Source organism: Triticum urartu, chromosome 4A (assembly GCF_056163025.1).
Source record: "Triticum urartu cultivar PI428250 chromosome 4A, HENAU_Tu73, whole genome shotgun sequence".
In the NCBI taxonomy this organism is placed as follows: Eukaryota; Viridiplantae; Streptophyta; class Magnoliopsida; order Poales; family Poaceae; genus Triticum; species Triticum urartu.
Genome location: NC_141876.1, coordinates 155583145 through 155655233, shown reverse-complemented (window position 1 = coordinate 155655233; position 72089 = coordinate 155583145).

Sequence of the window (72089 nt, the reverse complement as noted above, 5' to 3'; positions counted from 1 at the left end):
CCGCTCCCCTACTCCACCATCCAAGGTGCTTGCTCTAACTTGGCAGTGTGATATCTGGTTGCATGTTGCATATGGTGTCTAGCTCGTATTGCTCCTAATTAGTGTAAACTGCATCTGCTTAGCTTACACATGATACATGTGAATATGATACGCTTTCCTGTTTTTGGTACATACTATATCTTATGGCAAGGCACCTTTAAGTCGCCACTGTGATATTGGTTGTGTCTTGCATATGATTTCTAGCATGCACTGCTTCTAATTTGTTGAAACGCCACACAATTTGAACTTGGCAGCGTGATATTGGTTGCATCTTTCATATGGTGTCTAGCTTGCAGTGCTTCTAATTTGTTGAAATGCCTTCTGCTTAGTTACCACATCATAGGTGTGAATATGTCACACCATCCTGTTTTTCATACATATTCCATACTCGCATCATGTGTTTGCCTTTCATCCGAGTAGTGTCTGTCAGTATCATGCATGAATGAGTTCTGAAGAGCGAATTTTATTCCTTTTTCTTATCGGTTTGACTTCACAATGCAAAATCATTACAGCTAAAGGAAATTAGTCCGGCAGTGGATGATGGTGGTCCTTCGGAGCAACTCAAACATGGGGTCTCTACAGATTCTACTCTGCCATCCTCCCAACAAGATTCACAAGACAACACAAGGCTAGACAGTCAACGTAGCTGTGTAGATGATGAGCACATCTCCCCTACTCCACCATCACAGGTGCTTGCTCTAACTTGACACTATTATATGTGGTTGCATGTTGCGTATGATGTCTAGCTTGTATTGCTTCTAACTTGAATTGCATCTGCTTACTTTACACATAATGCCTGTGAATATGACACGTGTTCCTGTTTCTAGAACATACGTGTACATGATGAGCACTTCTCCCCTACTCCACCATCACAGGTGCTTGCTCTTACTTGGAACTGTTATACGTGGTTGCATTTTCCGTATGATGTCTAGTTTGTATTGCTTCTAATTATGTTGAATTGCATCTGCGTAGCTTACAACTTATACCTGCAATGATCACTTACCCATAAGACACATTTAACTTGGGACTGTGATGTAGGTTGCATCTTGCATTGTCTTCTAGCTTGTACTGCTTCTAATTTCTTGAAATGGCACTTACGACGAGACACTTTTTACCCGATAGAGTGATATTGGTTGCATGTTCATATGGTGCCTAGCTTCATTTCTTCTAATTTTGTTGAAATGCCTTCCGCTTACTGTTTTTTCATACATATTCCATCCTCCTATCGTACGTGTGAATATGAAACACTGTCTTTTTTGTATATATTCCATCCTCCTATCCTGCGCTTGCCTTATATCAAAGTAGTGTTTGTCTATATCATGCATCAACCAGTTATGCAGAGCTAATTTTATTCATCTTCTTGTGGTTTTGACTTCATAAGGCAATATCAGAAAATAGGAAGGAAAAGAGTAAGTTAGGGGATGTTGGTGGTCCTCCGCACTGATGCAAACAGAGACTCTAGATTTGCCACTGCTACTGCTAATGAAGTTGAAGTCCCAAGTCTACATGATGAGTTCATCTCCCGTACTCCACCATTGCAGGTGCTTGCTCTAAGTTGACAGTGTGATAATTGGTTTCATGTTGCATATGTTGTCTAGCCTGTATTTCTTCTGTTTTGATTAAATTGCACCTGCTGAGTTTATACGTTATACATGTGCATATGACATGGCTTTCTATGTCTAGAATACACTGCATCTATCTATCATACCATGTTCTTACATCAAAGTACTGCTGTTGTGTATCCCGCATCAGTCACTCATTATTGCACGCTTTTAACATGGCAGTTTGATAGTGGTTGCATCTTGCATTGATTTCTACGTTGTACTGCTTCTAATTTTTCGAATTGCCACTTATGACAAGACACTTTTAACTTGGCAGAGTAATATTGGTTGCATCTTTCATATGGTGTCTAGCTTGCATTACTTCTATTTTCTTGAAAATCCTTCTGCTTAGTTTGCACATCATAGCTGTGAATATGTCATGCCGTCCTGTTTTTCTTACATATTCCATCCTCATACAGTTGTCTTACATCAAAGTATTTCTTGTCTGTATCATGCATCAATGAGTTCTAAAGAGTGATTTTATTCTTTTGTGTTGTGGGTACAGCTTGACATGGCAAAGTCAAAAAAGAGCAAGGAAAATAATATAGTAGGGAGAGCTGTTACTCGTCGGGTGAAACGGAAATGGTTCTGTCATCGAGATTCTGCTGGTACTTATAGTGCAGTAGAAGGTCCAAGTCCACCAGCTAAATCTACAAACACAGTATCACCTGCTCCACCAGCTGCAGCATCCGCTTCAATTGTACCAGCATCTCAACCAGTTACTCGTTCGTTTTCTTTGGAACTGGCTAGTTCCCAAGCTACCTTCACACCTAACACTACTTCCGAAGCACTGCTGACACAACAGGACTTGGCAAGATCAGATGAACCTCATGAGCATCAACACCAAGATGGTACCTGACCAAGTCAAGTTGCAGTTGCATGCTCCTTTATATGTACTCTCATAGTTTGATGTACACTAACACTTTCCATATTCGTTGTTGAACTAGCACCACGGCGCCAGCGGAAACAGACATCAGGGATAATGCTTGACAGATTAACAAAATCTAAAGGAGGAAGAATGGAGATCCATTTGGAGGCAGGTTTAAAAAGGCCACGTGATGCTACAGAGTCAGCCAAGTTAGTATCAGAGGCAACCATTGCCGTTAGGTGTCATGCACGTATCCTCCCAATGTGGATCCAGTACAGGAATGAGAAAGACAATACCCAGTTTAACACCTTCCTTGACCATTTATCCGTAAGTAATGTTATTCATCGCAATTAGTAATATTGTCTTGCTCTGTCCCATACTTTCTAGCTTCCTCCTAATAAGAATCACATTCTTTTTTCAACAGATGAGGTTCAAGTTGGATCCGAAAGATGATGCAACTAGACAAGCATGCACTCATGTTTTTCAGTTTGCTCTACGATAGTATCGGTACCACCTTAGAAAATCTCACTTTGAAGGCAAGGCTAACAATGAAATCGCCCAAACATCTCCAGTGGAATATATTACAGATCAAGACTGGAAAACCCTCGTTAAACACTGGTCTGATCCAAAGTATCAGGTAGGCTATATGTATTTGATCAGACCACATATTGAACTTGTATTTATGTATGTGCCTTACAAGTGTATCTTCTTCCAGGCTAACTGTTTGAAGAACAAAACCAACCATTCTAAAGTGAAATTCCAACAGACCACAGGATCTCGTAGCTATATTGCACACAGCAAGGCTCTTGTAAATAGCTGCTACTTCCTTCTTTTTTGTGCCATATTATCATATCTATATTGACTTGTTCCAAATACAGAGGAAATCCCGTGCGGATCAAAAAGAACCTGAACCGAATGCAGTGCAAATCTTCAAGGATTGCCACACCAGCAAGATGAAGGGCATGAGCACACCAGTTCAAGCCGCTGTTGTAAGTCCTTACTCCTCCTGCCTTGAACTGATTGGTACTGTGATGTGTTCATTTAACTACTTGGTTTGCATCCAATGTCAGTTACTCTGTTCACTTTTATTCACAGTTGTCTTAACGTATCATTTCACCTTACATGGTTTAAAAGAGATGAAGGATATTCTTTTGGTCTTGATCTGTAATCTAGTCGTTATGTTCACGTGCGCACACAATGATAAAATAGCCTGTTTATTTTATATCTGTTTGCCCATGATATGAATGATGTCATGCTATGTTCATCCTACTTTAAACCATGTCTCTTTATCCTTAGATGTCAACGAATGTGATGAAATAGACAATACAGTAGGCATGCTACATGGACATATGTTCCGAAAGTGATTTTATTATGTAGTTGGCACTACAATACATGCTAATGTATTACAGTAGTTCACCAAAATAAGTTATGTATAAAGATTTAACCTACTTTGTTTGTTTTTGTCTCATTAGTAACTTATCTGGTACACTAATCTACAAGTTCAAACTTTTAGGAAGCTATGGAACAAATGATTGAACAGCCACAACCACCTGAAGATGACGAGGCTACTACAGGCACAATGTCACCTCTTGCTGCAGTGCGCCAATATCTCTCCACTAACAATGAAAAAAGCACCTTCCTGCGTAATTCTGGGTTGGTTGTCAAGGTAACCTCGTCCAAATCGCCTACTGAACAAAATCTTCCTGCTAGACAGAGTGATATATCTGTGCTCCAGACACAAGTCCAATCCCTAATGGACGTTGTTTCGGAAACAAGAATAGTGGTTGAGAAATGTCGTCAAGATATGAATGGTTTTGAAACCAGACTATCAGACATTCACTTCGTTGTTCAAGAGCAATGGCGGAAAAAAGGTGGAGATCGTGCTACTCCATCAGATTCTACAACCTGAAACATTAGCACTCAGGTCAAATGATCTGTGCTTCTATACATCTGATGGTGCTTTTATCTGGAAGGACTGTAAACTTTATGCCAACAGGCCTTTTGTTGTATGGTTGGAATTTATTTTTTTGTGATACAACATTTATGATGCTGCCTCAGGCTGCAGTAATTACGACGCTATTTTTGTATAGTGTAGGTTTATCTTAGTAATGTATTCGGCCGGAAGCTTCATAGGAGCCCAACATGCCAACATTCGTTGGGCCCATTCCAATTGGGCTAAAAACGATTACGGGCCGAAATTGGCATGTAGCCCACTAAAAATATCTGGGCCTAAATCAGCATAAGCTTTCATATTTTTCTGGTAGGCCTGTGCCCACAGTGGGCCTTTAACATGCCTAAACATAATTTGGGCCCTCAGTAAAAATAGGCCTTTTACAGGTGTAAATATCTCGAGCCCATAAAATACATGGGCCTTTAATAGACCGAAAGTGAGATTGGGCCACTTTTGGGCCGGTCCACGTGTCAACATATCATAGGCCCATCTTGCCCATTGGATGAGTGACACCTGTGCCAACGGGGTGCTGACGCGTGGATCTGTTAGCCAATGAGAATTTCACATGTGCAAAATCGGCATTGGTCGTGGCTGTTAACGGGTTATCAGATCCAAAATCTGACCCGATAGCTTAACGGCGTTCCGTTACGGTGGATGCCACGTGTCGGTCACCCTTGACGAAAGCACTTCTGTGACGCGCGATTTATCGTCATGGAAGTGGACACTTCCGTGATGATAATTTTGGCAATGTCATGGAACACTTCTACGACAACACATGTATGAATATCTTGATTCTGTCATAAATTTGTCATGGATGTACATGCATGACAGAAAACACGACCTATTGTGACAAACACGTATCATCACGGAAGTGTATTTTTTGTAGTGGTGATTATAAAGGTGCTCTACAGGTGTCTCCGAAGGTACTTGTTGAGTTGGCGTATTTCGAGATTAGGATTTGTCACTCCGATCATCGGAGAGGTATCTCTGGGCCCACTCAGTAATACACATCACTATAAGCCTTGCAAGCATTGTAACTAATGAGTTAGTTGCGGGATGATGTATTACGGAACGAGTAAAGAGACTTGCCAGTAACGGGATTGAACTAGGTATTGAGATACCGACGATCGAATCTTGGGCAAGTAACATACCGATGACAAAGGGAACAACGTATGTTGTTGTGCGGTTTGACCGATAAAGATCTTCGTAGAATATATAGGAGCCAATATGAGCATCCAGGTTCCGCTATTGGTTATTGACTGGAGACGTGTCTCGGTCATGTCTACATAGTTCTCGAACCCATAGGGTCCGCACGCTTAAGCGTTCGGTGATGATTTGTATTATGAGTTTATGTTTTTTGATGTACCGAAGGTAGTTCAGAGTCCCGGATGAGATCGGGGACATGACGAGGAGTCTTGAAATGGTCGAGATGTAAGGATCGATATATTGGACGACTATATTCGGACATCGGAATGGTCCGAGTGATTCAGGTATTTTTCAGAGTACCGGAGAGTTATGGGAATTCGCCGGGGAGTATATGGGCCTTATTGGGCTTTAGGGGAAAGAGAGAGGAGAGGCTGCGCCCCCCAATGCTTAGTCTTAATTGGACTAGGGGGAGGGGCGGCACCCCCTCCTTTCTTCTCTTCTTTTTTTCCCTTTCCTTCTCTCCTACTCCTACTACTTGGAAGGGCTCCTAGTTCTACTAGGAAAGGGGGAATCCTACTCCCGGTGGGAGTAGGACTCCCCTAGGGCGCGCCATAGAGAGGGACGGCCCTCCCCCTCCTCCACTCCTTTATATACGGGGAGGGGGGCACCCCTTGGAGACAACAACAATTGATCATTGATCTCTTAGCCATGTGCGGTGCCCCCCTCCACCATAATACACCTCGATCATATCATAGCGGTGCTTAGGCGAAGCCCTGCGTCGGTAGCATAATCATCACCGTCACCACGCCGTCGTGCTGACAAAACTCTCCTGTGAAGCTTTGCTGGATCGGAGCTCGCGGGACGTCATCGAGTTGAACGTGTGCAGAACTCAGAGGTGTCGTGCGTTCGGTACTTGGATCGGTCGGATCGTGAAGACGTATGACTACATCAACCGCGTTGTGCTAATGCTTCTACATTCAGTCTACGAGGGTACGTAGACACACTCTCCCCTCTCGTTGCTATGCATCAACATGATCCTGTGTGTGCGTAGGAATTTTTTTGAAATTACTACGTTCCCCAACAGTGGCATCCGAGCCAGGTTTTATGCGTAGATGTTATATGCATGCGTATAACACAAGTGAGTTGTGGGCGATACAAGTCATACTGCTTACCAGCATGTCATACTTTGGTTCGGCGGTATTGTTGGATGAAGCGGCCCGGACCGATATTACGCGTACGCTTACGCGAGACTGGTTCTACCGACGTGCTTTGCACACAGGTGGCTAGCGGGTGTTAGTTTCTCCAACTTTAGTTGAACCGAGTGTGGCTACGCCTGGTCCTTGAGAAGGTTAAAACAACACTAACTTGACGAACTATCGTTGTGGTTTTGATGCGTAGGTAAGAACGGTTCTTGCTCAGCCCGTAGCAGCCACGTAAAACTTGCAACAACAAAGTAGGTCATCTAACTTGTTTTTGCAGGGCATGTTGTGATGTGATATGGTCAAGGCATGATGCTAAATTTTATTGTATGAGATGATCATGTTTTGAAACCGAGTTATCGGCAACTGGCAGGAGCCATATGGTTGTCGCTTTATTGTATGCAATGCAATCACCCTGTAATTGCTTTACTTTATCACTAAGCGGTATCAATAGTCATAGAAGCAATAGTTGGTGAGACGAAAACGTTTCTATGATGGAGATCAAGGTGTCACGCCGGTGACGATGGTGATCATGACGGTGCTTCAGAGATGGAGATCACAAGCACAAGATTATGATGGCCATATCATATCACTTATATTGATTGCATGTGATGTTTATATTTTATGCATCTTATTTTGCTTAGATCAACGGTAGCATTATAAGATGATCTCTCACTAAATTTCAAGGTATAAGTGTTCTCCCTGAGTATGCACCGTTGCGGAAGTTCTTCGTGCTGAGACACCACGTGATGATCGGGTGTGATAAGCTCTACGTTCAAGTACAACGGGTGCAAAACAGTTGCACATGCGGAATACTCAGGTTAAACTTGACGAGCCTAGCATATGCAGATATGGCCTCAGAACACTGAGACCGAAAGGTCGAGCGTGAATCATATAGTAGATATGATCAACATAGTGATGTTCACCGTTGTAACTACTCCATCTCACGTGATGATGGGACATGGTTTAGTTGATTTGGATCACGTGATCACTTAGATGATTAGAGGGATGTCTATCTAAGTGGGAGTTCTTAAGTAATATGATTAATTGAACTTTAATTTATCATGAACTAAGTCCTGGTAGTATTAGCATATCTATGTTGTAGATCAATAGCCCGTGTTTAGCTGCTACCTCTTGAGCACTTGCGTTGGTTTTCCCTTGAAGAGGAAAGGGTGGTGCAACAAAGTAGCGTAAGTATTTCCCTTAGTTTTTGAGAACCAAGGTATCAATCCAGTAGGAGGCCACACACGAGTCCCTCGCACCTACACAAACAAATAAATCCTCGCAACCAACGCGATAAGGGGTTGTCAATCCCTACACGGTCACTTATGAGAGTGAGATCTGATAGATATGATAATATAATATTTTTTGTATTTTTATGATAAAGATGCAAAGTAAAATAAAAGGCAATGAAAATAACTAAGTATTGGAAGATTAATATGATGGAAGATAGACCCGGGGGCCATAGGTTTCACTAGTGGCTTCTCTCAAGAGCATAAGTATTTACGATGGGTGAACAAATTACTGTTGAGCAATTGACAGAATTGAGCATATTTATGAGAATATCTAGGTATTATCATGTATATAGGCATCACGTCCGAGACAAGTAGACCGACTCCTGCCTGCATCTACTACTATTACTCCACACATCGAGTGCTATCCAGCATGCATCTAGAGTATTAAGTTCAAGAGAACAGAGTAACGCTTTAATCTAGATGACATGATGTAATATGATGAAAACCCCATCTTGTTATCCTCGATGGCAACAATACAATACGTGCCTTGCTGCCCCTACTGTCACTGGGAAAGGACACCGCAAGATTGAACCCAAAGCTAAGCACTTCTCCCATTGCAAGAAAGATCAATCTAGTAGGCCAAACCAAACTGATAATTTGAAGAGACTTGCCAAGATAACCAATCATACATAAAAGAATTCAGAGAAGATTCAATATTGTTCATAGATAAACTTGATCATAAACCCACAATTCGTCGGTCTCAACAAACACACCGTAAAAGAAGATTACATCGAATAGATCTCCACAAGAGAGGGGGAGAACTTTGTATTGAGAACCAAAAAGAGAGAAGAAGCCATCTAGCTAATAACTATGGACCCGTAGGTCTAAAGTAAACTACTCACACTTCATCGGAAGGGCTATGGTGCTGATGTAGAAGCCCTCTGTGATCGATGCCCCCTCCGGCGGAGCTGCAGAACATGCCCGAAGATGGGATCTCGTGGATACAGAAAGTTACGATGGTGGATTCAGGGTTTTGGCTCCGTATCTGGTAGTTTGGGGGTACGTAGGTATATATAAGAGGAAGGAGTACATCGGTGGAGCAACAGGGGGCCCACGAGGGTGGAGGGCGTGCCTGGGGGGTAGGCGCTCCCCCTACCTCGTGGCCTCCTGGTTGATGTCATGACGTAGGGCCCAAGTCCTCTGGATCATGTTCGTTCCAAAAATCACGTTCCCGAAGGTTTCATTCCGTTTGGACTCCGTTTTATATTCTTTTTCTGCGAAACCCTAAAATAGGCAAAAAACAACAATTCTGGGCTGGGCCTCTGGTTAATAGGTTAGTCCCAAAAATAATATAAAAGTGTATAATAAAGCCCGGTAATGTCCAAAACAGAATATAATATAGCATGGAACAATCAAAAATTATAGATACGTTGGAGACGTATCAAGCATCCCCAAGCTTAATTCCTGCTCGTCCTCGAGTAGGTAAATGATAAAAACAGAATTTTTGATGTGGAATGCTACTTGGCATAATTTCAATGTAATTCTTCTTAATTGTGGTATGAATATTCAGATCCAAAAGATTCAAGACAAAAGTTCAATATTGACATAGAAATAATAATACTTCAAGCATACTAACTAAGCAATTATGTTTCTTCAAAATAACATGGCCAAAGAAAGTTATCCCTGCAAAATCATATAGTCTGGCTATGCTCTATGTTCACCACACAAAATATTTAAATCATGCACAACCCCGATGACAAGCCAAGCAATTGTTTCATACTTTTAGTGTTCTCAAACTTTTTCAATCTTCACGCAATACATGAGCATGAGCCATGGACATAGCACTTTAGGTGGAATACAATGGTGGTTGTGGAGGAGACAAAAAGGGGGAAGATAGTCTCACATCAACTAGGCGTATCAACGGGCTATGGAGATGCCCATCAATAGATATTAATGTGAGTGAGTAGGGATTTCCATGCAATGGATGCACTAGAGCTATAAGTATATGAAAGCTCAACAAAAGGAACTAAGTGGGTGTGCATCCAACTCGCTTGCTCACGAAGACCTAGGGCATTTTGAGGAAGCCCATCATTGGAATATACAAGCCAAGTTCTATAACGAAAAATTCCCACTAGTATATGAAAGTGATAACATAGGAGACTCTTTATCATGAAGATCATGGTGCTACTTTGAAGCACAAGTGTGGTAAAAGGATAGTAGCATTGTCCCTTCTCTCTTTTCCTCTCATTTTTTTATTTGGGCCTTCTCTTTTTTATGGCCTCTTTTTTTCATCCGGAGTCTCATCCCGACTTGTGGGGGAATCATAGTCTCCGTCGTCCTTTCCTCACTAGGACAATGCTCTAAAAATGATGACCATCACACTTTTATTTACTTACAACTCAACAATTACAACTCAATACTTAGAACCAAATATGACTCTATGTGAATGCCTCTGGCGGTGTACCGGGATATGCAATGAATCAAGAGTGACATGTATGAAAGAATTATGAACGGTGGCTTTGCCACAAATACAATGTCAACTACATGATCATGCAAAGCAATATGACAATGATGGAGCGTGTCATAGTAAACGAAACGGTGGAAAGTTGCATGGCAATATATCTCGGAATGGCTATGGAAATTCCATGATAGGTAGGTATGGTGGCTGTTTTGAGGAAGGTATATGGTGGGTGTATGATACCGGCGAAAGGTAAGCAGTATTAGAGAGGCTAGCAATGGTGGAAGGAAGAAAAGTGCGTATGATCCATGGACTCAACCTTAGTCATAAAGAACTCATATACTTATTGCAAAAATCTACAAGTTATCAAAGCAAAGTAGTACGCGCATACTCCTAGGGGGATAGATTGGTAGGAAAAGACCATCGCTCGTCCCCGACCGCCACTCATAAGGAAGACAATCAATAAATAAATCATGCTCCGACTTCATCACATAACGGCTCACCATACGTGCATGCTACGGGAATCACAAACTTTAAGACAAGTATTTCTCAAATTCACAACTACTCAACTAGCATGACTCTAATATCACCATCTCCATATCTCAAAACAATTATCAAGTATCAAACTTCTCATAGTATTCAACACACTCATAAGAGAATTTTTTTTATTAATCTTGAATGCCTAACATAATTAAAGCAAACTACCATGCTGTTTTGTAGGACTCTCAAAATAATATAAGTGAAGCATGAGAGAACAATAGTTTCTATAAAACAAATCCACCAACGTGCTCTAAAAGATATAAGTGAAGCACTGGAGCAAAAACTATATAACTCAAAAGATATAAGTGAATCACATAGAGTATTCTAACAATTTCCGAATCATGTGTGTCTCTCTCAAAAGGTGTGTACAGCAAGGATGATTGTGGAAAACTAACAGATAGAGACTCAAATAATACAAGACGCTCCAAGCAAAACACACATCATGTGGTGAATAATAATATAGCTCCAAGTAAAGTTACCGATGGAAGTAGACGAAAGAGGGGATGCCTTTCGGGGCATCCCCAAGCTTTGGCTTTTAGGTGTCCTTAGATTATCTTGGGGTGCCATGGGAATCCCCAATCTTAGGCTCTTGCCACTCTTTGTTCCATAATCCATCAAATCTTTCACCCAAAACTTGAAAACTTCACAACACAAAACTTAAAGTAGAAAATCTCGTGAGCTCCGTTAGCGAAAGAAAAGAAAACACCACTTCAAGGTACTGTAATGAACTCATTCTTTACTTATATTGGTGTTAAACCTACTTTATTCCAACTTATGTATGGTTTATAAACTGTTTTACTAGCCATAGATTCATCAAAATAAGCAAACAACACACACAAAACAGAATCTGTCAAAAACAGAACAGTCTGTAGTAATCTGTAGCTAACGCAAGATCTGAAACCCCAAAAATTATAAAATAAATTTCTGGACGTGAGTAATTTATCTATTAATAATCTTCAAAAATAATTAGATAAATATCACTTTCCAAATAAAAATGGCAGCAATTCTCGTGACCGCTAAAGTTTCTGTTTTTTACAGCAAGATTAAAAAGACTTTCCCCAAGTCTTCCCAACGGTTCTACTTGGCACAAACACTAATTAAACACAAAAAACACAACCGAAATAGAGGCTAGATAAATTATTTATTACTAAACAGGAGCAAAAGGCAAGGAATAAAAATAAAATTTGGTTGCCTCCCAACAAGCGCTATCGTTTAACGCCCCTAGCTAGGCATAAAAAGCAAGGATAGATCTAGGTGTTGCCATCTTTGGTAGGCAATCCATAAGTGGCTCTCATAATAGATTCATAAGGTAATTTAATTTTCTTTCTAGGGAAGTGTTCCATGCCTTTCCTTAACAGAAATTGGAATATAATATTTCCTTCCTTCATATCAATAATTGCACCGATCGTTCTAAGAAAAGGTCTACCAAGAATAATAGGACATGAAGGATTGCAATCGATATCAACAACAATAAAATCTACGGGCACATAGTTCCTATTTGAAACAATAAGAACATCATTAATTCTTCTCATAGGTTTCTTAATGGTGGAATCTGCAAGGTGCAAGTTTAAAGAGCAATCATCAAAATCACGGAAACCTAACAAATCACACAAAGTATTTGGAATTGTGGAAACACTAGCACCCAAATCACACAAAGCATAGCATTCATGATTTTTAATTTTAATTTTAATAGTATGTTCTCACTCATCATAAAGTTTTCTAGGGATAGAAACTTCCAACTCAAGTTTTTCTTCATAAGATTGCATCAAAGCATCAACGATATGTTTAGTGAAAGCTTTATTTTGGCTATAAGCACGGGGAGAATTTAGCACGGATTGCAACAAGGAAATACAATCTATCAAAGATCAATTATCATAATTAAATTCCTTGAAATCCAAAATAGTGGGTTCATTAATATTTAAAGTTTTGACTTCTTCAATCCCACTTTTAAGAATTTTAGCATCAAGATCTAAAGACTCCGAATTTTTGGAACGCCTTCTAGGTAAAGGTGGATCATATTCAGTCCCATCATTATCAAGATTCATATTGCAAAACAAAGATCTAATAGGGGACACATCAATAACTTTTAGATCTTCATCTTTATTATCATGGAAACTAGAAGAACACGCTTTTATAAAGCAATCTTTCTTAGCACGCATCCTAGTGGTTCTTTCTTTGCACTCATCAATGGAAATTCTCATGGATTTGAGAGACTCATTGATATCGTGCTTAGGTGGAATAGATCTAAGTTCCAAAGAATCAACATCAAGGGAAATTCTATCAACGTTCCTAGCCAACTCATCAATCTAGAGGAATTTTTGTTCAATCAAAGCACTGAAATTCTTTTGCGAAGTAATAAATTCTTTAATATTAGATTCAAAATCAGAGGGAATCTTATTATAATTTCCATAAGAATTGTTGTAGGAATTACCATAATTATTAGAGGAATTACTAGGATACGGCCTAGCGTTAAAGTTTCCTCTATACGCGTTGTTACCAAAATTATTCCTACCAACAAAATTCACATCCATATATTCATTATTATTCTCAATCAAAGTAGACAAAGGCATATCATTAGGATTAGAAGAAACACTTTTATTAGCAAATAATTTCATAAGTTCATCCAACTTTCCACTCAAAACATTAATTTCTTCTATCGCATGCACTTTCTTATTAGTAGATCTTTCAGTGTGCCATTGAGAATAATTAACCATAATATTATCTAGGAGTTTAGTAGCTTCTCCTAAAGTGATTTCCATGAAAGTGCCTCCCGTGGCCGAATCTAAAAGATTTCTAGAAGTAAAATTCAATCCGACATAAAATTTTTGTATAATCATCCACAAATTCAAACCATGTGTAGGGCAATTACGTATCATTAATTTCATCCTCTCCCAAGCTTGTGCAACATGTTCATGATCAAGTTGCTAAAAATTCATAATATCGTTTCTAAGAGAGATAACCTTAGCGGGAGGAAAATACTTAGAGATAAAAGCATCTTTGCACTTATTCCATGAATCAATACTATTTTTAGGCAAAGACGAAAACCAAGCTTTAGCACGATCACTAAGCGAAAAAGGAAATAGCTTAAATTTAACAATATCATTATCCACATCTTTCTTATTTTGCATATCACACAAATCAACGAAGCTATTTAGATGGGTAGCAGCATCTTCACTAGGAAGGCCGGAAAACGGATCTTTCATGGCAAGATTCAGCAAGGCAACATTGATTTCACAAGATTCAGCATCGGTAAGAGGAGCAATTGGAGTGCTAATAAAATCATTGTTGTTGGTATTGGTAAAGTCACACAATTTAGTGTTATATTGAGCCATCGTGACAAGCAAGCTATCCAACACACAAGCAAATGAGAGACGTGCAAAAAGAGGCAAATAGAGAAGGAGAGGGAGGACGGAGAGAGAGGGCCAATTAAACGGCAAGGGTGAAGTGGGGTAGAGGAAAATGAGAGGCAAATGGCAAATAATGTAATGCGAGAGATAAGGGTTTGTGATGGGTACTTGGTGTGTTGACTTTTGCGTGAACCTCCCCGGCAACGGCGACAGAAATTCTTCTTGCTACCTCTTGAGCACTTGCGTTGGTTTTCCCTTGAAGAGGAAAGGGTGGCGCAACAAAGTAGCGTAAGTATTTCCCTCATTTTTTGAGAACCAAGGTATCAATCCAGTAGGAGGCCACGCATGAGTCCCTCGCACCTACACAAACAAATAAATCCTTGCAACCAACGCGATAAGGGGTTGTCAATCCCTACACGGTCACTTACGAGAGTGAGATCTGATAGATATGATAAGATAATATTTTTGGTATTTTTATGATAAAGATGCAAAGTAAAATAAAAGGCAACGAAAATAACTAAGTATTGGAAGATTAATATGATGGAAGATAGACACGGGGGCCATAGGTTTTACTAGTGGCTTCTCTCAAGAGCATAAGTATTTACGGTGGGTGAACAAATTACTGTTGAGCAATTTACAGAATTGAGCATAGTTATGAGAATATCTAGGTATGATCATGTATATAGGCATCATGTCCAAGACAAGTAGACCGACTCCTGCCTGCATCTACTACTATTACTCCACACATCGACCGCTATCCAGCATGCATCTAGAGTATTAAGTTCAAGAGAACAGAGTAACACTTTAAGCAAGATGACATGATGTAGAGGGATAAACTCATGCAATATGATGAAAACCCCATCTTGTTATCCTTGATGGCAACAATACAATACGTGCGTTGCTGCCCCTACTGTCACTGGGAAAGGACACCGCAAGATTGAACCCTAAGCTAAGCACCTCTCCCATTGCAAGAAAGATCAATCTAGTAGGCCAAACCAAACTGATAATTCGAAGAGACTTGCAAAGATAACCAATCATACATAAAACAATTCAGAGAAGATTCAAATATTGTTCATAGATAAACTTGATCATAAACCCACAATTCATCGGTCTCAACAAACACACCGCAAAAGAAGATTACATCGAATAGATCTCCACAAGAGAGGGGGATAACTTTGTATTGAGATCCAAAAAGAGAGAAGAAGCCATCTAGCTAATAACTATGGACCCGTAGGTCTGAAGTAAACTACTCACACTTCATCGGTAGGGCTATGGTGTTGATGTAGAAGCCCTCCATGATCGATGCCCCCTCCGACAGAGCTCCGGAACATGCCCCAAGATGGGATCTCGTGGATACAGAAAGTTAAGGCGGTGGAATTAGGGTTTTGGCTCTGTATCTGGTAGTTTGGGGATACGTAGGTATATATAGGAGGAAGGAGTACGTCGGTGGAGCAACAGGGGGCCCACGAGGGTGGAGGGCACGCCTGGGGTTAGGCACGCCCCTACCTCGTGGCCTCCTGGTTGATGTCTTAACGTAGGGTCCAAGTCCTCTGGATCATGTTCGTTCCGAAAATCACGTTCCCAAAGGTTTCATTCCGTTTGGACTCCATTTGATATTCTTTTTCTGCGAAACCCTAAAATAGGAAAAAAATAGCAATTCTGGGCTGGGCCTCCAGTTAATAGGTTAGTCCCAAAAATAATATAAAAGTGTATAATAAAGCCCAATAATGTCCAAAATAGAATATAATATAGCATGGAACAATAAAAAATTATAGATACGTTGGAGACGTATCATTAGCTCCCCTGTTTTATTTTTGATATGTTCCTAGAGAAAAATAAGTTGAAAGATGTTAGTACCAAAGATGCGGACTAGCTCCATGATCTGAGGATTATCCTCATTACTGCACAGAAGTATTATGTCCTTCATGCACCGCTAGGTGACAGAACTATTGCAGGAGCAAATGCAGATGTTTTGACAAAGCTCGATATGATAACTACTTGATAGTTTAGTGCACCATGCTTTACGGCTTAGAACCGGGACTTCAAAAATGTTTTGAACGCCACGGAGCATATAAGATGTTCCAAGAGTTGAAATTGGTATTTCATACTCATGCCCATGTCGAGAGGTATGAGACCTCTGACCAGATGGAGGAGAATAGCTCAATCAGTAAGCATGTGCTCAGATTGTCTGAGTACTACAATCACTTGAATCAAGTGGGAGTTAATCTTCCAGATAAGATAGTGATTGACGGAGTTCTCTAGTCACTATCACCAAGTTGCTAGAACTTCGTGATGAACTATAATATGCAAGGGATAACGGAAACGATTCCCAAGCTCTTCGTGATGCTGAAGTCGACGAAGGTAGAAATCAAGAAAAGCATCAAGTGTTGATGGTTAACAAGACCACTAGTTTCAAGAAAAGGGCAAACGGAAGAAGGGGAACTTCAAGAAGAACGGCAAGCAAGTTGCTGCTCAAGTGAAGAAGCCCTAGTCTATACCTAAGCCTGAGACTAATTGCTTTTACTTCAAAGGGACTAGTCACTAGAAGCGGAACTGCCCCAAGTATTTGGTGGATAAGAAGGATGGCAAAGTGAACAAAGGTATATTGGATATACATGTTATTGATGTGTACTTTACTAGTGTTTATAGCAACCCCTCGGTATTTGATACTAGTTCAGTTGCTAAGAGTAGTAACTTAAAACGGGAGTTGCAGAATGAACAGAGACTAGTTAAGGGTGAAGTAACGATGTGTGTTGGAAGTAGTTCTGAGAATGATATGATCATCATCGCACACTCCCTATACTTTCAGGATCAGTGTTAAACCTAAATAAGTGTTATTTGGTGTTTGCATTGAGCATGAATATGATTTGATCATGTTTATTGCAATATGGTTATTCATTTAAGTTAGAGAATAATTGTTATTCTGTTTACATGAATAAAACCTTCTATGGTTATACACCCAATGAAAATGGTTTGTTGAATCTCGATTGTAGTGATACACATATTCGTAATATTGAAGCCAAAAGATGCAAAGTTAATAATGATAGTGCAACTTATTTACGGCACTGCCGTTTAGGTCATATTGGTGTAAAGCGCATGAAGAAAATCCATGCTGATGGGCTTTTGGAATCACTTGATTATGAATCAGTTGATGCTTGCGAACCATGCCTCATGGGCAAAGATGACTAAGACTCCGTTCTCCAGAACAATGGAGTGAGCAACTGACTTATTGGATACTCCCTCCTTTCCGGTTTATAGGGCTTATCTCAAAATTTTAGTTTTACATTTTATAGGGCTCAATTTGGTTATTTCTCATCACATGTTCAGACTTCAAGGTGCATTAAATCATTGCATGCAAGTATTAATAGAAAACTGACCAATGCATGCACTTTATGCATGCATGTATTGCAATTAATGCATTCGTAAACATAATTTTTTAAGGAAAACAAAAGCATTAATTGGGTGCTTTTGCAAAATACAAAAAATATTCCACCACTCATCATCTACCTTGGTTGGTGAGATTTTTGAATTGAGCCTTATAAACTGGAAAGGAGGGAGTATAATACATACTGATGTATGAGGTCCGATGAGTGTTGATGCTCGCGGCGGGTATTGTTATTTTCTGACCTTCACATATGATTTGAGCATATATGGGTATATCTACTTGAAGAAACATAAGTTTGAAACATTTGAAAAGTTTAAAGAATTTCAGAGTGAAGTGGAAAATCATCGTAACAAGAAAATAAAGTTTCTACGATCTGATCGCAGATGCGAATATTTGAGTTACGAGTTTGGTCTTCAATTAAAACAATGTGGAATAGTTTCACAAACTCATGCCACCTGGAACAGCACAGCGTGATGGTGTGTCCGAACGTCATAACCGTACTTTATTTGATATATTGCAATTGATGATGTCTCTTACCGATTTACCACTATCGTTTTGGGGTTATGCATCAAAGGCAGCTGCATTCACACTAAAAAGGGCACCATCTAAATCCGTTGAGACGATACCGTATGAACTGTGGTTTAGCAAGAAACCTAAGCTGTCGTTTCTTAAAGTTTGGGGTTGCGATGCTTATGTGAAAAGGTTTCATCTTGATAAGCTCAAACCCAAGTCGGAGAAGTGCGTCTTCATAGGATACCCAAAAGTAACTGTTGGGCACACCTTCTATCACGGATCCAAAGGCAAGATATTTGTTGCTGAGAATGGATCCTTTCTAGAGAAGGAGTTTCTCTCGAAAGAAGTGAGTGGGAGGAAAGTAGAACTTGATGAGGTAACTATACCTGCTCCCTTACCGGAAAGTAGTTCATCACAGAAATCTGTTTCTGTGACTCCTACACCAATTAGTGAGGAAGCTAATGATGATGATCATATAACTTACTACCGAACCTCATAGGTCAATCAGAGTGAGATCCGCACCAGAGTGGTACGGTAATCCTGTTCTGGAGGTCATGTTAATTGACCATGATGAACCTACGAACTATGAGGAAGCGATGATGAGCCCAAATTCTGCGAAATGGCTTCAGGCCATGAAATCTGAGATGGGATCCATGTATGAGAACAATGTGGACTTTGGTTGACTTCCCGATGATCGGCAAGCCATAGAAAATAAATGGATCTTCAAGAGGAAGACGGACGCTGACAGTAGTGTTACTATCTACAAAGCTAGACTTGTCGAAAAAGGTTTTGACAAAGTTTAAGGTGTTGACTACGATGAGATTTTCTCACTCGTAGCGATGCTTAAGTCTGTCCGAATCATGTTAGCAAATTGCCACATTTTATGAAATCTGGCAAATGGATGTCAAAACTGCATTCCTTAATAGATTTCTTAAAGAAGAGTTGTATATTGTAACACCCGTATGTAACCTGCCATATTTGTATTCCAACTCTTGTCGTTTCCGGCACTAAGTTATGATATTTCTTCGTTGTCGGGTTTTTGTCTCCGTGTGTTTTGTCTTTGTCATGCATCTCATATCATGTCTTCATGTGCATCGCATTTGCATACGTGTTCGTCTCATGCATTCGAGCATTTTCCCCGTTGTCCGTTTTGCATTCCGGCGCTCCCATGTCCTCCGGTGTCCCTTCCTACCTCTTTTCGTGTGCGGGTGTTAAACGTTATCGGATTGGACCGAGACTTGTCATGCGGCCTTGGTTTATGTAACACCCCGGATATGACTTTCCCAATATGTATTCCAACTCTTGCCGTTTCCGGCCTTAAGTTATTTTATTTTCTCGGGTTTGGGTTTTTGTCTTCGTGTGTTGTTGTCGTTGTCATGCATCTCATATCATGTCATCATGTGCATTGCATTTGCATATGTGTTCATCTCATGCATTCGAGCATTTTCCCCATTGTCCGTTTTGCATTCCGGCGCTTCGTTCTCCTCCAGTGGTCATTTCTACCTTTCTTTCGTGTGTGGGGATTAAACATTTCCGGATTGGACCGAGACTTGCCAAGCAGCCTTGGTTTACTACCGGTAGACCGCCTGTCAAGTTTCGTACCATTTGGACTTCGTTTGATACTCCAACGGTTAACCGAGGGACCGAAAAGGCCTCGTCTGTGTTGCAGCCCAACACCCCTCCAATTTGGCCCAAAACCCACCAAAAACCTGCTCCATCATCTAGAGCGTTCGATCACGATCGCGTGGCCGAAAACCGCACCTCATTTGGACACTCCTAGCTCCCTCTATGCCTATATATATACCCCCCATTCCAAATCTCGGATCCCCTCTCTCTAAACCCTAAAAAAATCCCAGATCGCGCCGGCCGGACACGTCCGAATCCGGCCAGACAAACCGCCGCTGCCGCCAATCAGCCGCCGCCACGTGTCCCCCGCGGGGACCTCTTCGCCTCCAGCGCCGCCGGCCCGCCCAGGCCCGAGGCGGGCCCTCTCCCGCGCCGCCTCTTGCCCGCGCCCGCCGCCGACTTCTTCCCCGCGCCCGGCCGCCGCTTCGCCACCTGGCGTCATCTCCAGCGAACCCCGGCGCCGCCCCGCCGCCTCTTCACCCCGCCGCCGCCAAGTCGCCGCCCCGGCCTCCTCCTCACCTCCTCGCCCGGAGAACCCCAAGCCCGGCAAGTTCCTCGACGGATCCGGCCAACTCCGGCGAGCTCGAGCGAAGTCCGGCGAACCTCGATCCGCGTGCTGTCCGGATCTGGATCTAAGATCCAAAATGACGGTTGACTTTCTCCCTAACCCTAATTCATTTGCTCCTGTTCATCGTGTCGTAACTCCTCATCCGTAGTTCCGTTTTGGGCATATAGCATGTCAAAATGTTCGTCTCAGAGAGTACATCATTTCATCTCATTGCATCATTTTCATTTGAGTTGATCTTGATGCCCGAAATGCTGTTAGAAGAGTGCTACTTGAGATAATTGTCAGATCTGATGCTCCAATTAGATATTTGTCATTTTTTCCATGATTATTGTGTGCATGATATGCCCTGGTGCTATACATATGTTTTGTTAAGGGTTTTGCCATCTTTCCAGAGGTGCAACCCATGTATTTTTGTGATGTGTGTGGTGACTAGCACAAGCTTGCAAAGTGAGGCATTTGCTAATGCTGATTTCAGGGACTTAGCATTTCCACTAAGTCCTTGAGCTGTTTATCTCAATATGCCATATGTTCATGTTGTTTCCTAGTGATCCGTGCCTCTTTTGAGGATGATCAGTAAGGATGTTTTGTTAATCTTGTAGTGCTCTATCCATCCATGTCTTTTTTTGTAATTATGGAGCACCCTAGCTTGAGTCAATCGAGCTTTACTTTTGTCATTTCGTGAATCTGGGCAGGTTGTCTACTTGTTAGCAATTTTGCCGAGGATGTTGTAGTTGATCCGTGCATGCTATGGTATTGTTCTTGCCATGTCTAGCTTGTATTTTGTGTATTCTTGATGGGTGCATGCTTAGATTGTCATGACTTGCTCTGTAGTGAGTGCATCGAGCTCGTAAACATGCCTACTTGATATCTGTTTTCAGCATGCTCCAGTTTTCACTAAGTCTGAGAACTGATTATGTTTTTGCCATGTTCACATGCTTGCAATTGTATTTTCTGATCCCTTTTGGCTCAAGGTCACTAAGGGACTTTTGTTAAGCTCTTTTAGTAGCTCCATGCCATGCTTTACTTTGCCATGTTCAGGTCCTGTAGCATATAGTTTTCATGCTCCAAAGAGTGCTATCTGATCTGAAATTCCAGACAAGTGTTAATTTCACTAAGTCTGAGATCTGTTTGCCAAATGCATTTTTGCCATGCTTATTTGAACCTGTTAATGGATGAATTGGCCGTAGCTTAGTGCTAGACTTTTGTTAAGCTTCTTGAATGCATCCCTGCCATGTATTTTTATGCCATGTTTGAGTGCTGTAGCATGTTCATCTTGTCGCATTTAGATGGCTACTTGCTGTAAATCGCAGCACGTGGCCATATTTGAATTGCTTGCCATTTCCAAACCGTAACTCCGATTCCGGCGTTCTTTATATCGTTTTCAAGCGATTTCATCTCATATTTCCAGTGGCACACTTGGATTTCCAAGTTTATGCCAGGTTCATGCATCCCTTGTCAAATCTTGCATATGCATCCCGCATCGCATCCCGCATAGCATACCATCTTTGCATCATATTGTTTGATCCTTGCACATGGTTGATTGTGTCCTTGTTGCTTGTTTGTCTTGCTTGGGTAGAGCCGGGAGATGAGTTCGCTAACGAGGAGCCCGTTGAGTTTGCTTTCGAGGATCCAGTCAACTCTGACAACTTTGCAGGCAAGATGATCATACCCTCGAAATCACTACTATCTTTGCTTTGCTAGATGCTCGCTCTTTTGCTATGCCTATGCTATGATGCCTACCACTTGCTTATCATGCCACCCAAATTTCCATGTCAAACCTCTAACCCACCATGTCCTAGCAAACCGTTGATTGGCTATGTTACCGCTTTGCTCAGCCCCTCTTATAGCGTTGCTAGTTGCAGGTGAAGATTGGAGACCGTTCCTTGTTGGAACATTATTTACTTGTTGGGGTATCATTATATTATCTTGTTATATTAATGCATCTATATACTTGGTAAAGGGTGGAAGGCTCGGCCTCTTGCCTAGTGTTTTGTTCCACTCTTGCCGCCCTAGTTTCCGTCATATCGGTGTTATGTTCCCAAATTTTGCATTCCTTACGCGGTTGGGTTATAATGGGAACTCCTTGATAGTTCGCCTTGATTAAAGCTTTTCCAGCAATGCCCAACCTTGGTTTTACCATTTGCCACCTAGCCTCTTTTTTCCTTGGGTTTCCGGAGCCCGAGGGTCATCTTATTTAAACCCCCCCGGGCCAGTGCTCCTCTGAGTGTTGGTCCGAACCAGGCAGCCTGCAGGGCCACCTCGGGGAAACTCGAGGGTTGATTTTACTCGTAGCTTGACCTATATGAGTGTGCCCTAAGAAAGAGATATGTGCAGCTCCTATCGGGTCGGCACATTCGGACGGTGTTGCTGGATTTGTTTTAACCTGTCGAAGTGTCTTGAAGAACCGAGGTACCGAGTCTGATCGGAACATATCGGGAGGAGGTCTATTCCTTCGTTGACCGTGAGAGCTTGTCATGGGCTAAGTTGGGACTTCCCTGCAGGAATTTGAACTTTCGAAAGCCGTGCCCGCGGTTATGGGAAGATGGGAATTTGTTAATGTCCGGTTGTAGATAACTTGAACTTAACTTAATTAAAATGAATCAACAATGTGAGTTATCGTGATGGTCTCTTCTCGGTGGAGTCCGGGATGTGAACACGGTGTTGGAGTAATGCTTGCGCAGGTTGTTCTCTAGTTTCTCGCTCGCGCTTTGCCTCCTCTTCTCGCCCTCTTTTGTGAACAGGATAGCCACCATATATGCTAGTCGCTTGCTGCAGCTCCACACATATTTTTCCTTGCCTTACCTATAAGCTTAAATAGTCTTGATCGCGAGGGTGCGAGATTGCTGAGTCCCTGTGGCTCACAGATTACTATTAAACTAGATGCAGGGCCTGATGATTCCGCTCCAGGTGACGCGCTTGAGCTCAAGTGGGAGTTCGACGAGGTCTCTCAACGATACTACATGTCTTTCCCTGATGATCAGTAGTGGTGCCCAGTTGGGGGTGATCGGGACCGTGTCGCATGTTGGGTTATCTTTTATTTTGGCGCCGTAGTCGGGCCATGAGTGTTTGGATGTTGTAATGTTATTTATGTACTTTGTGTGACGTGGCGAGTGTAAGCCAAGTATGTATCTCCCCTTTTATTATCTATATTACATGGGATGTTGTGAAGATTTCCTAACTTGCGACATTGCTTTCAATGCGGTTATGCCTCTAAGTCGTGCCTCGACACGTGGGAGCTATAGCCGCATCGAGGGCGTTACAAGCTGGTAATCAGAGCCTTCCACGACCTTAGGAGCCCCTTTGCTTGATCGTTTTAGCAGCCGAGTTGTGTCTAGAAAAATGTTTTGAGTCATTTAGGAATTATATATCGGAGAGTTTAGGAATTCTTTTTACTTCCCAGTCTCCTCATCGCTCTGGTAAGGCATCCTGACGTAGAGTTTTGACTCTTCTCTTCTCAAATTTCACAAAAAAAAATTAGGATCACGCGGGTATCTTGGAATCGTTCCGATGGTTTTATGACGAGAACATTGTCTTGGTGCCTCCTGTCAGGGGTTTTGTGGAAGTGTCCCGGGGAGTTGAGCTCTGAGGTGTTGTCGTCATAATTTTATCGTTGCAGTTCTGGAATACCTGAGTTTAGTACGCCGACATCGAAAATCTCTTTTATGCAGTTCGTTGGTGAGACAACCTCGATGCCACCCAGTACTGGGGCGTGAGTTCGGGAGTATCGCCATAACTTGTATAACGGATGCTTTTCGAAGGTTGAGGTAGATGGTTTCCAAAGTTTTTCTCGGTTATGTGTTGAAGGATGGATACAGCTGGATGTAGGATTTGCTAGATTTGGGTGAGATATTATGCTTCCCCTGTATCCCCAACACCTGATTGCATAACCGGAAAGGTTTGGGAGTTTCATAGGTGGGAATTCTCGTAGCTCTAGTTCTTCTTCCACGGATATTTGGTTTGAGATTGGGATTTCTTACCGAGTATTCGTTCTTGATCCGTACCTTGTTGATTTATTTCTACTACCTAAATTCTAAGTGGCTTCTCAATTTATGGATATGTGACCATTTCAAGAGGAATGCATTCGTTCATTTTGTTCGGATGTGAAGGCTCTATGTTGCAATTTTCATTCCGTTGGATTCAGCTTCATGTTATCTGTCTATGTGCTAACGGTGTTCAACCTCTTCAGGATGGCTCCCGCTAAGAGCACCAATCAGAATCAGAATCAAGATCCACCACCACCTCCACCTCCTCCGGAGGCATGGCAAACTGTGATGGCCGCAACCAATGCAAACACACAGTTGATCATGCAAATTCTTCAAGAGCGCAATCAAGCAAACCAAGGGAACCAAGGCAACAATCAGAATCACTTTACTACACTCAACCAGTTCCTTGCTAACGGGCCGAAGACTTTCAGCAATTGTGTTGAGGCAGCCGATGCTGATGATTGGCTCGTGGATCTGTGCAAGCATTTCGAGTGCAGTAACGTCAGGCCTGAGGACTTCGTCAAGTTCGCTTTCTTCCAACTCAAAGATCAAGCTGCAGAATGGTTCCAGCAGTACAAGGATTCCAGAGGTGGACGTGCTATTACCTGGGATGAATTCCGTCAAGACTTCAAAGCTCATCATATTCCCCAGAGCGTGGTTGAAAGCAAGCGTGAGGAATTCCGCAATCTGAAGCAAGGCCCTTTGTCTGTCTATGACTAAAACAAGTTGTTTCAGAAGCTCGCCCGCTTTGCCAAGCGGGACGTCTCTGATGAGAAGAGCATGATATACCAGTTCAGGGGTGGTCTCAGAGAAGAAATTCAGCTAGCTCTTGTTCTCTTTGAGCCCTTGAGGTATGATGAGTTCTACAACATGGCATTGAAGCAAGAGGCCGCTCAACTGTGGTGTGATGCTTCCAAGAAGCGAGTCAGAGATGCTACTCCTTCTTCCTCTACTCAACTGGCCAAGCAGCAGAAGTATTGGCTTCCTCCTCCTCCGTTCCGTCAGCCGTATCAGCAGAAGAGCAAAGGTGGCAGTGGATCTTCCCACCCACCCAACCCTGGCTTTCAGAACAAGACTTCGTCTCAAGCTCCAAGATCTAGTGCTTCGTATCACCGTCCTCTTTCAGAGGTCACGTGCAACAAGTGCCAACAGAAGGGTCACTATGCCAACAAGTGTTTCAACCAGAGGCGTCTTCCTCCTCCTCCTCCTGTGAGATCGGCAAGTACAGCTGTGGTCAAGCATAACCCCAAGCATGCCAAGGTCAACTTGCTGAATGCAGCCCAGGCAGAGGACTCATCAGATGTCATCATGGGTAACCTTCCTGTTAACGATATTCCTGCAAGAGTTCTTTTTGACACTGGTGCATTACATTGTTTCATGTCAAAGCCATTTTTTACCAAGCATGAGTTTGTTTCTTCTCATTTGGGCAAACAAATGGATATCGTTTCTCCTGGCAAACGTTTGAGTGCAAGTCTGGAGGTGCCAGTTGTTACTATCACGTTGGGCAACTACAAGTTCCTTTCTTTCCCAATGGTTCTTGGTAACTCGGATATTGATCTTATTCTCGGAATGGATTGGCTTTCTAAGCACAAGGCTCAACTTGATTGTGCATCCAGGCAGATTCAATTGACTCATTTGTCTGAGGATGTAATTGTGTTTGCCGCTCGTGATGATACCATCCGTCTATTTTCTCTCAATGAGAAGGGTGAACTGGATGCTATCTCGCAAATTCCAGTCGTTTGCGAATATCAAGACGTCTTTCCAGAAGAGCTTCCAGGAATGCCTCCGCACCGGCCAGTTGAATTTGCCATCGATCTTGAGCCTGGCACGGAACCAGTGTGCAAGCGTCCTTACAAGCTCGGACCTGAAGAGTTGAAGGAGCTGAAGAAGCAACTCGATATTCAAGAGAGAATGGGTCTCATCCGGCCTAGTTCTTCTCCGTGGGGTTGTGGTGTTCTTTTTGTGAAGAAGAAGGATGGAACGGACCAACTTTGTGTTGATTACCGTCCATTGAACAAGAAGACCATCAAGAACAAATACCCACTTCCCAACATCAACGAGCTGTTCGAACAACTCAAAGGCACCCAAGTATTCTCCAAGCTTGATCTCCGTATGGGTTATCATCAGATTTGAATCCGTGAGCAAGATATTCCCAAGACGGCTTTCAGGACAAGCTATGGTTCATATGAATACACTGTCATGTCTTTTGGCCTCGTCAACGCTCCTTCGACGTTCTCTCGCATGATGAACTTCATCTTCAACGCCTACACCAATGACTTCGTTTTGGTCTATCTCGACGACATTCTGGTTTTCTCGAAGAACAAGGAAGATCATGCCAAGCACTTGCGTTTGGTACTCGATAAGCTCAGAGAACACAAGTTCTACGCCAAGTTCTCCAAGTGCGAATTTTGGCTCGATGAGGTTCTTTATCTTGGTCATATCATCTCTGCCAAGGGCATTGCGGTGAATCCTGAGAAGGTGTCTGCAATTGTGAATTGGGAACCTCCTCAGAACGTGAAGCAACTCCATAGCTTCCTCGGTCTCGCAAGCTATTGCTGAAGATTCGTTGAGAACTTTTCTAAGATCGCGAAGCCTCTCTCAAATCTTCTCCAGAAGCACGTCAAGTACATTTGGTCTCCGGAGTGTGACATTGCTTTCAACACTTTGAAAGAGAAATTGATCACTGCTCCAGTTCTGACTCCGCCTGATGAATCCAAGCCGTACGAGGTCTTTTGTGATGCCTCTCTCCAAGGTCTTGGCGCAGTGTTGATGCAAGAGAAGAAAGTTGTTGCTTATACCTCTCGCCAGTTGAAGCCCAATGAGAAGAACTACCCCACTCATGATCTCGAGTTGGCGGCAGTTGTGCATGCTCTTTTGACTTGGAGACATCTCTTATTGGGAAGAGAAGTGGAGATCTTCACTGACCACAAGAGTCTCAAGTACATCTTCACTCAGCCTAATCTCAACCTCAGGCAAACTCGATGGGTCGAAATGATTCAAGAGTATAATCCGAGTATCAAGTATACTCCAGGCAAGGCCAATGTGATTGCTGATGCTTTGAGCAGGAAAGCTTACTGCAACAGTCTGATTCTCAAGCCTTATCAACCCGAGCTTTGTGAAGCTTTCCGCAAACTTAATCTGCAAGTTGTTCCTCAAGGTTTCCTTGCCAACCTTCAAGTCTCTCCTACCTTGGAAGATCAGATTCGCCAAGCTCAGCTTCTTGATGCTATGGTGAAGAAGGTGAAGATTGGGATTGCCAAGAGTCAACCCAAGTACAAGTGCTACCGCCTTGATGACAAGGATAATCTCTTCTTCGAGGATCATATCGTCGTGCCCAAAGGTGACCTCCGTAAAGTGATCATGAACGAGGCTCACAATTCTCTCCTCTCCATCCACCCTGGGAGCACGAAGATGTATCAGGACCTCAAGCAGGCTTATTGTTGGACTCGAATGAAGCGCGAGATTGCTCAATTCGTGAATGAATGTGATGTCTGCAGAAGAGTGAAGGCAGAACACCAAAGGCCAGCTGGTCTCCTCCAACCTCTTGCCATTCCAGAATGGAAGTTTGACCACATTGAGATGGACTTCGTGACTGGGTTTCCAAAGTCCAAGCGTGGCAATGATGCTATATTCGTTGTCATCGACAAACTCACCGAAGTGGCTCACTTTCTGCCTATCAAAGAGTCAATCACTGCAGCTCAATTGGTGGAACTCTATACCTCTCGAATTGTCTCTCTGCACGGTATTCCACAAGTGACCTCTTAAGACCGTGGCAGCATCTTTACCTCCAAGTTTTGGGATTCTTTTCAGAAGGCCATGGGCACAAACATCCACTTCAGTACAGCTTTCCATCCTCAAACTAGCGGTCAAGTCGAGCGTGTCAATCAGATTCTTGAAGATATGCTCAGGGCTTGTGTGATCTGCTTCGGCATGAAGTGGGAGGATTGTCTTCCTTATGCTGAATTCTCCTACAACAACAGTTTTCAAGCAAGTTCGGGCAAGGCCCCATTTGAAATTCTGTATGGCAGGAAGTGCCGTACCCCTCTCAACTGGTCCGAAACCGGTGAACGTCAGCTTTTGGGTAATGACTTAATCACAAAGGCAGAGGAAATGTGCAAAGTCATTCGAGATAACCTCAAAGCAGCCCAATCCTGCCAGAAGAGCTACTATGACAGTAAGCACCGTGATTTGGTTTTCGAGATCGGAGATCATGTTTACCTCCGCATCTCTCCTATGAAAGGTACTCGTCGCTTCGGTATCAAAGGGAAGCTTGCCCCTAGATACGTGGGACCTTTCAAGATTGTCAGCAAGAGAGGCGATCTCGCCTATCAACTCGACCTTCCTTCAAACTTTGCAAATGTTCATGACGTGTTCCATGTCTCTCAGCTCCGGAAGTGCTTCAAGACTCCTGACCGCACCGTCAACTTCGAGGACATTGAGCTCCAAGAAGATCTCTCCTATCGTGAGCACCCAGTTGCTATTCTTGAAGAGACTGAACGCAAGACTCGCAACAAGTCAATCAAATTCCTCAAAGTCAAGTGGTCACACCATTCCGACCGTGAAGCTACCTGGGAACGTGAGGATCACCTCCGTTCTGAGTACCCGGCGTTCTTTCAGTCCTAGATCTCGGGACGAGATCCTTTCGTAGTGGTGGAGTGTTGTAACACCCCGGATATGACTTTCCCAATATGTATTCCAACTCTTGCTGTTTCCGGCCTTAAGTTATTTTATTTTCTCGGGTTTGGGTTTTTGTCTCTGTGTGTTGTTGTCGTTGTCATGTATCTCATATCATGTCATCATGTGCATTGCATTTGCATACGTGTTCATCTCATGCATTCGAGCATTTTCCCCGTTGTCCGTTTTGCATTCTGACGCTTCATTCTCCTCCGGTGGTCATTTCTACCTTTCTTTCGTGTGTGGAGATTAAACATTTCCGGATTGGACCGAGACTTGCCAAGCAGCCTTGGTTTACTACCGGTAGACCGCCTGTCAAGTTTCGTACCATTTGGACTTCGTTTGATACTCCAACGGTTAACCGAGGGACCGAAAAGGCCTCGTGTGTGTTGCAGCCCAACACCCCTCCAATTTGGCCCAAAACCCACCAAAAACCTGCTCCATCATCTAGAGCGTTCGATCACGATCGCGTGGCCGAAAACCGCACCTCATTTGGACACTCCTAGCTCCCTCTATGCCTATATATACCCCCCCCCATTCCAAATCTCGGATCCCCTCTCTCTAAACCCTAAAAAAAATCCCAGATCGTGACGGCCGGACACGTCCGAATCCGGCCGGACAAACCGCCGCCGCCGCCACGTGTCCCCCGCGGGGACCTCTTCGCCGCCAGCACCGCCGGCCCGCCCAGGCCCGAGGCGGGCCCTCTCCCGCGCCGAACCGGGCCGCCTCTCGCCCGCGCCCGCCGCTGGCTTCTTCCCCGCGCCTGCCTGCCGCTTCGCCGCCCAGCGTCGTCTCCGGCGAACCCCGGCGCCGCCCCGCCGCCTCTTCACCCCGCCGCCGCCAAGTCGCTGCCCCGGCCTCCTCCTCACCTCCTCGCCCGGAGAACCGTAAGCCCGGCAAGTTCCTCGACGGATCCGGCCAACTCCGGCGAACCTCGATCCGCGTGCTGTCCGGATCTGGATCTGAGATCCAAAACGACGGTTGACTTTCTCCCTAACCCTAATTCATTTGCTCATGTTCATCGTGTCGTAACTCCTCATCCGTAGCTCCGTTTTGGGCATATAGCATATCAAAATGTTCGTCTCAGAGAGTACATCATTTCATCTCATTGCATCATTTTCATTTGAGTTGATCTTGATGCCCGAAATGCTGTTAGAAGAGTGCTACTTGAGATAATTGTTAGATCTGCTGCTCCAATTAGATATTTGTCATTTTTTCCATGATTATTGTGTGCATGATATTCCCTGGTGCTATACATATGTTTTGTTAAGGGTTTTTCCATCTTTCCAGAGGTGCAACCCATGTATTTTTGTGATGTGTGTGGTGACTAGCACAAACTTGCAAAGTGAGGCATTTGCTAATGCTGATTTCAGGGACTTAGCATTTCCACTAAGTCCTTGAGCTGTTTATCTCAATATGCCATATGTTCATGTTGTTTCCTAGCGATCCGTGCCTCTTTTGAGGATGATCAGTAAGGATGTTTGGTTAATATTGTAGTGCTCTATCCATCCATGTCTTTGTTTGTAATTATGGAGCACCCTAGCTTGAGTCAATCGAGCTCTACTTTTGTCATTTCGTGAATCTAGGCAGATTGTCTACTTGTTAGCAATTTTGCCGAGGATGTTGTAGTTGATCCGTGCATGCTATGGTATTGTTCTTGCCATGTCTAGCTTGTATTTTGTGTATTCTTGATGGGTGCATGCTTAGATTGTCATGACTTGCTCTGTAGTGAGTGCATCGAGCTCGTAAACATGCCTACTTGATATCTGTTTTCAGCATGCTCCAGTTTTCACTAAGTCCGAGAACTGATTATGTTTTTGCCATGTTCACATGCTTGCAATTGTATTTTCTGATCCCTTTTGGCTCAAGGTCACTAAGGGACTTTTGTTAAGCTCTTTTAGTAGCTCCATGCCATGCTTTACTTTTCCATGTTCAGGTCCTGTAGCATATAGTTTTCATGCTCCAAAGAGTGCTATCTGATCTGAAATTCCAGACAAGTGTTAATTTCACTAAGTCTGAGATCTGTTTGCCAAATGCATTTTTGCCATGCTTATTTGAACCTGTTAATGGATGAATTGGCCGTAGCTTAGTGCTAGACTTTTGTTAAGCTTCTTGAATGCATCCCTGCCATGTATTTTTATGCCATGTTTGAGTGCTGTAGCATGTTCATCTTGTCGCATTTAGATGGCTACTTGCTATAAATCGCAGCACGTGGCCATATTTGAATTGCTTGCCATTTCCAAACCGTAACTCCGATTCCGGCGTTTTTTATATCGTTTTCAAGCGATTTCATCTCATCTTTTCATTGGCACACTTGGATTTCCATTTTGAGGCTAGGTTCATGCATCCCTTGTCAAATCTTGCATATGCATCCCGCATCGCATCCCGCATAGCATACCATCTTTGCATCATATTGTTTGATCCTTGCACGTGGTTGATTGTGTCCTTGTTGCTTGTTTGTCTTGCTTGGGTAGATCCGGGAGACGAGTTCGCTAACGAGGAGCCCGTTGAGTTTGCTTTCGAGGATCCAGTCAACTCTGACAACTTTGCAGGCAAGATGATCATACCCTCGAAATCACTACTATCTTTGCTTTGCTAGATGCTCGCTCTTTTGCTATGCCTATGCTACGATGCCTACCACTTGCTTATCATGCCACCCAAATTGCCATGTCAAACCTCTAACCCACCATGTCCTAGCAAACCGTTGATTGGCTATGTTACCGCTTTGCTCAGCCCCTCTTATAGCGTTCCTAGTTGCAGGTGAAGATTGGAGACCGTTCCTTGTTGGAACATTATTTACTTGTTGGGATATCATTATATTATCTTATTATCTTAATGCATCTATATACTTGGTAAAGGGCGGAAGGCTCGGCCTCTTTCCTAGTGTTTTGTTCCACTCTTGCCGCCCTAGTTTCCGTCATATCGGTGTTATGTTCCCGGATTTTGCGTTGCTTACGCGGTTGGGTTATAATGGGAACCCCTTGATAGTTCGCCTTGATTAAAGATTTTGCAGCAATGCCCAACCTTGGTTTTACCATTTGCCACCTAGCCTCTTTTTCCCTTGGGTTTCCGGAGCCCGAGGGTCATCTTATTTAAACCCCCCCCTCCCGGGCCAGTGCTCCTCTGAGTGTTGGTCCGAACCAGGCAGCCAGCGGGGCCACCTCGGCGAAACACGAGGGTTGGTTTTACTCGTAGCTTGATCTATCTGAGTGTGCCCTGAGAAAGAGATATGTGCAGCTCCTATCGGGATTTGTCGGCACATTCGGGCGGTGTTGCTGGATTTGTTTTAACCTGTCGAAGTGTCTTGAAGAACCGAGGTACCGAGTCTGATCGGAACGTCTCGGGAGGAGGTCTATTCCTTCGTTGACCGTGAGAGCTTGTCATAGGCTAAGTTGGGACTTCCCTACAGGGATTTGAACTTTCGAAAGCCGTGCCCGCGGTTATGGGCAGATGGGAATTTGTTAATGTCCGGTTGTAGATAACTTGAACTTAACTTAATTAAAATGAATCAACAGTGTGAGTTACCGTGATGGTCTCTTCTCGGTGGAGTCCGGGAAGTGAACACAGTGTTGGAGTAATGCTTGCGCAGGTTGTTCTCTAGTTTCTCGCTCGCGCTTTGCCTCCTCTTCTCGCCCTCTTTTGCGAATAGGATAGCCACCATATATGCTAGTTGCTTGCTGCAGCTCCACACATATTTTTCCTTGCCTTACCTATAAGCTTAAATAGTCTTGATCGCGAGGGTGCGAGATTGCTGAGTCCCTGTGGCTCAGAGATTACTATTAAACCAGATGCAGAGCCTGATGATTCCGCTCCAGGTGACGCGCTTGAGCTCAAGTGGGAGTTCGACGAGGACTCTCAATGATACTACGTGTCTTTCCCTGATGATCAGTAGTGGTGCCCAGTTGGGGGTGATCGGGACCGTGTCACATGTTGGGTTATCTTTTATTTTGGCGCCTTAGTCGGGCCATGAGTGTTTGGATGTTGTAATGTTATTTATGTACTTTGTGTGATGTGGCGAGTGTAAGCCAACTATGTATCTCCCCTTTTATTATCTATATTACATGGGATGTTGTGAAGATTGCCTAACTTGCCACATTGCTTTCAATGCGGTTATGCCTCTAAGTCGTGCCTCGACACGTGGGAGCTATAGCCACATCGAGGGCGTTACAGTTTACTACCGGTAGACCGCCTGTCAAGTTTCGTACCATTTGGACTTCGTTTGATACTCCAACGGTTAACCGAGGGACCGGGAAGGCCTCGTGTGTGTTGCAGCCCAACACCCCTCCAAAGTGGCCCAAAACCCACCAAAACCTCCTCCATCACCTAGGCCGTTCGATCATGATTGTGTGGCCGCAAACCGTGCTCAATTTGGAGCCTCCTAGCTCCCTCTACCTCTATATATATGTCCCTCCATGAAATTTCCGGATCAAAACACCACTAACCTAGCTTCTCTTCCACCGCGCTGCACCGGACATGTCCGTTTCCGACCGGACAAGCCGCCGTCGCCAATCCCTGATCGCCACGTGTCGCCGCCGCAGCTTCCCCCACCGCCGGCCCGCTCGGCCTGAGCTGGGCCCTCCTCGCCGCCTGACCCGCGTCGCGCGCCGCCTCCCAGAGCAGCCCCGAGCCGTTGCCTGCTCCGCCGCGCTGCCGCCGCGCCTCCCCAACACCGGTGACCGTCGCCGTCGTCTCCGGCGCCGACCTCCGCCGCCAACCGCTCCGGCGACTAGCCTTGCGCCGCCCGGAGGCCGCCGCCTCACCGCCGTCGTCCGCCGCCTCCTCCATCTCCCTCGGATCCGGCCACCCCGTCTATCTCCGACAAGTCCCGCTTCGGCGACCCCCATCTCCGGCGAGTTCTTCGATCTCCGGCGAACCTCGGCTTCCGCACCACCGATCTGGATCCAGATCGGAAATTTGGCTCGGTTGACTCTCCCCGAAACCCTAATTATTTTGCTATCTTTGTCATGCCATAACTCTGCACCCGTTGCTCCGATTCGGGCGTGTAGCATATCTAAATGTTCGTCTTGACGAGTACTTCATTTCATATCATTGCATCATTTTCATTTGAGCTCATCTTGAAGCCCTAAATGCTGTTGGAAGAGGGATATGTGATGTTAGTTTCAGATCCGTATCAACATTTACTCATTTGTCATTTTTGCCATGATTAATGTGTGCATGCTATGATTTTGAGCTCTACATGTGTTTTAAAGTATGCCATGCCATCCTTACAGGGGTGTATGCCATGTATTTTTGTGATCTCTGTGGTGACTAGCACAAGCATGCAAAGTAGCTTACTTAATGTTGCTGATTTCAGGGACTTAGAATTTCACTAAGTCCTTTTCCTGCTGTAATTTTTATGCCATGTGTTCATGTTGCTACCAAGTGATCCGTGCCTCTTTTGAGCATGATCAGTAAGGATGTTTTGTAGATATTGTGGTGCTCTATCCATCCATGTCATTGTTTGCATTTATGGAGCACCCTAGCTTGAGTCAATCAAGCTCTACTTTTGCTATAAATGTTCCTGGCAGATTGTTAACATGTTTAGCAATTTTGCCGAGCTTGTTGTTATTGATCCGTGCATGCTATGTTGTTGTTCTTGCCATGTCTAGCTTCTACACCATGTCTACTTGTTGGGTGTATGCTTAGTTTGTCATGCAATACCTTGTGGTGAGTGCATCGAGCTCGTAAACATGCCTACTTGATATCAGTTTTGCCATGTTCCAGTTTTTCACTAAGTCTGAATCTGTTAACGATAATTGCTATGTTCACATGGTTGCCATTGTATTTTCTGATCCCTTTTGGCTTATGGTCAGTAAGGGACTTTTGTTGTATGCTTTGAGTATCTTCATGCCATGCCTTGCTTTTCCATGATATGTTCCTGTAGCATGTTGTTAAATTCCTGATTGTTAAATTCCTGATTTGCTGTTAATTTCACCAAGTCTGTAACCAGTAATCATTTGCACTTTTGCCATGCTTGTTTGAACCTGCTATTGAGTGAATTAGCCGTAGCTCAGTGTTCATCTTTTGTCAAGCATCTTGAGTGGATCCCTGCCATGTATTTTGTTGCTATGTTAGAGTGCGGTAGCATGTTGTTCTTGATGCATTTAGATGGCCTCATGCTGTTAATCGCAGACCGGTGCCATATTTGTTTTGCTTGTCATTTCCAAACCATGCATCCGATTTCGGTGATCTTTATATTGACGGCCGAAATCAACTCACCTTTCCAGTGGCACTCTTGGTTTTCCAAGTTGAGGCCAGGGTCAATCATTTCTTTCCGAATCATCCATATGCATCGCATACCGCATCCCGCATATCATGACATGTTTTGCATCATGTTTCTTGTGCATTGCATGTGGTTGATTGTGTTCTCCCTTTGCTTGTGTTTTGCTTTGGGTAGATCCGGGAGATGAGTACGTGATCGAGGAGCCTGTTGAGTACGCTTACGAGGATCAAGTCAACTCAGAGAACTTTGCAGGCAAGATGACCATACCCTCGAAATCACTTCTATCTTTGCTTGCTAGATGCTCGCTCTATTGCTATGCCTATGCTACGATACCTACCACTTGCTCAACATGCCTCCCATATTGCCATGTCAAACCTCTAACCCACCTTGTCCTAGCAAACCGTTGTTTGGCTATGTTACCACTTTGCTCAGCCCCTCTTATAGCGTTGCTTGTTGCAGGTGAAGATTGGAGTTTGTTCCTTGTTGGAACTTGTTTATTGTTGGGATATCATTATATTATCTTGTTTATCTTAATGCACCTATATACTTGGTAAAGGGTGGAAGGCTCGGCCTTATGCCTGGTGTTTTGTTCCACTCTTGCCGCCCTAGTTTCCGTCATACTGGTGTTATGTTCCTTGATTTTGCGTTCCTTACACGGTTGGGTTATAATGGGAACCCCTTGACACTTCGCCTTGAATAAAACTCCTCCAGCATGGCCCAACATTGGTTTTACCATTCGCCACCTAGCCTTTTCCCTTGGGTTTCGCGGACTCAAGGGTCATCTTTATTTTAAACCCCCGGGCCAGTGCTTCTCTAAGTGTTGGTCCAAACTGAGCGATGTCCGGGGCTACCAGGGGCAACTCTGGGCTGGCCTACCCGACGTCTTGCTCATCCGGTGTGCCCTGAGAACGAGATATGTGCAGCTCCTATCGGGATTTGTCGGCACATCTGGGTGGCTTTGCTGGTTTAGTTTTACCATTGTCGAGATGTCTTGTAACCGGGATTCCGAGTCTGATCGGATTATCTTGGGAGAAGGAATTTCCTTCGTTGACCATGAGAGCTTGTGATGGGCTAAGTTGGGACACCCCTGCAGAGATTTGAACTTTCAAAAGCCGTGCCCACGGTTATGGGCAGATGGGAATTTGTTAATGTCCGGTTGTAGAAAACCTAAAGCTTAAATTAATTAAAATGGATCAACAGAGTGTGTGGCCGTGATGGTCTCTTTTCGGCGGAGTCCGGGAAGTGAACACGGTCTCGTGTTATGCTTGAACATAGGCTGTTCTAGGATCACTTCTTGATCATAGTTGCTCGACCGTGCCTTTGCCTTCTCTTCTCGCTCTCATTTGCGTATGTTAGCCACCATATATGCTAGTCACTTGTTGCAGCTCCACATCATACCTTTTACCCTTCCTATAAGCTTAAATAGTCTTGATCGCGAGGGTGTGAGATTGATGAGTCCCCGTGACTCACAGATTACTTCAAAAACCAGATGCAGGGACCGATGATACTGCTCCAGGTGATTCGACCGAGCTCAAGTGGGAGTTCGATGAGGACTCAGGACGATACTATGTTTCCTTTCCAGACAATCAGTAGTGGTGCCCAGTCGGGGCGATCGGGGACATTGTTGCATTTGGGGTTATCTTCATTTTGGTTCCGTAGTCGGACCTTGAGTGTAACTGGATGAATGCAATGATATTTATGCTATTTGTGTGACGTGGCGAGTGTAAGCCAACTATGTATCTTTTCCCTTATTTATTACATGGGTTGTTGTGAAGATTACCTCACTTGCGACATTGCTTTCAATGCGGTTATGCCTCTAAGTCGTGCTTCGACACGTGGGAGATATAGCCGCATCGAGGGCATTACATATATGATGCAACCAGAAGGTTTTGTCGATCCTAAAGGTTCTAATGAAATGTGCAAGCTCCAGTGATCCATCTATGGACTGGTGCAAGCATCTCAGAGTTGGAATATACGCTTTGATGAGTTGATCAAAGCATATAGTTTTATACAGACTTGTGGTGAAGCCTGTATTTACAAGAAAGTGAGTGGGAGCACTACATCATTTCTGATAAATATATGTGAATGACATATTTTTGATCGAAAATAATGTAGAATTTTCTGGAAAGCATAAAGGAGTATTTGAAAGGAGTTTTTCAAATAAAGACCTCGGTGAAGCTACTTACATATTGAGCATCAAGATCTATAGAGATAGATCAAGACACTTGATAAGTTTTTTTTTCAATGAGTACATACCTTGACAAGATTTTGAAGTAGTTCAAAATGGAACAGCCAAAGAAAGAGTTCTTACCTGTGTTGCAAGGTGTGAAATTTAGTTAGACTCAAAGCCCAACCACGACATAAGATGGAAAGAGAATGGAAGTCATTCCCTATGCCTCAACCATAGTTTCTATAAAGTATGCCATGCTGTGTACCAGATCTATTGCATACCCTACATTGAGTTTAGCAAGGGAGTACAATAGTGATCTAGGAGTAGATCACTGGACAGCGGTCAAAATTATCCTTAGTGGAATAAGGATATGTTTCTCGATAATGGAGGTGACAAAAGGTTTGTCGTAAAGTGTTACATCGATGCAAATTTTGACACTGATCCAGATGACTCTAAGTCTCAATCTGGATACATTTTGGAAGTGGGAGCAATTAGCTAGAGTAGCTCCGTGGAGAGCATTGTTGACATAGAAATTTGCAAAATACATACAGATCTGAATGTCGCAGACCCATAGACTAAACTTCTCTCACAAGCAAAACATGATCACACCTTAGTACTCTTTGGGTGTTAATCACATAGCGATGTGAACTAGATTATTAACTCTAGTAACCCTTTGGGTGTTGGTCACATGACGATGTGAACTATGGGTGTTAATCACATGGTGATGTGAACTATTGGTGTTAAATCACATGGCGATGTGAACTAGATTATTGACTCTAGTGCAAGTGGGAGACTGAAGGAAATATGCCCTAGAGGGAATAATAAGTTATTTATTTATTTCCTTATTTCATGATAAATGTTTATTATTCATGCTAGAATTGTATTAGCTGGAAACATAATACATGTGTGAATACATAGACAAACATAATGTCACTAGTATGCCTCTAATTGACTAGCTCGTTAATCAAAGATGGTTAAGTTTCCTAACCATAGACATGAGTTGTCATTTAATTAACAGGATCACATCATTAGGAGAATGATGTGATTGACTTGACCCATTCCATTAGCTTAGCACTTGAACGTTTAGTATGTTGCTATTGCTTTCTTCATGACTTATACATGTTCCTATGACTATGAGATTATGCAACTCCCGTTTACCGGAGGAACACTTTGTGTGCTACCAAACGTCACAACGTAACTGGGTGATTATAAAGGAGCTCTACAGGTGTCTCCAAAGGTACATGTTGGGTTGGCGTATTTCGAGATTAGGATTTGTCACTCCGATTGTTGGAGAGGTATCTCTGGGCCCTCTCGGTAATGCACATCACATAAGCATTGCAACTAATGAGTTAATTACGAGATGATGTATTATGAAACGAGTAAAGAGACTTGCCGGTAACGAGATTGAACTAGGTATTGAGATACCGACGATCTAATCTCAGGCAAGTAACATACCGATGACAAAGGGAACAACGTATGTTGTTATGCGGTCTGACCGATAAAGATCTTCGTAGAATACGTAGGAGCCAATATGAGCATCCAGGTTCCGCTATTGGTTATTGACCGGAGACGTGTCTCGGTCATGTCTACATAGTTCTCGAACCCGTAGGGTCCGCACGCTTAAACGTTCGGTGATGATTTGTATTATGAGTTTATGTGTTTTGATGTACCGAAGGTAGTTCGGAGTCCCGGATGAGATCGGGGACATGACGAGGAGTCTCGAAATGGTCGAGACGTAAAGATCGATATATTGGATGACTATATTCGGACATCGGAAAGGTTCCGAGTGATTCGGGTATTTTTCGGAGTACCGGAGAGTTACGCGAATTCACCAAGGAGTATATGGGCCTTATTGGGCTTTAGCGGAAAGAGAGAGGAGAGGCTGCGCACCCCCCAATGCTTAGTCCAAATTAGACTAGAGGGAGGGGAAGCACCCCCTACTTCCTTCTCTTCTTTTTTCCATGTCCTTCTCTCCTGCTCCTACTACTTGGAAGGGCTCCTAGTTCTACTAGGAAAGGGGGAATCCTAATCCCGGTGGGAGTAGGACTCCCCTAGGGCGCGCCATAGAGAGGGCCGGCCCTCCCCCTCCTCCACTCCTTTATATACGGGGAGGGGGGCACCCCTGGGAGACAACAACAATTGATCATTGATCTGTTAGCTGTGTGTGGTGCCCCCTCCACCATAATACACCTCGATCATATCATAGCGGTGCTTAGGCGAAGCCCTGCGTCAGTAGCATCATCATCACCGTCACCACGCCGTCGTGCTGACGAAACTCTCTTGTGAAGCTTTGCTGGATCGGAGCTTGCAGGACGTCATCGAGTTGAACGTGTGCAGAACTCGGAGGTGCCGTGCGTTCGGTACTTGGATCGGTCGGATCATGAAGACATACGACTACATCAACCGCATTGTGCTAACGCTTCCGCATTCAATCTACAAGGGTACGTAGACACACCCTCCCCTCTCGTTGCTATGCATCACCATGATCCTATGTGTGCGCAGGATTTTTTTTGAAATTACTAAGTTCCCCAACATCGCATAGCTAATTCGGTCTAGACTAATATAAACACGGTATCCACGTTTGACGTTCATTCAACTTGCAATTCGAATTGACTATTATTAACATTTTGCTATCATAAATTCAAGTCTTCCAAGCTTCACATATTCTACATCATGCATACATTTTGCTACTCAATCTTTGCAGCTATTTGACACCATTGGTTGTCGGTCATCACCTGCTCCATGGTAAGAACTTGTAACATTTTGATATTTGCTACAATGTGAGTGTTTTAACACACATCCTAAAAATTCACAGGAACATTATTCTTAATATTGTTTCTTTTTTTGTACTAGTCATGATAGGTTCCAGAGTTATAAGTTCTTGGACGACAAAGACATCTTCATGACAACGAGAGGTGCTACCACATAGAGAAGCATATGACCAGGTTGTCTCTTTACCACCTTTTAAGGGTAGATATGATCCTGGTATTTACTATCTTGATTGGGAGTTTGGGGTAGATATGATCCTGGTTTGCTTTCATTTGGTGGAGTGTGTATCGTTAGGATAACATTGATAATTAACACAAAAGTTGAAAATATTTGAATGTTGTAATGACACATAAATATATTCCTCCTTATTGTCATTATGTGTGTTTTATAAACTGCAACAATTAAACAAGGTAGTCATATTGTTTATCAAGAATTAAAATCCTATATGCATCATTGTGACATAGAAGTATCCAAGAATGATACAAATAATAGATTATTTTGGTGGTTTAAACCATGACATTTGGGCTAGGATTTCGTATATTCCTTGTTGCATTACTGATATGTATGTTCATGCTTGTACCTTTGAGAGACACATACAGGAAGAGGCATTGGACCACACGACCACTATTACTCTAGTTCATGCTCATCACCACCAGTTTCTTCCTCCATCGTTCCACCTACTAGAGCAGCCACACATAATATTGTGAGTGTGACACCGCCTTATGTCCATGGTACATTACCCTCATCAATACCTACACCATCTAAGTCGCTAGGTTTTGATGACTTAACTCCACATGGGGATGATGAATGACTAGTTAAGTTAAATATATCATATGTTGATCTACCCACTGATTTGATCACACCACCTATTTTAGAGAACTAGGTTGCTAATTTAATTTTTCCATGTGATCAAACACATGAAATTGAAGGAAATATGCCCTAGAGGCAATAATAAAGTTATTATTTATTTCCTTATATCATGATAAATGTTTATTATTCATGCTAGAGTTGTATTAACCGAAAACTTAGTACATGTGTGAATATATAGACAAACTAAGTGTCACTAGTATGCCTCTACTTGACTAGCTCGTTGAATCAAAGATGGTTAAGTTTCCTAGCCATAGACATGAGTTGTCATTTGATTAACGGGATCACATCATTAGAGAATGATGTGATTGACTTGACCCATTCCGTTATCTTAGCATTCGATCGTTTAGTATATTGCTATTCCTTTCTTCACTATGAGATTATGAAACTCCCGAATACCGGAGGAACACTTTTTGTGCTACCAAACGTCACAACGTAACTAGGTGATTATAAAGGTGCTCCACAGGTGTCTCCGATGGTGTTCGTTGAGTTGGCATAGATCGAGAATAGGATTTGTCACTCTGATTGTCGAAGAGGTATCTCTGGGCCCTCTCGGTAATGCACAACACTACAAGCCTTGCAAGCAATATGACTAATGAGTTAGTTACGAGATGATGCATTGCAGAACGAGTAAAGAGACTTGCCGGTGACAAGATTGAACTAGGTATTGAGATACCGACGATCGAATCTCGGGCAAGTAACATACCAATGACAAAGGGAACAACATATGTTGTTATGCGGTTTGACCGATAAAGATCTTCATAGAATATGTAGGAACCAATATGAGCATCCAGGTTCCGCTACTGGTTATTGACCGGAGACGTGTCTCGGTCATGTTTACATAGTTCTCGAACCCATATTGTCCGCACGCTTAAAGTTCGATGACGACCGGTATTATGAGTTTTTGTGTTTTGATGTACCGAAGGTAGTTCGGAGTCCCGCATATGATCACAGACATGACGAGGAGTCTTGAAATGGTCGAGACGTAAAGATCGATATATTGGACGACTATGTTCAGACACCGAAAGTGTTTCGGGAGGTTTCGAACATATACCGGAGTACTGGGGGGTTACTGGAACCCCCCGGGGAGTATATTGGTCCTAATGGGCCCTAGTGGGAGAAGAGGAGGGGCGGCCAGGGGGGGCGGCGCCCCCTTTCCTTCTGTCCTTCTCTCCCTTCCTTCTCCTCTCCTACTCCTACTTGGAAGGGGGGAGTCCTACTCCTGGTGGGAGTAGGACTCCTCATGGGGCGTGCCATAGGAGGCCGGCCCCCTCCCCCTCCTCCACTCCTTTATATACGGGGAGGGGGCACCCCTTGGAGATACAACAATTGATCATTGATCTCTTAGCCGTGTGCGGTGCCCCCCTCCACCATAATCCACCTCGGTCATATCGTAGTGGTGCTTAGGCGAAGCCCTGCGTCAGTAGCTTCATCAACACCGTCACCACGCCGTCGTGTTGACGAAGCTCTTCCCGGAAGCTCTACTGGATCGTGAGTTCGCGGGACGTCACCGAGCTGAACGTGTGCTGAACACGGAGGTGCCGTACATTTGGTATTGAGGATCGGTCGATCGTGAAGACGTATGACTACATCAACCGCGTTGTCATAACGCTTCCGCTTACGGTCTATGAGGGTACGTAGACGACACTCTCCCCTCTCGTTGATATGCATCACAATGATCTTGCATGTGCGTAGGAATTTTTTTGAAATTACTACGTTCCCCAACAGTGGCATCCGAGCCAGGTTTATGCGTAGATGCTATATGCACGAGTAGAACACAAGTGAGTTGTGAGCGATACAAGTCATACTGCTTACCAGCATGTCATACTTTGGTTCGGAGGTACTGTTGGATGAAGCGGCCCGGACCGACATTACGCGCACGCTTACACGAGACTGGTTCTACCGACGTGCTTTGCACACAGGTGGCTGGCGGGTGTCAGTTTCTCCAACTTTAGTTGAACCGAGTGTGACTACGCCCGGTCCTTATTGAAGGTTAAAACAACACTAACTTGATGAAATATCATTGTGGTTTTGATGCGTAGGTAAGAACCGTTCTTGCTCAACCCGTAGCAGCCACGTAAAACTTGCACGAACAAAGTAGAGGACGTCTAACTTATTTTTGCAGGGCATGCTGTGATGTGATATGGTCAAGACGTGATGAGATATAAGTTGTTGTATGAGATGATCATGTTTTGTAACAGAGTTATCGGCAACTGGCATGAGCCATATGGTTGTCGCTTTATTGTATGAAATGCAATCGCCATGTAATTGCTTTACTTTATCACTAAGCGGTAGCGATAGTCGTAGAAGCAATAGTTGGCGAGACGACAACGATGCTACGATGGAGATCAAGGTGTCGCGCCGGTAATGATGGTGATCATGATGGTGCTTTGGAGATGGAGATCAAAGGGACAAGATGATGATGGCCATATCATATCACTTATATTGATTGCATGTGATGTTTATCCTTTATGCATCTTATTCTGCTCTGACTGACAGTAGCATTATAAGATGATCTCTCACTAAAAATTTCAAGGTACAAGTGTTCTCCCCGAGTACGCACTGTTACAAAAGTTTGTCGTGCCGAGACACCACGTGATGATCGGGTGTGATATGCTCAATGTTCTTATACAACAGGTGCAAGCCAGTTTTGCACACGCAGAATACTCAGGTTAAACTTGACGAGCCTAGCATATACAGATATGGCCTCGGAACAGTGAGACCGAAAGGTCGAGCGTGAATCATATAGTAGATATGATCAACATAGTGATGTTCACCATTGAAAACTACTCCATTTCACGTGATGATCGGTTATGGTTTAGTTGATTTGGGTCACGTGATCACTTGGATGATTAGAGGGATATCTATGTAAGTGGGAGTTCTTAAGTAATATGATCAACTGAACTTTAATTTATCATGAACTTAGTCCTGATAGTATTTGCATATCTATGGTGTAGAACAATTGCTCGTGTATAGCTTCCCCGTTTTACTTATGATATGTTCCTAGAGAAAACTATATTGAAAGATGATAGTAGCAATGATGCGGATTAGATCCGTGATCTGAGGATTATCCTCATTGCTGCACAGAAGTATTATGTCCTTGATGCACCACTTGGTGACAGACCTATTGCAGGAGAAGATGCAGACGTTATGGACGTTTGGCAAAGCTCGGTATGATGACTACTTGATAGTTTAGTGCACATGCTTTATGGCTTAGAACCGGGACTTCAAAAACATTTTGAACGCCACGGAACATATAAGATGTTCCTAGAGTTGAAACTAGTATTTCAAACTCATGCCCGAGTCGAGAGGTATGAGACCTCTGACAAGTACTTTGCCTACAAGCACTACAAAAAAAGACACATCCGTGACATTTTGGGTCGAACGAAATTTTTTTCTGTCATACATATGACACTTCTATGACGATAATTGTGACAAAACCCAGTATCATCATAGATGTGGCGGGGTCCTACTTCTATGACAAAAAATCATGACAGAAAATGGGCTTTTCGTCCTGGGCGGGCCGGACACGCAGCTGCATGACATTCTTTGGGCCGTCCATGACGGAAAAAACCGTGGTAGAAGCGAGGGGGAGGAAAATTTCAGGGAGTTCCTAGTTATGGTGGGAGGTCGAGGGCCGAGCGATGCGCGTTTCTCTCGTACACGTAAGCGCGTGTGTGTGAGGCGTTGGCTCTAACTGAACTCGAGCGAGGCGTTGGGCTCTAACTGAACCCGAGTGATTGCACTGCAGGCTACGCGTTACTGAGCCCGAGCGATCGATCGATGGCTGTTAACTGAACCCGATCGAGCGATTCCTTCGCTACTGCTGCTAACTGAAGCCAATCGATGCTGCCTCTGGATGAACAGTGAGCGTTGCGCGGGGGGGGGGGGGGGGGTTGGATGAACAGTTCCCGGTGGGGGTGGATGAACATGACCCCGTGGTGTTGCCGCTGGATGAACAGGACCCCGATCGATCGAGCCGGTTGGGGCTGGATGAACAGGACCACCCCGTGGAGGGCAGGATGAACAGTAGATGGTGGAGGGCAGGATGAACAGTAGCCCATGGAGGGGTGGTTGAATAGGAGGCCGTGGAGAGGGCTGGTTGAACAGTAGCCGGTGGAGTAGCGCGCAATGGAGGCTGGATGAACAGGAGCCCGTGGATGAACAGTCGCAGGTGGAGGCTGGAGGAGGTCGACGGTGGATGAACAGTAGCTCGTGGAGGCTAGAGGGGGTCGACGGTGGAGATGAACAGTATCCCGTGGAGTCCCGTTTTGCGGTACGCCACACCCCTCCCGATGAACAGGACTCCCGTTTCGACCGTAGCGCTCCAACACAAGTCCGTTTCGTCCGTTTTGCGGTACGCCACACCCCTCTCGATCAACAGGACCCCCATTTCGACCGTAGGAGGTCTGTTTCCTCCGTTTTGTGGTACGCCAGACCCCTCCCGATCAACAGGATCCCGTTTTGAACGTGGCCGGTCGAACACAAGGCCGTTTCCTCCATTCTGCGGTACGCCAGGCCTCGTTTACATCGCATGTTCCGTCCAAGCCCTCCCTATGAACACGACGCATTCCGTTGCCTCCGCATGAACACGACGCATTCCGTTGCCTCCCCATGAACACGACGACGATGCTGTTTCTCCGTTCCGCCCCAGCCATGTACACGAGCCCTCGCCGTACGTATGCGTGAGTAGGCGTTCGATACCCCGCCCGTATGTACACATACGTGGCCGTATTTTCTTTCTTGCACCCTGACCGCTGTACGTACGTGTACATGCTACGTGCTCTCCTCTACTACGACACCTGCACGCCTCTACATCGAGCAGTATATATGTATGCACACGTTTGCGAGCAGAATGACAATGCTAGGTACGCTTCGACCGGGTGGGTCCCAACTGTCAGGCACTTCCTTGTGTGCGAAGATGTAGCTGGTGGGTCCTAGCAGTTAGGGGGGCGAATCATTTTGTTTTTTTGCCCGGACCCACCTCCTGTCGTGCGAAGGTGTAGCTGGTGGGTCCCAGCAGTTAGGGGGGAAACGTTTTTTCACAAAATACGGTGGCCCATCCGGTGGGTCTCCGCTGTCAGGTGGAGGAATAATTATTTTGCACGTAATAAGGAGGCACTTCCTTGATGCGGCCGTGGACCCAGCTGTCAGCCTCTCCACGTACAGTCCATGTCCGATGGAAGTCGTTCTTTGATCACGTTGATCACGCCGCGCCGAGAGCACCAGGGCGGTAGACGACGGCGAGGCCTAGGAAGGGGACGACAGGGAGCCGGGGAAGACGCGACAGTGGAAGCCCGCGCGGAGAGGAGTACGAGGGTTCACTGGTTCGGCTGCGATGTGAGGCTGCCGTCACCGCAGGGCCTGGCCAGCGGTGGGAATAGTAGGGGGCGGTGAGGCCTCCGCGGCAGCACAGCTGGCCACGGGAGGCAGGAGCATGCGGCACGACCGGCGCTGCTTTGGGCGGCTGGAGCAAGAAGACCAGAGGTTGAAGAAGCACTACGGCCGTTGGATGGACATCGTACGGTCACTGGAGCTAGAATCATTCATATTGACTAAAGTTGACAAAGGCCCCCGTCCCAGTCAACTTAGTAGGCCCACAAGTCAGCCTCCCACCATGGTGGGTCCCAGCTAGAAGGGGAGTATTCATTTTTTGTGTGTAATAAGGAGGCACTTCCGGTGGGTCTGAGCTGACAGCGGGGGAACGGTTTTTTCGCGAAATGCGCTGGCCCGTCCGGTGGGTCCGAGCAGTCAGGGGGAAACGTTTTTTCGCGAAATAAGGTGGCCCGTCTGGTGGGTCCTTGCTGTAAGGTGGAGGAATAATTATTTTGCGCGTAATAAGGAGGCACTTCCTTGCGGCCGCCTGGACCCAGCTGTCAGCCTCTCCACGTACAGTACTCTTTCGATGGAAGTCGGTCGTTGACCACGTTGACCATGCCGCGCCGAGAGCACCAGGGCGGTGGTCTGGACGACGATGAGGCCTAGGAAGGGGACGACGCGGAGCCGAGGAAGACGCAGCAGTGGAAGCCCACGCGGAGAGGAGTACGAGGGTTCACTGGTTCGGCTGCGGTGTGAGGCTGCCGTCGCCACAGAATAACAGGGGGTGTGGGTGAGTTGAGGGATGGCCTGGCCAGCGGTGGGAATAGTATGGGGGCGGTGAGGCCTCCACGGCAGCACAGCCGGCCACGGGAGGCAGGAGCAGGCGGCACGACCGACGCTGCTTTGGGCGGCTGGACCAAGAAGACCAGATGTTGAAGAAGCACTACGGCCGTTGGAGGGACATTGTACGGTCACTGAAGCTAGAAACATTTATTATTGACTAAGTTGACAAAGCCCTTGGTACGCTCCAACTTAATAGGCCCACAGGTCAGCCTCCGAAACAGTGCGCCCCAGATGTCAGGGGCAGGAATCATTTTTTGGGCAGCCGAAGCTAAGAATATTCGAGATTGAAGAAGAAGTACGACATCTGTTGGATAGACATCCAACGGCCACTGCTGCTAGAACCGTGTGTTGACTATAATAAGTTGGCAAAGCCTTGCATACGCGTCAACTTATTTTTTTGGGGGGACGCGTCACTTAGTAGGCCCACAAGTGTGTGGCAGAGAACTTATAGCCCATTTGCGTTTTGTAAGAATGTACAGCCCATTTTGGAATCCTAATGGAATTTACAACAACCCATTTACAGTTTGTTAAAAGTACAGCCCATTTTCTAGCTAGGACAATGATTAATAATTTCAACCAACCATTGAAGATAGAATTCAATAAAATTTCCCACATTTTGATGGGCTTCGAAATATTTTTATCCCGGAATTTCTAGTCAGATTAAATATAAATTTATATTACGTAAAAATCCAGCGAAACACTGCGCGTGCAACAATGAAAATTTAAGATTTTCAAAATCCATAAATAATATTTTATAAACTAATTTCGTGTTTGGTGCATTTTTTAATAGTTACTGCCCAGTTTTATAATTACATCTCATTTATTATTTTTTAAAGCCCATTTTCCTGTTAAGCCTAATGCATCCCTCCTAGGAAAGATTTGTAGCCCAGCGGGGCAGAGAATAACAAGTTGACCTTGCCTGGGTATTCCTCAAAAAGACGTATAGCTGGGCTAGCCATTTTCATCTTGAAAAAATTACTATCTGGGCTGGATATCTGGCCTGGGCTAGACGGGCCACAGCCCGCCCAGTTAATACCCTGCTCTCCTCTGAACAACAACGAAATCATCGCCAAGAAAAACTCTGCAGTGCTCACGCCTCAAAAACACAAATACTGCTCGAGCTGCTTGGTCCCAGCTGTCGGCTACACCTTGTGCAATTCTCTCGTTTATATTGACTACATAGGTTGACAATGGTGTGGGACCGTGATGTCACGAAAGCAGGAGAAAGCAAAAAAAATATAGTTGTACATAATAAGGAGGCACTTGCGTACGTACGGCTATGGCCCTAGTGGGTCCCTAGTGTCATCCAGTCAAAATAAAGTCATCTCCTGAATCCTCATGTTCGTTGACGATGTTAACAATGCTCGGCGCCACGGCGAGCGCAACAACTTGAAGGACAATGGAGAGGGCCTCGCGGGCCCTACGGATGGTCTGGTACAGCGCCCGCTACTCATTCAGGAAGCCAGGATCATCGGACACCTATGAGCACCTTCGAGAAACTGAGACGGCATGAAACGGTAAGCCTGCGCTTGGGAGCTCTGGTTTATTTCAAACCTGTATTAACATACAAGTGTAATTTACTCGTCATCGAAAACAACGCGTAAAATACAGGCGTAATGAAACCGAGGGCCCGAGGCCTGTAAGTAAAACCGGCGGGTTACACGTGTAATTTGAGAGACCAGTGTATATTTTACGAGCACTGCTATATGGACGACATTACCAGACGATACATGCACGACGTGCGTATCATGCCATCCATGGGCAAGGCTGAAACATCAGCTAACGGCTGGATTAGCAATCGTCCGAGTGTCGTTCAGCGTTTTTATCGTGTGTCAAGTACTTCTGATATTTTACTAGTCGAAATTGACCAACCAAGCACCTTCACCCGAGACCATCTGCTTTAATTTACAAGCATCAATTTTACAAGTGGTTTTGGCTGGAAAACGACGATCCAATCATGGCCTAATATCATGAGTTGGTCGGAAGATCATATGGTTTCATGTCTAACCTACCCGACTTGTCGTATAGGCTATGAATGAAACATGAGACGATGATCTTCTTAAGCATGAAAACAACAGAAGAGGATGATCTTCTTAACAAGCAAATCACTGGCATTAGATCGACATGCAAAACAATACGAAGCATTATTCTCAGGAGGCACGGTGAACAGCTCGTGATGCCGCATGCCACAACATTCCAAGCTCAACTTTGCAAGCAAACACAAGGCCTGGCATTACATAGAAAATATTCAGAACAAACTCTTAACACAGGAATATCTCAGCAGAGTAACTATTTACTTCTAAACTGAACACAGGAATAGGAAAAAAAACATTCGACGCTGCTCACAGCAAGGGCGTCCCACTCAAAAATATCAAATGCATGTCTTTTGGCTAACATCAATGAGCAAATTTTAACAAGGTTTTCCAATTCCAATATATTAAACTAACGTCTTCTTGCTAACATCAATGATTGAACTTTGACAAGCTTTTCCCATTCAAAATATGTAATGCCTATGATCGTGGAGTCCTGTCGTAGCTTTTATACTTGTTTGGGCACTTTTTGCCCAGGGCACTCCACGTATTGTTAAATTGCCAATGGTCTCTGCAGACTAGTCATGTCACCGGTGTCTAATAATACTCTGTAAAGCTTCTCGGTCATTCCTTCTGTAATGTAGCGCAAATAGTGACTGCTTCTTTCTGCAAAGTGGAACGACCAACTAGACCCAGTAATGCAGCAGTTTGCCTTACACATTGGCTCCTTTTGTGCAGTTCAACTAAAATCGAAGTCAGAATAAAACCAAGCTTTAATTTTGATATCCCTGTAAGCAACAATAGGTATAAGGGAAACAATTACTAAGAAATAATGGTTGATGACTTGTACTCCCAGAAGAAAAGCATCTACTGATCTACTTTATCTTAATGGGAAATAAAGCAGGAGAGTAGCAATTCTCCATCAGTGTGATTCATTCATATTGACTGAGACATTATCTTAACAATGCCTTGTTTCAACATGTATAAAGAACGACAAAGCTTATAAAGGGGGTGATGCTGAATTTGTTGTAACAAAGCAACAAGCATCATGTCTGGGTTGGTCCCATTTTTGTTCACTACTTAATGGGAAAAGACAGCAATACAATAGCTTCAATTCATCATTTATTTAAAACAGTACCAATACAAGTAGCACGGCATCTCAAAACACACTGTACGATCATGTGGATGAAGGCAAGTACCAACCTGTCATGACGCACACAAGATCACGTACAAATCTGCTAACACGAATAGGAAATCCAATCTTGTTTTGTGTAGTTGCACTGAAATCAAGCAAAGTGATTCGCTAGCGAAGAAAAATGTCACAATAACAACAAGTTGAATAGATATCCTTGTATAAACAGAGGCAAAAAAGGAATCAATTACTGGCTAATAAAGGAGGATGAAACATGCGGCCACAAAAATGGTAATGCCACCAATCCCTAACAAGTGTTGCAGTTTTGAAATAAGACTCAGCAGTTAATTCTGAGAGTGGCATCAATTACTGGCTTATAAAGGGGGTGATGCTGAATTTGTTGTAACAAAGCAACAAGCATCATGTCTGGGTTGGTCCCATTTTTGTTCACTACTTAATGGGAAAAGACAGCAATACAATATCTTCAATTCATCATTTATTTAAAACAGTACCAATACAAGTAGCACAGCATCTCAAAGCACACTGCACAATCATGTGGATGAAGGCATGTACTGACCTTTCACGATACGACCAACATAAAATACGAATCTACCAACACGAATAGGAAATCCAATCAAGTTTTGTGCAGTTGCACTGAAATCTAGCAAAGTTGCCGGTGTGACATTTAAGTTTTCTATAGCAACAAGTTGAATAGATATCCCTGTTTTAAGAGGCAAAAAAGAAAACAATTACTGGCCAATAAAGGAGGATGAAACATGCAGCCACAAAAAGAAGCATCTACCTTATCTTGATGGAAAACATAGTATAGGACAGTAGCATTTCTAAAACGGTTGCATTGATTCATATTAACAGAGAAATTCTTTTAAAACAGATCAGTAGTTAATTCTGAGATTAACAACAGCAAAATAGCTGCACGGGACATGCCAGCAGCATGTGCGTTCACACGTATAAATGGGTGATGCAGAGTATGTAGCCAAGCAGCATATATGCGCTGGTCCCATATTTGTTCTCTTTGAACCTTCTTCCTATGTGAGGGCAGCAAATCTAGTCATGCACAAACTACCCGACCCCCAGTTTCTTTCCCTTTTCAACAAAGAGATCGGTTCCTTACAGATGTGTGTACTGGGTTACCCCCTTTTTCCCTTTTCGACCTAAAAAGCGGCTGGATAGCCAGTCTATACTACTTTCCGCCCCTCCTTTCCTCATTGAACCACGTCCTAGATTCTTGCTCCAGCCCACCGCACCCTTCATTCCTCTTTGAAGCAAGACCTAGATTCGACTACAGATTGAAAAAGATCCACATGCAGCTAGAGCAACGACGGTTTCAAAGAAACTTATACCATAGGGTCATCGGGATGTGGCAAGGCGTGCGGCGGGAGGCCGGATCTGCCCACACTAAGTACGTCAACAAGCAAGAAGGGGTCGGTGGACCTCCCACACAGGCGCTAGGTGGAAGAGAACAACGCAGCCGATAGTGGATTGCCTCCCTCGTCGAAGGCGATAGAGTGAACGCTGCACCTCCTCCCCTTCCCGGTGCGATGGGATACAGACGCCTCCTTCACCAGCTGTGAGGGGGAGAAAGAGACAAGAGGCCAACGTAGTCTTGTTTAGATCTGGTGAAGAGAGGGTGAGAGACTGTGAATATAGCAAACCCTAGCAAATGTATCTAGACTCATTTTAGTGCTAGATACCTTCGTATCTAGACAAATCTAAGACAAGTAAATTCGGAACAGAGGGAGTAACATATATGTAGTGCGGCGAGCGTGTGGAGAGTGCAAACGCTAGCGAACAAGCACTGAGGCTCCCGCTTATATATATATACTATTGTAGTACGGACTGAGCTCCGGTGCCTTCACTGCACCAGCTTTTGGCTGTATGACAGGTGAGCCAGCCACATTTTGGGCCCACCTGTCGTAAAACCCTATCGAAAATTGCACCAACGTGAAAGACGACTGCGTCTCCAATGCAACCAAGGTGAACTGACGAAGGATATCATCTTTGTGCGTAACAAGCAAAGAGCACTGATGGAAGACAGCTTGTTTTTCGTCGAAAATTGATCAGCTTCACCAGCCGACGCAACCATGAGGTGCAACCATGAGCATCGATAGGTCATCATGGTGATGCATCATCCATTTGGCATCAAGTTTGGGTGAGGCACCTAAGAAGTTCGACAAATCCTCACTATGGTCTGTTTCTTCTCAGTAATCAAGCTCGAGGAAGGAAGAACCACATGGCAAAAGACAGTGAGGCGGAACAACAATGGCCATCCAATTTTGTGCAGTTCCACTAAAATTGAGGAAGACATGCCCGGGTATGGAGACACGCATCGCTGTTTCCAAAAATATAAAAAAGGGTTAGCAATGACATCTCAATTGTCAATAAGAATTAATGAAAAGTACACGAAAAAACAGGAGCATCATAATTATCTTGATGGGAACTAAACCAGGATACCCGAGAAAAAAAGCATTTCTTCATTTAACCAGTGATAGTACTAACACCATATGGACAATGACCGCACAACCACCATGTACTTTTTTGTCGAAACAACATGTATACCTCCACCGAGGCATAAATCAGGATTACTTTTTGAGTGGCATTTCCTCTATAATAGTACTAGTAGGTGATGTTGGACCAGCCGACGAACCCTAGCTACTATGCATGGGGAGCTGGGGAGTAGTCGCATAGAAGAAAACCTGCACACAGCGACCTGGGGAGCTGGACCAGTACAAGAAGTTATACCTCAGGTGGGCGAGATGTCGTTTAGGCGGGCGGGCGGGATCTGCCCACATGACGGCAGTGAACAAGGGTGCGGAGGATCTTCGTCCGCGCCAGCGCCGGCTCCAAGAGGACGGTGCGCATCGGCTTCCTCCGTCGCCGACGGCGACAACGTCAACGCTGCACCTCCTCACCTCCCGCAGCGGACGGGATTCGGCCGGATCTGTGACCACTGGTGAGGAGAGAGATAGAGCGGACACTGTCATCTTGTTTTGATATGGAGAGGGTGAGAGAGCGAGACGCGAGAAACTCTATCAAACAAGAGGCTATTATGGAGTAAAAAAATCTCTCCATAGCAGTGGTTTTAAATAGAATATGCGTGTTCCCGGAAAAAAGAAACGAAAACTAGCGGACAATTTTTTAAGGGTCTGTCTAGGACACATCTAGATGTGACATAGTTATGTCACATATAAGTTGATGTCCACTCTGTTTGTGGTCTTTTCCTAGTTTTTTTTGTTTCTTGTTGCTACATTATATACTTGTGGGAGCTTAGATGTGATATCCTTAAATAACATCTAGATGTGAATTAGACAAACTGATTTTCTAACGTACCAAGAAAGAAACTCGATCAAAAACACGCCCCCGCTTCCAGGTTGCGAGAGTCGTCGCGCGCACACACATAGACATGCATATCCGTGTTTACGTAAAGTTCCATTTCCATCTCCATCTCCAATCATATTTGTCCAACTGGCACATTATTTACGTTGTTAATTATATACGCAGCAATATTAACATACATCATCTCTTGTTTGCGCACGTCCGGACCGCTGCCACGGCCAGTCCTGACCAACCCGAGCCCTCTTCATCACCCGCGCGTGCTTCCCGCCTGAAACGGTCAGTGCCGCATTCATGCCCGGCCAGAGCGGACGCGACCTCTCACTGGCGCCGGCATTGATTGCGGCGCACCGGCCGAGAGAGCGTCGCCTGTGCCGCTTCCGGGTGCACGCGGCTGCTCCGTGTTCAAAGGTCGCAATAGCTGGCTACAACATGCGCGATCTCTTCCAGTAGTAAGTTCTTGGGAGTCTGTGCTACAGCTAGCTATCCTCCCCCAACTCGTCAATCTCTTCCAGTAGTGCTAGTACTCCATGGCGTGATCCATCGACAAGCAGGCGAGAAAGTTATGGTATACTACTCGGTTTGCGGTGAGTGGCATGCCGAGCGACCGTGTGGGGTCGAGCCGTGGAGGAGGGTGAGACACAAACACGACAGACGTGATTTAAACGTTGGTTTTGCTCGATGGCGCGATCCAACAAAATGAAACGTTGGTTTCTCTCCGTTTCCATTTTTTCTCCGGAAAAATAGAAACTTTTCCACTCCATTTTCATTCCTATTCCAAGGTTGCCCCGTTACAACATTCCATCAAATACAAAGGAAAACTAACACGCATGCTGATGCATCTCAATGATTCACAGATCATAGCCAATATTTACTTCACAACTAAAGAAAAACGTTGTGAGAGCGTGTACGATAGAAAAACTACTGATGGGGTCACTACGACTTAAACCCTAAACCCTAAACATGATTTAATTTCCTGGCCAGGTAGAACCTGTCGGGGGAATGTGCTAGAGGGAGATTCTTTAGTGAGAATGTCAGCAAGAATAGAAGCAGCACTCTTTAGTTCTCCACCTTCTGTTACCTCTTGTTCCATAGCACTTTCCATGTCGGGAAGGAAAGACGGCTGGCACCCTCTGATCATACGATGCTTTTGTGCAGTTCCACTAAAATCAACCTGAGCATCCCTGATGGCAAAGATATTGAAGAAGTGTGATTAGAATAATAGTACTGGCACTAGTTCACGAGACATAAACTCATCACAAATAGAAGCAGGTAGAAGTAGAGAAAGATCGACATGGAGATGGAGCTACGGCAGTGGAGCAAGCCGGCTCCAAAAGGAAGATGGACTACCTGGGACATCGGGCTTTAGCTAGAAGGGCAGTTGGGACGCGACATCGGCCCATACCACGGTGACCCCCGATTGGGACGCACCGACTGTGGGTTTTCTCCCTCGCCGATGTCGACCGTGTCTACGCAGAACATTGTTCCCTTCCCCCAGCCATGGGATCAGGCCCGTCGTGTAACTCCCTCGATGCGGCTATATCTCCCATGTGTCAAAGCACGACTTAGAGGCATAACCACATTGAAAGCAATGTCGCAAGTGAGGTAATCTTCACACAACCCATTTAATACATAAGGGAAAAAGATACATAGTTGGCTTACAATCGCCACTTCACACAATTACATGAATAAAGCATAACATCATCTAGATACAATCAAGGTCCAACTACGGAACCAAAAGTAGAAGAAGACTACCCCAAATGCTACACAGATCCCCGATCGACCCCAACTGGGCTCCACTACTGATCAACTAGAACGAAACAACACAAAGGACAAGATCTTCATCGAGCTCCTCCTTGAGCTTGGTTGCGTCATCTGCACGGTTCAACGGCACCTGCAAGCTGGTTTTGGAAGTATTTGTGAGCCATGGGTGTTGGGGAACATAGTAATTTCAAAAAAATTCCTACGCACACGCAAGATCATGGTGAAGCATAGCAACGAGGGGAGAGTGTGATCTACGTACCCTTGTAGACCGTCAGCGGAAGCGTTATATTAACGCGATTGATGTAGTCGTATGTCTTCACAATCCGACCGGTCCAAGCACCGAAACTACGGCACCTCCGAGTTTCAGCACACGTTCAGCTCGATGACGATCCCCGGACTCCGATCCAGCAAAGGGTCAGGGAAGAGTTTTGTCAGCACGACGGCGTGGTGACGATCTTGATGTTCAACTATCGCAGGGCTTCGCCTAAGCACCACTACAATATTATCGAGGATTATGGTGGAAGGGGGCACCGCACACGGCTAAGAAAACGATCACGTGGATCAACTTGTGTCTATGGGGTGCCCCCTGCCCCCGTATATAAAGGATTGGAGGAGGGGAGGGCCGGCCCTCTCTATGGCGCGCCCTAGGGGAGTCCTACTCCCACCGGGAGTAGGATTCCCCCTTTCCTAGTCCAACTAGGAGTCCTTCCATGTAGTAGGAGTAGGAGACAAGGAAGGGGAAGAAGGAAGAGAAGGAAGGAGGGGGCGCAGCCCCTCCCCCTAGGCCAATTCGGACTAGGCCTTGGGGGGGCACGCGGCCTGCCTCTCCCTCTCCCCTAAAGCCCAATAAGGCCCATATACTTCTTCTCCCGTATTCCCGTAACTCCCCGATACTCCTGAAAAATACCCGAACCACTCGGAACCTTTCCGATGTCCGAATATAGTCATCCAATATATCGATCTTTACGTCTCGACCATTTAGAGACTCCTTGTCATGTCCCTGATCTCATCCGGGACTCCGAACTCCTTCGGTACATCAAAACTCATAAACTCATAATATAACTGTCATCGAAACCTTAAGCGTGCGGACCCTACGGGTTCGAGAACAATGTAGACATGACCGAGATACATCTCCGGTCAATAACCAATAGCGGAACCTGGATGCTCATATTGGCTCCTACATATTCTACGAAGATCTTTATCGGTCAGACCGCATAACAACATACGTTGTTCCCTTTGTCATCGGTATGTTACTTGCCTGAGATTCGATCGTCGGTATCTCAATACCTAGTTCAATCTCGTTACCGGCAAGTCTCTTTACTCGTTCCGTAATACATCATCTCGCAACTAACTCATTAGTTGCAATGCTTGCAAGGCATATGTGATGTGCATTACCGAGAGGGCCCAGAGATACCTCTCCGACAATCGGAGTGACAAATCCTAATCTTGAAATACGCCAACCCAACATGTACCTTTGGAGACACCTGTAGAGCTCCTTTATAATCACCCAGTTACGTTGTGACGTTTGGTAGCACAAAAAGTGTTCCTCCGGTAAACGGGAGTTGCATAATCTCATAGTCATAGGAACATGTATAAGTCATGAAGAAAGCAATAGCAACATACTAAACGATCGAGTGCTAAGCTAACGGAATGGTTCAAGTCAATCACATCATTCTCCTAATGATGTGATCCCGTTAATCAAATAACAACTCTTTGTCTATGGTTAGGAAACATAACCATCTTTGATTAATGAGCTAGTCAAGTAGAGGCATACTAGTGACACTCTATTTGTCTATGTATTCACACATGTATTATGTTTCCAGTTAATACAATTCTAGCATGAATAATAAACATTTATCATGAAATAAGGAAATAAATAATAACTTTATTATTGCTTCTAGGGCATATTTCCTTCAGTCTCCCACTTGCACTAGAGTCAATAATCTAGTTCACATCGCCATGTGATCTAACATCAATAGTTCACATCTTTATGTGGTTAACACCCATAGTTCACATCGATATGTGACCAACACCCAAATGGTTTACTAGAGTCAGTAATCTAGTTCACATTGCTATGTGATTAACACCCAAAGAGTACTAAGGTGTGATCATGTTTTGCCTGTGAGAGAAGTTTAGTCAACGGGTCTACCATATTCAGATCCGTAAGTATTTTGCAATTTTCTATGTCTACAATGCTCTGCACGGAGCTACTTTAGCTAATTGCTCCCACTTTCAATATGTATCCAGATGAAGACTAAGAGTCATCCGAATCAGTGCCAAAACTTGTATCGACGTAACCCTTTTACGACGAACCTTTTGTCACCTCCATAATCGAGAAACATATCCTTATTCTACTAAGGATAATTTTGACCAATGTCCAGTGATCTACTCCTAGATCACTATTGTACTCCCTTGCCAAAATTAGTGTAGGGTATACAATAGGTCTGGTACACAGCATGGCATACTTTACAGAACCTATGGCCAAGGCATAGGGAATGACTTTCATTCTCATTCTATTTTCTGCCGTGGTCGGGCTTTGAGTCTTACTCAATTTCACACCTTGTAACACAGGCAAGAATTCTTTCTTTGACTGTTCCATTTTGAACTACTTCAAAATCTTGTCAAGGTATGTACTCATTGAAAAAACTTATCAAGCGTCTTGATCTATCTCTATAGATCTTGATGCTTAATATGTAAGCAGCTTCACCGAGGTCTTTCTTTGAAAAACTTCTTTCAAAACACTCCTTTATGCTTTGCAGAATAATTCTACATTATTTCCGATCAACAATATGTCATTCACATATACTTATCAGAAATGCTGTAGTGCTCCCACTCACTTTCTTGTAAATACAGCCTTCACCGCAAGTCTGTATAAAACTATATGATTTGATCTTCTTATCAAAGCGCATATTCCAACTCCGAGATGCTTGCACCAGTCCATATATGGATCGCTGGAGCTTGCACATTTTGTTAGCACCTTTAGGATTGACAAAACCTTCTGGTTGTATCATATACAACTCTTCTTTAATAAATCCATTAAGGAATGCAGTTTTGTTTATCCATTTGCCAGATTTCATAAATTGTGGCAATTGCTAAGATGATTCAGACAGACTTAAGCATAGATACGAGTGAGAAACTCTCATCGTAGTCAACACCTTGAACTTGTCGAAAACTTTTTGCGACAATTCTAGCTTTGTAGATAGTAACACTACTATCAACGTCCGTCTTCTTCTTGAAGATCCATTTAATCTCAATGACTCGCCGATCTTTGGGCAAGTCAATCAAAGTCCATACTTTGTTCTTATACATGGATCTCATCTCAGATTTCATGGCCTCAAGCCATTTCGTGGAATCTGGGCTCATCATCGCTTCCTCATAGTTCGTAGGTTCGCCATGGTCAAGTAACATGACCTCCAGAACATGATTACCGTACCACTCTGGTGCGGATCTCACTCTGATTTACCTACGAGGTTCGGTAGTAACTTTATCTGAAGTTACATGATCATCATCATTAGCTTCCTCACTAATTGGTGTAGGAGTCACAGAAATAGATTTATGTGATGAACTACTTTCCAATAAGGGAGAAGGTACAATTACCTTATCAAGTTTTCTACTTTCCTCCCACTCACTTCTTTCGAGAGAAACCTCTTCTCTAGAAAGGATCCATTCTTAGCAACGAATGTCTTGCCTTCGAATCTGTGATAGAAGGTGTACCCAACAGTCTCCTTTGGGTATCCTATGAAGACATATTTCTCCGATTTGGGTTTGAGCTTATCAGGATGAAACTTTTTCACATAAGCATCACAACCCAAAACTTTAAGAAACGACAACTTTGGTTTCTTGCCAAACCATAATTCAGATTGTGTCGTCTCAACGGATTTAGATGGTGCCCTTTTTAACGTGAATGTAGCTGTCTCTAATGCATAACCCCAAAACGATAGTGGTAGATCAGTAAGAGACATCATAGATTGCACTATATCCAATAAAGTACGGTTATGATGATCAGACACACCATTATGCTGTGGTGTTCCAGGTGGCATGAGTTTGTGAAACTATTCCACAATGTTTTAATTGAAGACCAAACTCGTAACTCAAATATTTGTCTCCACGATCAGATCGTAGAAACCTTATTTTCTTGTCACGATGATTTTCCACTTCACCCTGAAATTATTTGAACTTTTCAAATGTTTCAGACTTATGTTTCATCAAGTAGATATACTCATATTTGCTCAAATCATCTGTGAAGGTCAGAAAATAACGATACCCGCCGCGAGCCTCAACACTCATTGGACTGCATACATCAGTATGTATTATTTCCAATCAAGTTTGTTGCTCGCTCCATTGTTCCGGATAACGGAGTCTTAGTCATCTTGCCCATGAGGCATGGTTCGCAAGTACCAAGTGATTCATAATCAAGTGGTTCCAAAAGTCCATCAGTATGGAGTTTCTTCATGCGCTTTACACCGATATGACCTAAACGGCAGTGCCACAAATAAGTTGCACTATCATTATTAACTTTGCATCTTTTGGCTTCAATATTATGAATATGTGTAGCACTACGATTGAGATCCAACGAACTATTTTCATTGCGTGTATGACCATCGAAGGTTTTATTCATGTAAACAGAACAACAATTATTCTCTAACTTTAATGAATAACCGTATTGCAATAAACATGATCAAATCATATTCATACTCAACGCAAACACCAAATAACACTTATTTAGTTTCAACACTAATCCCGAAAGTATAGGGAGTGGCGATGATGATCATATCAATCTTGGAACTACTTCCAACACACATCGTCACTTCACCCTTAACTAGTCTCTGATTATTCTGCAACTCCCGTTTCGAGTTACTAATCTTAGCAACTGAACTAGTATCAAATACTGAGGGGTTGCTATAAACACTAGTAAAGTACACATCAATAACATGTATATCAAATATACTTATGTTCACTTTGCCATCCTTCTTATCTGCCAATCACTTGGGGTAGTTCCGCTTCCAGTGACCAGTCCCTTTGCAGTAGAAGCACTTAGTCTCAGGCTTAGGATCAGACTTGGGCTTCTTCACTTGAGCAGCAACTTGCTTGCCGTTCTTCTTGAAGTTCCCCTTCTTCCCTTTGCCCTTTTCTTGAAACTAGTGGTCTTGTCAACCATCAACACTTGATGTTTTTCTTGATTTCTACCTTCGTTGATTTCAGCATCACGAAGAGCTTGGGAGTTGTTTCCGTTATCCTTTGCATATTATAGTTCATCATGAAGTTCTACTAACTTGGTGATGGTGACTAGAGAATTCTGTCAATCACTATCTTATCTGGAAGATTAACACCCACTTGATTCAAGCGATTGTAGTACCCAGACAATCTGAGTACATGCTCACTAGTTGAGCGATTCTCCTCCATATTTTAGCTATAGAACTTGTTGGAGACTTCATATCTCTCAACTCGGGTATTTGCTTGAAATATTAACTTCAACTCCTGGAACATCTCATATGGTCCATGACGTTCAAAACGTCTTTGAAGTCCCGATTCTAAGCCATTAAGCATGGTGCACTAAACTATCAAGTAGTCATCATATTGAGCTAGCCAAACGTTCATAACATCTGCATCTGCTCCTGCAATAGGTTTGTCACCTAGCGGTGCATCAAGGACATAATTCTTCTGTGCAGCAATGAGGATAAACCTCAGATCACGGATCCAATCCGCATCATTGCTACTAACATCTTTCAACATAATTTTCTCTGGGAACATATCAAAATAAACATATGAAGGCAACAACGTGAGCTATTGATCTACAACATAGATATGTTAATACTACCAGGACTAAGTTCATGATAAATTAAAGTTCAATTAATCATATTACTTAAGAACTCCCACTTAGATAGACATCCCTCTAATCCTCTAAGTGACCACGTGATCCAAATCAACTAAACCATGTCCGATCATCACGTGAGATGGAGTAGTTTCATTGGTGAACATTGTCGTGGTTCTGACTCTGACAGTGATGTAGGGGGGTATGTATGGAGAGGCTAGATCTTAGCTACGGAGGAGTTGTAAACACATGAGGATTACGAGTTCAGGCCCTTCTCGGAGGAAGTAACAGCCCTACGTCTCGGTGCCCAGAGGCGGTCGACTGAATTATGTGTGTATGAATAACAGGGGTGCGAACCCTTGATACTGAGGAGGGGGTGGCTTATATAGAGTTCGCCAGGCCCCTCCAGCCCTCAGTAATGCAGGGTTTAAAGTACATTAAGACTAGGGGTTACTGGTAACGCCCCTAATAAAGTGCTATGATGACGATAAAAGCTACTTAATGACCGACCGTTTGCGTGCAGGGTGACTTTAGATCTCCTGGCAGTCGAGTGGTTGGATCTTGGTCGAGTGATTGCTTCGTGGTCGAGTGTCTTGAGTCCGTCGAGTGGGATACCTCCAAGTCGATTGAAAGGTGACTTCTTCTAGGGATGTCCTTGGGTAGGGTACTTAGGACAGGTCCATGCCCCTACCCTAGGTACATAGTTTCATCAAACATCACTATGTTGATCATATCTACTATATGATTCACGCTCGAACTTTCGGTCTCAGTGCTCCAAGGCCATATCTGCATATGCTAGGCTCGTCAAGTTTAACCTGAGTATTCTGCATGTACAAAACTAGCTTGCACCCGTTGTAGATGGACATAGAGCTTATCACACCCGATCATCACGTGGTGTCTGGGCACGACGAACTTTGGCAACGGTGCATACTCAGGGAGAACACTTTTATCTTGAAATTTAGTGAGAGATCATCTTATAATGCTACCATCAATCAAAGCAAAATAAGATGTATAAAAGATAAACATCACATGCAATCAAAATATGTGACATGATATGGCCATCATCATCTTGCGCCTTTGATCTCTATCTCCAAAGTACTGTCATGATCTATATCGTCACTGGCATGACACCATGATCTCCATCATCTTGATCTATATCAATGTGTCGTCACATGGTCGTCTCGCCAACAATTGCTCTTGCAACTATTGCTATCGCATAGCGATAAAGTAAAGCAATTATTGGGCACTTGCATCTTATGCAATAGAGAGACAACCATAAGGATTTTGCCAGTTGCTGATAACTTCAACAAAACATGATCATCTCATACAACAACTTATATCTCATCACGTCTTGACCATATCACATCACAACATGCCCTGCAAAAACAAGTTAGACGTCCTCTACTTTGTTGTTGCAAGTTTTACGTGGCTGCTACGGGCTTAAGCAAGAACCAATCTTACCTACGCATCAAAACCACAATGATAGTTTGTCAAGTTGGTGCTGTTTTAACCTTCGCAAGTACCGGGCGTAGCCACACTCGGTTCAACTAAAGTTGGAGAAACTGACACCCGCCAGCCACCTGTGTGCAAAGCACGTCGGTAGAACCAGTCTCGCGTAAGCGTACGCGTAATGTCGGTCCGGGCCGCTTCATCCAACAATACCGCCAAACCAAAGCATGACATGCTGGTAAACAGTATGACTTATATCGCCCACAACTCACTTGTGTTCTACTCGTGCATATAACATCAACACATAAAACCTGGCTCGGATGCCACTGTTGGGGAACGTGGTAATTTCAAAAAATTCCCTACGCACACGCAAGATCATGGTGATGCATAGCAACGAGGGGAGAGTGTGATCTACGTACCCTTGTAGACCGACAGCGGAAGCGTTATATTAACGCGGTTGATGTAGTCGTACGTCTTCACGATCTGACCGATCCAAGCACCGAAACTACGGCACCTCCGAGTTTCAGCACACGTTCAGCTCGATGACGATCCCCGGACTCCGATCCAGCAAAGTGTCGGGGAAGAGTTCCGTCAGCATGACGGCGTGGTGACGATCTTGATGTTCAACTGTCGCAGGGCTTCGCCTAAGCACCACTACAATATTATCGAGGATTATGGTGGAAGGGGGCACCGCACACGGCTAAGAAAACGATCACGTGGATCAACTTGTGTCTATGGGGTGCCCCCTGCCCCCGTATATAAAGGAGTGGAGGAGGGGAGGGCCGGCCCTCTCTATGGCGCGCCCTAGGGGAGTCCTACTCCCACCGGGAGTAGGATTCCCCCTTTCCTAGTCCAACTAGGAGTCCTTCCATGTAGTAGGAGTAGGAGACAAGGAAGGGGAAGAAGGAAGAGAAGGAAGGAGGGGGCGCAGCCCCTCCCCCTAGTCCAATTCGGACTAGGCCTTGGGGGGGGCGCACGGCCTGCCTCTCCCTCTCCCCTAAAGCCCAATAAGGCCCATATACTTCTTCTCCCGTATTCCCGTAACTCCCCGGTACTCCTAAAAAATACCCGAACCACTCGGAACCTTTCCGATGTCTGAATATAGTCGTCCAATATATCGATCTTTACGTCTCGACAATTTCGAGACTCCTCGTCATGTCCCCGATCTCATCCGGGACTTCGAACTCCTTCAGTACATCAAAACTCATAAACTCATAATATAACTGTCATCGAAACCTTAAGCGTGCGGACCCTACGGGTTTGAGAACAATGTAGACATGACCGAGACACGTCTCTGGTCAATAACCAATAACGGAACCTGGATGCTCATATTGGCTCCTATGTATTCTACGAAGATCTTTATCGGTCAGACCGCATAACAACATACGTTGTTCCCTTTGTCATCGGTATGTTACTTGCCTGAGATTAGATCGTCGGTATCTCAATACCTAGTTCAATCTCGTTACCGGCAAGTCTCTTTACTCATTCCGTAATACATCATCACGCAATTAACTCATTAGTTGCAATGCTTGCAAGGCTTATGTGATGTGCATTACCGAGAGGGCCGAGAGATACCTCTCCGACAATCGGAGTGACAAATCCTAATCTCGAAATACGCCAACCCAACATGTACCTTTGGAGACACCTGTAGAGCTCCTTTATAATCACCCAGTTACGTTGTGACGTTTGGTAGCACACAAAGTGTTCCTCCGGTAAATGGGAGTTGCATAATCTCATAGTCATAGGAACATGTATAAGTCATGAAGAAAGCAATAGCAACATACTAAACGATCGAGTGCTAAGCTAACGGAATGGGTCAAGTCAATCACATCATTCTCCTAATGATGTGATCCCGTTAATCAAATAACAACTCTTTGTCTATGGTTAGGAAACATAACCATCTTTGATTAATGAGCTAGTCAAGTAGAGGCATACTAGTGACACTCTGTTTGTCTATGTATTCACACATGTATTATGTTTCCGGTTAATACAATTCTAGCATGAATAATAAACATTTATCATGAAATAAGGAAATAAATAATAACTTTATTATTGCTTCTAGGGCATATTTCCTTCAACGGGGACTCAGCAATCTCGCACCCCTGCGATCAAGACTATTTAAGCTTATAGGAAGGGTAAAAGGTATGAGGTGGAGCTGCAGCAAGCGACTAGCATATATGGTGGCTAACATACACAAATGAGAGCGAGAAGAGAAGGCAAAGCACGGTCGATAAAAGTATGATCAAGAAGTGATCCTAGAACAACCTACGTCAAGCATAACTCCAACACCGTGTTCACTTCCCGGACTCCGCCGGAAAGACACCATCACGGTTACACACGCGGTTGATGTATTTTAATTAAGGTCAACTTCAGGTTATCTACAACCAGACATTAACAAATTCCCATTTGCCCATAACCGCGGGCACGGCTTTTGAAAGTTCAAATCCCTGCAGGGATGTCCCAACTTAGCCCATCACAAGCTCTCACGGTCAACGAAGGATATTCCTTCTCCCAAGACAATCCGATCAGGCTCGACATCCAGGTTACAAGACATCCTCGACAATGGTAAAACAAGTCCAGCAACACCGCCCGAATGTGCCGACAAATCCCGATAGGAGCTGCACATATCTCGTTCTCAGGGCACACTCAGATTGTCCAAACTTTCGGTAGGCCAGCCCAGAGTTGCCCCTGGTGGCCACCGGCGGCTGACAGGTTGGACCAACACTCAGAGGAGCACTGGCCCGGCGGGTTAAAATAATGATGACCCTTGAGTCTGAAGAACCCAAGGGAAAAAAAGGCTAGGTGGAAAATGGTAAAACCAAGGTTGGGCATTGCTGGAGGAGTTTTATTCAAGGCAAACTGTCAAGGGGTTCCCATTATAACCCAACCGCGTAAGGAACGCAAAATCCGGGAACATAACACCGATATGACGAAAACTAGGGCGGCAAGAGTGGAACAAAACACCAGGCATAAGGCCGAGCCTTCCACCCTTTACCAAGTATATAGATGCATTAATTAAATAAGAGATATTGTGATATCCCAACAAGTAAACATGTTCCAACAAGGAACAACATCTCCATGTTCCAACAAGGAACAAACTTCACCTTCACCTGCAACTAACAACGCTATAAGAGGGGCTGAGCAAAGCGGTAACATAGCCAAACAACGGTTTGCTAGGACAAGGTGGGTTAGAGGCTTGGTTCAACAATATAGGAGGCATGATAAGCAAGTGGTAGGTATCGCAGCATAGGCATAGCAAAAGAGCGAGCACTTAGCAAGCAAAGATAGAAGTGATTTCGAGGGTATGGTCATCTTGCCTGAAATCCCGCAAGGAAGAAGAACGAGTCCACGAAGAAGACACACGGACGTAGTCGAATGGTTCCTCACAAACGCGATGCTCTCAGAACCAACCCCAAGAAGCAATAGCGGAAAGAAGCACACAACATAGTAAACAACCAACACATGAACATGGTATGATATGCGGGATGCGGTATGTGATCCATATACAAGATTTGCAAAGGAATGATTGAACCTGGACTCAACTTGGAAATCCAAGAGTGCCACTGGAAAGGTGAGGTGATTTCGGTTGAAATCGATATAAAGATCACCGGAATCGGATGCACGGTTTGGAAATGGCAAGCAAAACAAATATGGCACCGGTCTACGATAATCAGCAAGTGACCAACTAAATGCATCAAGATAAATATGCTACAGCACTCAAACATGGCAACAAAATACATGGCAGGGATCCACTCATGTAGCTTGATAAAAGATGAACACTGAGCTATGGCTAATTCATCCATTAACAGGTACAAACAACCATGGCAAAAGTGCAAATGATAACAAGTTTCAGACTTAGTGAAATTAACACAAGTCTGGAATTTATCATCAGGTAGCACACTTTAGAGCATGAAAACTACATGCTACAGGAACTCAGCATGGCAAAGCAAGGCATGGCATGAAGCTACTTAAAGCACTTAACAAAAGTCCCTTAGTGACCTTGAGCCAAAAGGGATCAGAAAATTCAATGGCAAGCATGTGAACATGGCAAAAACACAAACAAATTCAGACTTAGTGAAAAACTGGAGCATGCAAATCAGTTAACGAGTAGGCATGTTTACGAGCTCGATGCACTCACTACAAAGCATGACATGACAAACTAATCATACACCCATCAAGAAGACAAGGCATAGAAGCTAGACATGTCAAGAACAACAACATAGCATGCACGGATCAATAGCAACATCCTCGGCAAAATCGATAAACATGTCAACAATCTGCCAGGATTATTTTATAGCAAAAGTAGAGCTCGATTGACTCAAACTAGGATGTTCCATAAATGCAAACAAAGACATGGATGGATAGAGCACCACAATGTTAACAAAACATCCTTACTGATCATCCTCAAAAGAGGCACGGATCACTAGGAAACAACATGAACATATGGCGTTACAACAAAACAGAACAAGGACTTAGTGAAATTATAAGTCCCTGAAATTAGCATTACCGATTACGCTACTTTGCAAGCTTGTGCTAGTCACCACAAATATCACAAAAATACATGGCAAGCACCTCTGTAAAGATGGCATGGCATATAACAAAACTCATGTAGAGCTCAGGGTCATAGCATGCACACATTAATCATGGCAAAAATGACAAAATGCCATTTGCTGAAACAGGTCTGACATAATCCTCACACAACCCTCTTCCAACAGCATTTCGGGCATCAAGATGAGCTCAAATGAAAATGATGCAATGAGATGAAATGGTGTACTCATCGAGATGAACATTTTGATATGCTACACGCACGAATCGGAGCAACGGGTGATGAGTTATGGCATGATGAACATTGCATAAAATTACTGGAAACTGGGACTTAGTAGAATTTTAGCGATCGTCGAATAGTAAAACAACGCACAAGCGGGATATATCGGGCGCTCACCACTGGGCTCGGCCCAGGAAGGAGGGAGAGGAAGGTCGAGGCGGGCCAGTTGGAGCTAGGTTTGGGAGGCCGAGGCCCACGTGCAGCCCACGCGCGGTGGCCGTGCGTGTGCTCGCCGTCTTCCTCGTGCTCCCGCACGAGCAGGAGCCATGGCGCGGTCAATGGCGGCCAGGGAGGGTCTCCAGCGAGGCGGGCACGGCAGGGATCGGCAGGAACGGACGGATCCAGAGGAGAGGGTGCCGGATCCGTCCTTGGATGAGCTCCAAACGGCGTCGGGAGCGGATCGGGGCGGCGGCGCGCTTCCTGTCATAGTGCAGAGAGAGAGATGAGGAGAGATCGAGAGAGAGAGAGAGAGAGAGAAAACAAGAGACAGAGCGACGCGGAGGCGCGAGCTCACCGGAACGGCGGCGCTCCGGCGCGGTGCTCGTCGACGGTGGTGAGGCAGCGGGGTTCGAGGGGCAGCGGGCTGGAGGCGCTGGTGAGGTCGGGCGGCGGAGCGCGGGCCCGGCGCGGCCCGATTTGGCCCCGGGGCAGGCCGGATCTGGGCCCCGGGCGGCGGCGGCGAAGTGGGGCGGCGGGGTGCCACTTGGCACGACGAGAGTGGCCCAGGGCGGCGGCGCTGCTGATGTGGCACGACCTGATTGGTCGGAGTGAGGTGGAGGGCGCGGTGGACATGTCCGGCGCGGTGAGGACGCGTCCTGCGGCGCGAGGGAAGGGTTTTTTAGGGTTTCGTCCGCGAATTTTGACGGGGTGCACATATATATAGGTAGAGGGAGCTAGGAGAGTCCAAATGAGGTGCGGTTTTCGGCCACGCGATCATGATCGAATGACCGAGATGACGGAGGGAGTACACATACGAAGCAAAATGAGTGAATCTACACTCTAAAATATGCCTGTTTGAAATTTGTAAAAAGAAAAATATTTAGGAACGAAGGAGTATAATTGTGTGCATGTCACATGGACCCGGATGATGAAGAGGCTTCTGGCAATGCTATCAAGCTTCCATCATTTGTTTACATAATTGACGTACTATACAAATAATTTTCCAGCGACATGAAATTGTACAATGGTGTGAGCTTTCAGCTTTTGTTTCACGTGTCTTGCCATTGATGCTCTTTCAGAAACAATAAAAAACTAACTTCCTTGCTAATGCATGTCAATTATTAGCAGATCAGAGCTAATAATTACATCACAACTGAAGACAAAGTTGTGAGAAGGTGTTAAATTAAAATTGATCCATGCTTTCATTGGCAGCAACTTCCCCCAGCTCTGTCTAAATCAACAAGGCATGTTGGGGAAAAAAGTAGCTATCTGGAGCATGCAACATTCCGATCATTTTGTGCAGTTCCACTAAAATAGAGCTGAGCGTCCCTGTTCCAAAGATATCAAGTGTGATTATGATAATAGAGGACTGCTGATGAAACAATAAACGCACAAATAGAAGTTGGTCACCTTTGCAGTCTCTCTTAATACTAACTAGTTGGAGAAGATTAGGCTCGGAGTTGGATGGGGAGGATAGAGCAAAACCAATCTCCCTTTGTGCAGTCGCACTGAAATGTAGAGACGTTGCCTGTGTGACATTTTAGTACAACTGCACAAAACACTCTTAGGAAAGAAGTGATTTGTGCAGTTCACCAAAAGGTCGCAATAGCAACAACGTGAAATGGATAGCCCTGTTTGCAAAAAAGAGGTAGAAAGGAAACAATTACTGGCCAATAACGGTTGATGACACATGCGACGACAAAAAAGAAGCATATTCCTTGTCCTAAGGGAAGATAACAGCACGGTTGTGTTTGTCTAAAACGGTGTGAGGACGAGAATGCAATATGGAAAGTACGTCGGACGAGCGACGTTTTGGGCAAAGAACTATGGAAGATCCACATGCAACAACGTGGGAAACGGGCAGTGGAGCAAGGCCAGAGGGGATACCTGGAGGTCGTCGAGATGTAACTAGGTGAGCAGCGATGGGCGTAGGCCCTGCCGCGCCGGAGCTTGGTTAGAGAGAACGACATGTACCGCAGATCGGGACATGCTGCCTCGGCGCCGTCGAACGAAGAAACGATGCACTTCCTCCCTTTCCCCCGGCGGACGGGATGCGGCCGGATCAGTTACCAACGGTGAGAGAGAGAGAGGCCACCGCACTCCCTTTCCCCCGGCGGATGGGATGCGGCCGGATCAGTGACCAACAGTGAGAGCGAGAGAGGCCACCGCACTCCCTTTCCCCCGGCGGACGGGATGCGGCCTGATCAGTGACCAACGGTGAGAGAGAGAGAGAGAGAGGCCACCGCACTCCCTTTCCCCCGGCGGACGGGATGCGGCCAGATCAGTGACCGACGGTGAGAGAGAGAGAGGCCACCGGAGCCTTGTGTGAGATACTCTGAAGAGCGGACTACCTTTTCCTCCATAAAAATCGTTTTATATTCCGTGTACATGCCATTGAGCGCTATAACTTTATTTAAAAATAACGCGGCAACACGTCAAGTCGAAATTTGTCTCGTGCACGCGTGGTACACGACCTCCCTAGGTAAACAACCGCTACAGGCGTTCAAATTAGCACATGGGCTGCCATTTCGTAAAGAAATGAGCTCCACCATGTACCCGCGCGGGTGTGGCTGGGCACGAAGTGTGAGTACGTGCACGGTGCACCTATTCTCTTCTTGTATACGTACACCACCTGCGTGGGGTTGTGTGAGAGAGATACAAACCTAGAGAGATATAGTGTGTGGGTTCTTGAGAGTTTTTTTGTGGGGGGGGGGGTCAATCAAAAAATTTAACATATGCAATGTGTGTGAAATAGAGTCCTGGATATAACATATATATAGAGGGGGCGATCCACGAGAAGAGAGTGGAGGTGTCATTGGCTTGAGGTGTCCATAGAATCGAAGAGAGGGATGATGTGTGTGTGTGTGTGCGCGCGCACGCGTGATCGATAAAGAGTGCCATCGAATTTGTGTGTGCCCGCGTCAAAGATATAGAGTGGTTGGCCTACTGGAACGTGAGATGGGACATGTGCAGTTTGTCTCTGTGGCATGGATACCTACCTGCAGCGCTCGACTATCGGTGTGTGGTGGGGGAAGAGTGAGGCCCAATTAACTATAGAGGTACAATGGCTGGTATATGTGTGGAGGAGGAGAGAGGCCTACCTCATGTATTAAGGAGATCGATCTGCCTCATGTATTAAGGGAGATCGATCGACATCCATGCATATGTGCAGGAGATGAATAAGGTTGGGAGAGAGACAGAGCTAGAGTGTTGGAGGGGTGGTAGTGGAGTTGCTTCTAACAAATGGTGGGATAGGCTTGCTAGAGAAATGGAGGGCACGCCCGCAATATCAATAAGAGAGGAGATGGCTGCTTGTTGTCTGTGCACGTGCGTGTGAGAGACGGGTCAGGAGGCATGCACAAATGATGAGGGGAGACGATGTGGCTGTGGTAAGCCGACGTAACTACATAGGAAGATCAATCACTCTTTGTAAGAGAAAGGAGAGACATAACTTGTGAGGTACGTCGATCGATGGGGGGGGGGGTAGTTAAAGTCGATCTAGGTATATGTTGGGAGATCGATCGGTATACATGCATGTGTGTGTTAGAAGCAAATGAGGCACGAGGAGAAGGATAGAGAGAGAGGGATGCATGTAGGAGGTGGTATGAGAGGCATACTATATCGAGGGGGAGGAGTGTGCGAGTACGAGAACAATGAAAAGAGTGGTGGGAGTGAGGCATGGACGGTGACAAGAGAAGAGGGGAAGCTTGTGTTTGTGCTAGGCACACCTGGCTAGAGAGGCATATCGATCGATGTGTGCCGTAAAGAAGGAGCTGGGGGGCCTACACACACCGTGGGTGAACGACCTAAAGTGAAAAGACGAATTTGCGCGATGGATCTAGAGAATGCTGAGGGAGGGTGAGAGGGATGCGGGCATGTGCATGCACAAGAGAAAGTTAGCGCTAGCTACAAAGATAAGAGGGTTGTGTGGGTGTAAAAGACGAATAGAGATCATATATACTTCATTATAAAAAGCGAATTCGGATATTTGAAGAATTTATCATAGTGTTTCAAACCGACGGATGTGTGAATATATATAACGGTGATACACATGGTGTGGTTATGAACATGGTATACTACATTTAATATGTTTTATCTCTACTCTTATAAAAAACGGAGTTGTTGATGATGGTGTGCCTGCCATCCTGCATTATAGGCCGTCTGATTTATATCTGGCGGATAGCAAGGAAACTATGATGGTTGAAGTTGGCAACAATCATGATTATAGATTCTTATTGAAATA